Source organism: Pleurodeles waltl, chromosome 3_1 (genome assembly GCF_031143425.1).
Source record: "Pleurodeles waltl isolate 20211129_DDA chromosome 3_1, aPleWal1.hap1.20221129, whole genome shotgun sequence".
NCBI lineage: Eukaryota > Metazoa > Chordata > Amphibia > Caudata > Salamandridae > Pleurodeles > Pleurodeles waltl.
Window position 1 is genome coordinate 1,838,260,474 of NC_090440.1, and position 72,089 is coordinate 1,838,332,562.

Here is a 72,089-nt window from a genome sequence, read left to right on the forward strand (position 1 = left end):
CCATCCTTCACACAACTACACCCAACCGCAACATCCCAAACGCATCATCAAGCAACCACAATACATACCTCGAGCTGACATTACATACATACAACAAGTAAAAACACCTGACAACCAATACACGCAATCACACAACCATACAACGAAGCATACGTCATACCACGCAAACACACTATACAATGGTTCTGATATACAAATTACCACACACACGTATGCAAACAGTACAACCACACAAGGGCACACAACACTACGAATAACACATGTCAACACAAACAACAAACACCATATCAACATAAATGCATGTCCCAAACACAAACATGTCCTACAAACAATAGACAGCCATTACTGCAGGACAAATGCTAAGGCCACACCCACACATGCTGCCCAGACACAACTGGTAGCACAACCAACACACACACACAAAAGTTACTCACACACAAACCAAAGCAGGCAAGACCAAAACAGCCATGTTGAAAGAAAGGCAGGACAAATAAGTGACCATGGGGCCAACAACTGGTTGGCCCAGATATATTATAAAAATAAATAAGGAAATAAATAAGGAACTATGTACAAAATAAAAGGCCATAGGCCAGTCCATACAACAATGTGCACAATGCACATATGGCACATCCGTGTGCCCCTACATGACTCCTGATTGTGATATGACCTCCACAGGGTAGGGGCATCAAGGAGGCAGGCAAGCACCCCATGGATTGGGTGAGACGAGGAGTTGGGCTTCAGTTTGGGCTTGGGCTTGGGAGGGGGGCTTAGGACGAGGCTTAGGGGAGGCCTGGGAGCACTTGGGAGGGGTCGACTTCTTGGCAGGGGAGGGCCATGGGTACTAGCAAGGGGCGCAGGGGAGGACTTGGATGGGGAAGGGCTGGACTTGGGGAGGGACACAGTGCGTTTGGGAGTATCACAGGGTGGAAGAGGATTAGGGAAGAGGAAAAACTCCTAGAGGAACACCTTTTTGTATACACAGGACTGGTCATGGCAAAAGGGTTTGGGAGTGGAGGGAGTGGGAGTGGTTGTGGGAGGTGTCTGAGTGGATGCTTGGGTACATGTTTGTGGGAGGAATGCTTGTGGGTGCTGGGTGTCTGTTGTGTTGGTGATTGTGGGCATGTATGTATCGTTTGAGGAGGGGGAGGAGGTGCTGGGAGATGCTATGGTGGATGGGTGTCTGTTGGGGTAGTGTCTGCAGGTATGGACAATGTGCTGTATGTGGGTGTGTCAGTGACTGTGGTGTCTGCAGATGTGGTGACTGGGGTGGATGTCTGTGGGTCTGCTATTGTGGTGACTGTAGGATTGGAGTGGTGGCTGTATCTCAGAACGTTGGTGTAGTTTTTGCAGGTGTGTCCAATGTAGTGTCTGTGAAGGTGGGGGTGGTGGGAGAGTCTGTGCAGGTAGTGGATGTTGGTGTGTCTGCAGGTGGGTGTTGTTTGTGTGCATGGCGGTGGTAGGTCTTGTGGTGCTTGTGTCTGTCAGCTGTAGCCTTGCATGTTAAGGTGGGTGCATGTGTATCTGTCTGTGTGCTTTGGCTGAGACGGGAAAGAGGGGTGTGGGATTGGGAAGAGGTAGGTGGAGGGGGGACGGAAGAAAAATGGTGACTCGCTGCCGTCAGTGTGGAGGCCAGAGCCTGAAAGGATCTCTGTAGGCCAGCCAGTGCACTGTGAATGCCCTCCAGGAACACATTAATCTGTTGCACTTGAGCTGCTAGTCCCTTGATGGCATTCATGATGGTCGACTGACCCACAGAGATGGACCTCAGGAGGTCAATAGCCTCCTCTCTGAGGGCAGCAGGGCTGACTGGAGCAGAGAGGGAGATGCCTGTGGGGAAGGAGATGCCCACCCTCCTGGGTGAGCGGGCAGGGACAATTGGGTGGGAAGCTACTGGGAGGGCAGTGGTAGTAAGGAGGGTGGTGGACAAAGATGGTGCTGGGGTGGACCCAGAAGGGTCCGCCACTGCCAGGGAGTGTCCACTGAATGAAGATTCCGAAGTTGAAGTGGAAGATCTGGTCTCCCCCATGGCATTCCCCTCACCCTCCGTACCACTGGGGCCCTTGATGTCGCTTGTCGCAGCACTCCGGGTCCTGTGGCCTGCAGCATCCCCATCCCCGTGCCACATCTCCTTTGCCTTCAGATGCTAATGCACACAAATTGAGAGAGAGAGAGAGGAAGGGAGAAGAGTGAGAGGGACATAGAAGGGTAAAATAATTCTCATACACACACATTTAAACCTGCACATCTGTAGGTAAACGTCTCCTGGCTAGGCTATCTCTGTTGGCATTACACATATCCTACATCATGTCACAACATGTCACTGCTAGCCACCCACGTATGTCAAGCCATGTAAGTTAGCACAACTGGAGTAATCCACATGATCACCAGCAAAGTCATGTCTGCACGCACATCATGCACTGGCTGAAGTACAAATGACTACTTGATTCCTGAACAGACCTTTCCATACTCCTACCTTCTATTAGAAGAGCAGGTGACTGAACAATACACATCAGAGTTGTACTGGAACTACACCTGATCAGTCCATGTCCATCTGTAATGTCCCTTGATTGTAAAGACTACTCCACTCACCACACAGCACCTGCCAGTCACATAATATGGCTGACCTAACACACTGTACATAAATGCCAATATGGATCAATTAACTGATGTAGCAGCTACAAGCTGGAATCCCATACAGGTCACATCTGATGTGTACAGCCATGTGATTAGTTTGACACAATCACAGAGGAAAATCTGCAGACAGCTAACACATATACACCACAACAATTCATACATCAATGTGCATCTACAATGGCCTACATTGCACACATGGCACATCCACAGACAATCACTGAGTGCAGTGTCACAACTAATTAACTCCAGGAAGCCACATATAACATCATAGGACACCTACCATTCCACCAAACATGCATTTATAGTAGTTCTACTTCACAAAATGAGCAAACCTACATCACTCACACCATTCCTGACTTGTGATTACCTGTACCTAAGTCCAGACAACACACATGTCAGATGGAAATGACATGTATGCATTATGCACAAATGCATGAATGCCATTGCACTGACAACATATCCCACTACTAAAAGGACAGCTACAGGAATGATGATACAACATAAAGATCTTATCACCATTTCATAAGTCAAAGAAAACCTCATCCTGTCAAAATTACCCACATCAGCTAGCCCACGGTTAGCAGTCATTGTCCCACTTCTTCAGATGTGCCCCCAAGTAACCATTGAGACATGATATAGGCTGCAACTGAGCTATGTTGCACTGTAATTTGTAGGGCATTGGCACACATGGTATTGCCATAGCATATTGTCAAAGGCAAAATCTGCCTAGCCACCTACCTCCTCTAGAACAACCCTTTGGGTTGAAGGATATATCCCCACAAGTCAAGCCCATGGAAATGCATGATGACTCCAATTATACCAAATCAGACACCCAAATCATATTAGCCTACCGTTGCTACCTTCACATACCCCATAGATTGAAGATGAACTGATAATGTGGATACAACTACTAAGCCATAAGTGCAGTCCTATACAGGCCATATCTGTGGTGGAAATGAGATGGCTACCTCACATGGAGTCTATAGCTGTACCACTACTAGATGTCTATAGTCCCTGTACCTGTACATGTGATCAATGCATATGGGAATGGACAGACACATTAGAGCCCCTAATGCTCATATACTGATGGATGGACTAGGTCATACTCAATGGGTAGGGTGATACACAAGCTCACATCCATAGAAAAGGCAGGATGGAGTAACACATGTGGCATTGTCATTGGACCATCTCCACATGCAGACATGGAGATGTAATTTACTGATAGCAAACCATGAAGCCACATCTATTACTCAGGCAAGATGGGAACTACATATGTCCACTGGTCTACATACATGTTGCACTTACTAAATTGTTACAGAAGCTACAGTGGGACAGCAAACATCATACAACCAGAGCCAAGTACCTGGATACAATTAGTACTCACCGACTGGTGGCTACTGTGCTGCCCTCAAACACCCATCCACCTCAGGGTAGGCTACCGCCAAAATGTGGGCCATTAGGGGAGTCAGGCTCCGACAGGTACTACTCTCTCGTTGGGAAGACATCACCAGCTGCGCCTCTGTGGTCTTCCGGGCCCAGTGTCTCAGGTCCTCCCACCACTTGCGACAATGGGTGCTGCGCCGGCTATGGCTCTCCAGGGTCCGCACTTGCTTGGCGATGGCACGCCAGATCCCTTTCTTCTGATGGGCATTCACCTGCATGTATGATACAGACAAAAGGAGAAAGTCATGTTCACATGCACCATGCCAACAGGAGCAGACTCTAGACATCTGTCACCGCAAGTGCCCACACATACCCATCCTATCTGCCCACACGCCTTCACTACATATCATCTGCATGCATATACTCCCTCACCAGTACAGATGCCCGAATCACTGTCACTCGCAACCCCTATCACACATGGCTGGTCTATTGAACTCACCTGCTCCTCTGGTGCCCCATTTAGCTGTTCATACAGGGGTAGGACCTCCTCCACCAGCTTCTTCAGTTCTTCCAGGGTGAAGGCAGGGGCCCCATCTCCTGCAGGAGGCAGAGGCAGTACACAGCAGCTCACATTGTGGCGGTCTTGCTAGCAACAGTGTCAGGAGTCAAGGGAGCAAGGCTGCAGAAAATGGCAGTCACGGATGCCACATACAGGACCGTCACCGCTGGCGGTTATCGCCATTGGCCCAAGTCCGCCACAGGCAGCAATGTTAACCAATGACAGTGGTTTCGACTGCCTACCACAATGACAACATCCGCCAGCGGACTGAGATCACTTCCAAATGTCCACTACAGCAGGAAAGGAGACTGCCATTTTGCGCACTTTTAATCAATGGATGAGTCTAATTAAGTGTGCCATGCACATACTCGCCCAAATAGTGGTATACCCTATGTTGTGCCATCATGGAAGTGTTTCAAATTGTAACATTCTTGACACAGTGACTTATTGAGGCTGTGTGAATGTCGATAGCTATGTTTAGCTACTCCTAGGCACATAGGCAAGGGCTATATATGGCTTGATTACAATAATAAATGTGTGATCAGTGCAGCACAGTTCAGTCAGCCAGAGATGTTCAATTACACATCTGACATATGTCTATACGACTTACATGTCAACCAGTGTGCAGCAATGAGGGTGTAACATGTGTATAACCATGGCTGTTATTGTATATATCAGCAGTACAACGCATCCCCTATAGTGTTAGGTGTGAGCTAATATACTATGTGGTGCTTACGTGTGCAAACTGCTTTACTCATTGTACATTCTCTCCTCTCAATAGATGTCCTGCCATGAGCAGATTGAGACAACAACCAGTGTACCGTCCACTAGTTTGCCTTGCAACAATGGAGAGCAGGCATGTAATCCAGACATATTGTCTGAATCGTCAGACCATCATGGATCTATGTACACAGTTGGAGCAAGATCTCTTGCCATACGCAATCACTATTGCATCCCTCCCATTGTACAAGTCTTGTCAGTGCTACACTACCTGGCCACAGGCTCCTTTCAGAACACAGTGGCCTTAAGAGCAGGGATGTCTCAGCCCATGTTCAGTCTTGTCTTCAAGGATGTTCTGTGTGCTCTGTTAAAGCACCTGGTCAGCTATATCAGGTTCCCCCAACGTTCGGACTTGGCCCATGTGAAGGCAGACATTTATGATATGGGACACATTTCTCATGTGATAGGGGCCATTCATGGCACCCATGGTGCCCTGGTCCCTCCCAGTGCCAATGAACAGCTGTACAGGAACACGAAGAACTACCACTCCATAAATGTTCAGATGGTGTTCTGACAGACCAGTACATCTCACAAGTGACAGCCAAGTTTCCAGGATCAGTGCATGACTCCTACATTTTGCGGAATAGCAAATGTCCCACACATGAGGGAACAACTACACACAGAGAGGGCCTGGCTCCTTGGTATGTATGCATATGTAGATATTTAACTGTTATGACACCATCACAATCTGACCAGTCACTGTACCTATTATTTCACAAGTGCTACATTTGTGCACACAGGTGACTCTGGCTACCAAAATCTTCCTTGGGTGTTGACACCAGTGAGGTACTCTGCCACGGAAGGGGAACTCCGTTTCAATGAGGCCTACAGGAGGACAAGGTGTATAATCAAGCGCTCGTTTGGCCTCCTGAAGGCAAGATTCAGGTGCCTGGACCTATCTGGAGGTTCCCTCCTCTACTCACCCCAAAAGGTATGCCAAATCAGTGTTGCCTGCTGCATGCTCCACAATCTACTCCTGAGACATCAAATACCATTGCTAGCTGATGAGGGTGAGGCAGCTGGACCAGTGACTGGAAATGCTGAAATGGCAAGTGATGAGGAGCCAGAGAAAGAAGGTGCAGCAAACTCTAGAACAGAACTCATCAATCAGTACTTCCAGTGACATACAGGTATGCAGAGTGGTTTTTTTTAAATCTTGAATGTCCACATTCAGAGGTGTATGGTGAAAATAGTCCTCCTGATATGATGTATCAGTGGGGGTGTAATGTGGTCCTATCCCTATGTGTGAGTTGTGGAAGCACTCTAATTGAATGTAAGGTGCACTGTAAGTGGTTTAGCTCTAACATGTGTGTTCACTACAGTTACCAAATAGACAAACCAGTATTGAGCTATGTTTGCTGCATTCTCCTGTTCTCATATCATTCCACCTACTGAGTGTGGTTTATAATCTGTGCCTCTGCTACCTATGGCGTGAGGCATTCATAGTCATTAGCCATTGCTAAATGATTCCAGACATGAGGGTTGTACATAAGAGATGGCAGGTAAATGATTTGTGATTAGTCTGTGACTGGTGATGAGTGGTAATATCTGTGGGCCCCTGCCTAGGAGGTATTCTACACTGGGCATGACATCTATGACTTGCATATGTGCTTTGTGTGACACCATGCCTTCCATCCTGATGGTATTCTCTGTCATGGTTTTTTTGCAGGTTGGAATACTGACTATACTTTTGTGTGGCCATGGATTCTACCTCTCCGACATCTGTCCTGGGACAAATCTGTTGATTTGTCTCCTGCTGAGGGTGCCTTCCTCTGCTGTCCATTACACTGCCTGTTCGATGTAGGGGGGCCTAACCAGACCACAGTTGGGAAGCATGACAATTGTAGATGTTTTATTAAAGACACATATACAGTAGCTGTGTTCAATGGTGATTTATTGTGCATATCATAATATTGAAAGTCAAATATAGGTGCATAAAATGACATAACGGTGATGAGTGAGGTCATGGTGGATGGAATCATCAGAGTAGCTGCTACAGCAGTTTGTTGCACAGATCCAGTATCCAAGTGCCGTGGGAAAATGGAGTTATATCTCTGAACAGTCAACAGGGTGTCTCAGTGGCACACAATGGAGACAAATCAGGTAAGGTTCACTTTCTGGCAGTGGGTGTAGCCTTGGCATCTGCTGGGTAGACATCCACATTTGCAGTGGGGTTCTCCTGCTACAGAGAGAGGGGTGTCTGAGGTCTGTGGTTACCCTGGCAGTGTTGAAGTAAGCCTCAGCAAGGCCTACCAGTGCAAGGGGTTCACCTTTCTCTGCACAAAGTCCTCAGACCATGTAGGAAGAAGTTGGCACAGGAACTGAAATAAAAGACAAAGTTTATTAACCTCATGAGCTGGTACTACAGTTCAAACAGCACCCTTAGGTAATGCTTGAAGTAGCACACTGAACTGAGAGAGCATGGTCCTTTTATAACCACGCAGGGGCTAAAAGGAGGTGCTACAATTATAGAAGCAAGACTTGTATACATGTAAGGTCATGTGGAAAATGCACAGTCGACAGGTAGGAGGAGCTAACAGTTTTCAAGGACTAACAGCTGCAGACCTTACTGAGCATGTGCGAAAGTGGGAGATGCTAAATATAACTTGTCACTAGGCAGATTTTCAAGAGTAGTTAACAGAAAGGTAGGGCAGAGCACATGGTGAGCACATGGCAGCATGTGGCAGAGAAAATGGCTGCCATGAATACAAAATGAATTCCGTGAAATGTTCACAATAGTTACTAAATACAAGATGTCTTCTGCTAATGCTTAATCTAATCGCTGCTAAACTACAACAGACGACCCTTTCAGCATTAGCTGAAGACATTCGTCTTTCTGGGATAATCTAAATATTCATCTTGTATATTTATGCTCATCATTTCAGCTATTTCCTTATCTAACATATGTTGTGCTTTCATTTCTGTAATATTTCTTTTGGCAGGCATACAAGCAGTAATACACATGGAGCAGAACATTGGACCACACTGAATACAGATACAGCATGTGAAAAATATTGTAATCATTACACACAGGATAGTCAGTAGTTTCCAGCCCCAGGCGGAAACAAGAGCCCCAAACCATCCAGAAAAAGTCCAAGTACCAGTCTCTGTGCGGATTTCTGCAGCAATTTTATGCAATTTAGATATTGCATCATATACTGAAGGTGAGTGATCGGGAATGAAAACACAGCAACTACTACCGATGATGCGACATGCACCACCTCGGTCAGCTAATATCACATCTAGTACCATACGATTTTGGAGCGCTACAATCCTCGCAATTTGGAGCTCCTCAGTAATATTTCCAAGTGCCAGAGCTGCCTGATTGGTAACAGCTTCCACAACCCTAGTCAATCGTCTCACTTTCCTACTGTTTAACGCAGCACCCACAAAGGGGAACAATCCTAAATTAAAATCAACATATTGTTGCAGGCTAGTATCTGTTTGGTCTACCTCATTTGTACTTATTGCCCTTTTATATCTATTGTTAATGATGTCATTGAACAGTTTTAAATCTCGGTGATATGATGCAGGGGCCAAAAACACAGGGGGTAATGGAAAAGATACATAATACACACCTGACCACCCAACAGGTAGTTGGTAATATCCATAGTTACCACAAACAAAATATGTATTATGTGAAGCTGTAAAACTACTATTATTTACACCCTCAATAGTTAAAATCAAGGTACAATCGCTTATCCCTACTGGAATTCACCCAATGCTACGTATACATAAATCTGCTTTAGTTTTTGTAACAGAAATCACAAATTGTTCTTTCTTGTCAGAGTCTCTTATATTTGTGAAGACATATGGTACTGAAACATTGTCCAGTTGATACTCTTCCCATTCCCATTTAGTTCCTTTGGCTTGGGGATACCCATCTTTGTCTTGGTAGCATACTTTATTAAGGCAAAAAAGAAGGACGCCCTCTGTACGTTTTCCAGATGCAAACAAAAGCGTGTACCAAGCTTGACAAGAACCATTGTGTGAAAAAGGAAGAGGAATGAAAGGTGTTCCTCCTTTCTTTTGATGCGCAGGTATCATTCTACATACCCAACAGTTAGTAGTATTTGTAGCATTATGAGTATGATGTAACATCTGAATGAAAGTATTATTGAAGTACGATTGACGGTGCTTCTGCTCCTGATAGGGAAGTGTAAAGTAATAGTGATCCTCTGGTACTGGAGTAGTGGCAACAAAAAACTCACGAGCAGGAGCCTTCTTTTCAACAAACCAGGTGATGTTTGCTGTAACCACCAAAACAACAACAAACCCCATAGTACTAATGATCAGTTTGTTATTTATTTTAGCAACAGTGATAATCGACCCTTTCAGAAATGAATTAAAAACAATCGTTGGATCTCTTATCCCTGGGCAGCCGCTGATTTCTTCACCACGGGCCAAGACGGGTGGCACTACTCTAATGCATGGCTGGTCCCCCCCCCCCCTTGCCACTTTGGCTCTCCGTTTCACTAACCCAGGGCGGTAGCTCAACCAGTTTTTTCAAAACATTTTCAGATTCTTTCCTCGGTCTCAAAATATATCGCGACACTCCAGAAGTCGTATGGTCCGGGAAGACCTCTGCAGATTCGTCAGGTGATATAGCACGGCCTTTCTCCATAGTCAAAATCTCTCGATGATCGGTCAGCACAGCAGGTTCCACCAAGGCAGGTAGCACTCTCTTGCAGTGAGTACTATGGACCCAATTCTTTCGGTTCGTCACTCGAACTGCTGTCCTTGTCGCAAGGAGCACCTGTTCTGGGCCTCGCCACCTTGGTTCCAAGCTGCTTGATCTTTCAAAAGACTTAATCATCACCTGGTCACCACGTCGGAGTTTATGGCCTTCACCTGTAGATCTGTCAGGAAGTGCTTCTCGAACCTGTTGATGAATAGAAACCAAATTGTCGGTTAACTGTGCCAAATAATCATTCATCAGGACACAAGGTACATCATATTCAGATTTTGGCTTAGGAACTCCCCAAATATTCATTGGCCTCCCAAATACCACCTCATGGCCGAGTCGGGAGTGTGGCACTGACCTAATAGACAATAATGCCAACGGTAATGCATCCGGCCAAGTTAAGGATGTGGAAGCCTGTATCTTCGCTAACTTCAGCTTCAAAGTAGCATTATACCTTTCCACCAACCCTGCTGATTGTGGGTGGAAAACCGCATGGAACTTCTGTTTGATCCCTAATCCTTTCAGGACATACTTAATAACTTCCCCAACAAAATGAGGTCCGTTATCACTCCATAAAAGTCTGCAAACACCAAACCTAGGGAAAAATTATTTCAAAAGCACCTTCGCTGTGGTAATGGCAGTATTATCCTTTGTGGGGTACGCCTCTATCCATTTGCTGAAGGCACAAACCACCACCAAGACATACTTTAAATTGTTGCAGCGTTCAAGCTGAATATAATCCATTTGTGGAACTTCAAAAGGTGCAGTTGGTGTAGCAAACCCTCCCGCAGGAGTACGTGTCCCTTTTCCAGGATTGTATTGAAAACAGATCAAACAAGACTGTACTACTCTCTTAGCTGTACTGGAAATTTCTGGATGCTCCCAAACTTGCATAAGCAACTTCGTTATTGTTGAAGCTCCAACATGTGCCAGTCCATGTGCCATCTGAACCATAGGTTGTACAAAAGCTATAGGCAATTTCCATTTATCCATCTGCTTATTCCGCCAACAGCCCTCATCATCCAATTCTCCATCTTCAGACCATTGCTCACGTTCTTTCACAGAAGCAGATTTCTGTATATCTAATATGCCTTGTCTAGCATTATGCCAACGTTCAGCTTGTGACTTCACTACATACATAGAAGTAGTACTTCGCTGCATCGCAGTCTCACGTGCTACGCGGACTGCAAGAGCATTACCTTGCCCTATCTTATCGGTCACTTTCTTATGTGCACTACATTTTACAATAGCTAGTTTCTTTGGATATGTCAATGCAGTCAAGAGGTTATGCACTATTATGCACTATAATTCTCCGTGCATTATCTGCATCCCGTGGGATGTGAGAAAGCCTCTCTCCTTCCAAAGCAAACCAAAATCATGAGCCACTCCAAAAGCATAGCGGCTGTCTGTATAAATGTTCACACTTAAGTCAGTACTAAGCTCACATGCTCGTGTCAAAGCTATGAGTTCAGCTGCTTGAGCTGACTTCTGTGGTATACGAGCTGTCTCCACTACTGTGTGTATTGTGGTGATTGCATATGCAGCTGAGGTCGTACCATCTGGCAACTTCAAACAAGACCCATCAACCCACAATTCCCCGTCTACATCTAAAGGGGGCGTATCTTGTAAATCAATACGACCCTTTGTCTGTTCTTCGGTAAGGAATATACAATCATGTGTTTCTTGTGACTGAGGCTGAGTCACCGGATATGGCAACAAAGTGGCTGGATTTAGTGTTGCACATCTCTTCAGTGTAATGTGAGGAGCCAGCAATGTCAACTCATATCCCGTTATACGGGCGCTAGTTAAATGTTGTGTCTTTGTTTGATTTAAAAGAGCATCAACCGCATGGGGTACTAACACCAACAGCTTATGTGACAAAACTATCCCTTCACTCTGACGTATTGACACAGCTGTTGCGGCAACTGAACGAAAACACCCAGGCAACGCTCGAGCGACAGGATAAAGTACTGCTGGAAAATATGCACAGGGACGCTGCTTATCGCCATGTGTCTGTACTAAAACTGACAATGCACATCCATCTTTCTCATGTACGTAAAGTGCAAAAGGCTTCATGTAATCTGGAGTACCTAACACTGGTGCAGAACAAAGGGCTTGTCGCAGCTGCCTGAAAGCAGTCTCACATTCATCTGTCCATGGGAGGGGCATTGGAGTATCTTTAGTCAAAAGTGCTAGCAAAGGTGTGACAATGTGTGAAAACCCTAATATCCATTGCCTACAAAAAGAAGTAAGACCAAGGAATGCCCGAACATCTTTCTGAGTAGAGGGTACTGGTGTGTCTAAAATTGCTTGAATACGATCTGATGTAAGTGCACGGCCCTCCTTAGACAAAAGGTGACCTAAATAGGTTACCTTTGGTCTACAATATTGCAATTTCTTTCGTGACACTTTATGATGGTGTGAAGCAAGAAAAGAAAGTAAGGACAAAGTGCACTTTTCACATTGCTCAGGGGTATCAGCCGCCAACAAAATATCATCAACATATTGTATGAGAGCCACACCTTCAGGCAAAACAAAAGAATCAAGGTGTCCAAAGTCATAGTACAAGAACTAATTGCTCCCTCAACTTCCTCATAAAAGGCGGCTGGATTTTTCCATGGGTCAGGTAATGCTGTTTTAAGTGCCATTACATCTGCACTATTCCAAGGAGTATACACCCAATTATAAATAAAATAACCCTTAGCATCAACAGAAGTTTTATCATCACTTGTACCCAATCCTTTAGGAGGAACATACAAAGGCGAGGCCACCCGCATTGGTTTCGCATGAACTATCATAATCTTATCTGTTCCGAAGATGGAAGCTTGCACCCCACCAGTCTCAGATGTCCGTGCAACTACGTCCACAGCCCTTTTCTCCTCTTGCAAGCGGACTGCCGTAACATATAATTTCATTAAACGCCTGATTGCATCAGCCGTCCACGCTCTTCTTTCTCAGACATTCGTACACAGCCAACCATATCTTGCCTAGACTTTCGCTTACACATACATTGTTCCACATACTCAATCTTTCGCAAATCAAATGACCCATGCATAGGCCAACGTAACTCAGGATCCGCACGAGTGTATTTATTCCATAATGTGCTGTACATTATAGAAGAAAGCCCATGTTTAAGATACATATCTCTATTTGGCGTCCCCTCTGGGGGTGCCGGTTGCGATTCTTCCAGTCTCAAATTGGTACCATTACAAAAGCAACACATCCTACAAAGTGCGCTAAAAACAGGCACGCCAAAAATAGTGCAAAATATGCAATATTATAATCAAAGTAGCACTTAAGGTGCCGTTCAAATCAAAATTAAATTGGAGAAAATTCTCCTCATTATCTGCCTATATAAATTGCAATTTATATATCAATTCAAAGGACACAAATTGACTAGTCACCCAAAACACCAGAGCCACAGTAAGTAGTGCTAAACTACATTACCAAACAAAGGCATCAAAACCCACAGCAAGTGCCGTAAAACGGCTCTTACCAATCACAGGGTGTCCAGGTTCCAACTGCCAAGTTCTAAAATCGACCAAATGGTCACTGCATGACGAATGAACAAAAAGGATCTCAGTCGAGGACAGGCGCCACCTGGATGGTCAAATCAGAAAGCAGGGAAAAACGCAGTGGTTGCCAAGACTCTGGTCTCCTCAGGCATTGATCGTCCGCAGCGAGATCCCAATCCTTCATCGCGACCAATCCGTTGGGCATCCGAGTCGCCGATGAGTCCTTGTTCGGGCACCAATTTGTTGAAGTAAGCCTCAGCAAGGCCTACTAGTGCAAGGGGTTCACCTTTCTCTGCACAAAGTCCTCAGACCATGTAGGAAGAAGTTGGCACAGGAACTGAAATAAAAGACAAAGGCGGTCATTCTGACCGCGGCGGGCGGCGGTAGCCGCCCGCCATGCGGTTACCGCCATTTGGCCGGTCCTCGGTCAAAAGACCGTGGAGGCCATTCTGGCTTTCCCGCTGGGCCAGCGGGTGCCCGCCAAAGGAGCGCCCGCCGGCCCAGCGGGAAAGGCCCTGCAACACAGAAGCCGGCTCCGAATGGAGCCGGCGGTGTTGCAGGGGTGCGACGGGTGCAGTTGCACCCGTCTCGATTTTCACTTTCTGCTATGCAGACAGTGAAAATCAGGCTGGGGCCCTGTTAGAGGGCCCCAGCACTGCCCATGCCAGTGGCATGGGCAGTGCAGGGGCCCCCAGGGGCCCCATGACACCCGTTCCCCCATCCGGTTCCTGGCGGTCAAAACCGCCAGAAACAGGCTGGCGGGAAGGGGTTCGGAATCCCTGCAAGCAGCGCCGCCATGGAGGTTCAGCCCTGCCAGGGGTATTCCGGCGGGAAACCGCCGGATCCCCTTTTCTGACCGCGGCTTTACCGCCGCGGTCAGAATGGGCAATGAAGCACCGCCAGCCTGTTGGCGGTGCTTCCGTTGCCCGCTGCCCTGGCGGTCTAGGACTGCCAGGGTCAGAATGAGGGCCAAAGTTTATTAACCTCATGAGGTGGTACTACAGTTCAAACAGCACCCTTAGGTAATGCTTGAAGTAGCACACTGAACTGAGAGAGCATTGTCCTTTTAGACCCACGCAGGGGCTAAAAGGAGGTGCTACAATTATAGAAGCAAGACTTGTATACATGTAAGGTCATGTGGAAAATGCACAGTCGACAGGTAGGAGGAGCTAACAGTTTTCAAGGACTAACAGCTGCAGACCTTACTGAGCATGTGTGAAAGTGGGAGATGCTAAATATAACTTGTCACTAGGCAGATTTTCAAGAGTAGTTAACAGAAAGGTAGGACAGAGCACATGGTGAGCACATGGCAGCATGTGGCAGAGAAAATGGCTCCCATGAATACAAATGGATTCTGCGAAATGTTCACAATAGTTACTAAATACAAGATGTCTTCTGCTAATGCTTAATCTAATCGCTGCTAAACTACAACAGCAGGGCCTCCATCCCACTAACTGCCGCTGATGTAGGTGGGGCAAATGCAAGGTTGCTAGCCAAAGGAGCCTGATGATGGGTTGAGGAACCATGCAGGGTGGTGTTGTTGTCCCTCAGGACTCCTGCAATGGAGGCCATGGTGGCATTGTGGGCAGGCCACTGCTGCATGGCCTCCTGGTGGTAATCCCTCTGTAGCCTTGGTTTTTCCCCACCATTGTGGGCCCATCCTCTCCTGAGAACTTTGGTATGCCCCTAGGCCTTCGGAGATGGTTTCCTGGTGAGGAGCTTCCATCCCACGACCCCTGCCCATAGGTGCCTGTGCCCCTGTCATGGTGTGTTTACTCCCAGTGTTAGCAGAACCTTCATTGTCTGGGGTGTCATGGATTGACTCAGGTCCCTGTACTGTGGGCCACACAATAGTTTGAACAGTCCTTGGGGGACAGGTTTGGGGACAAAGCGTTGGATGTGATGTAGCAACAGGGGGGTTGATGTGGCAGGGTGAGGCAGGAAGTCGTAGACTGACCAGGTGTTCCAGATGGGCCAGGTACGTTGTTACTGTCCTGACATTCTGCTGTGTTGTCCTCACTGGGGCCTTCATCCAGAGGAGGGCTGGCAGTCTCTGGTATCCTCTCCATGGTGGCACTGACAGGGGTACTTGTGGATGGAGTGAGACACTGAGTTAAATATAGAAAGTGTGCTTGGTTATCTCTTTGTCAGATGCATACAGTGTCTTCACATGATTCCCAGTTATGACAATGACAGATGTTGCACAGCATAACATTTGTGGTACATACTAGTCTGTGACAAGTGTTCCATACTCCATGCTGGGTGCTGTCATTCAGATTTGGTACATATAGCACTGTGGATGGGTTCAAGTACTGTATGATACTTCACATGACTGTCTAGCACTGTTACCTAATAAATAGTCAGGCTTGCTAGATGTCACACAAAATGGTTGGACATTGCACTATGGTGTCCCAGTGGGAGGACAGTATGTGAGTATGCAAGGTTAAATGTCCTGTTTCTGCATGTTGTGCATGTGCATGGAGTCTGCCATCTTACTTTCCATACCATGCTCAGTCCATTTTAGGGTTGGAGATCTAGATGAATGGCCATTAGGATTTTTCACAGAGTTGTATCTGTATTTAGCTTTGTTGCCATTGTGCTGTGCCATTGCATTGCTGTCATTGCCATGTAGTGGTCCTCAGTCATACCATCTAGTTGGTGTCGCTTGTACAATAGTCAGACATGCAAGAGATGTGGTGTGATGTACACGTTCCAGGTTTTCAAGTAGATGGTTTAGTGCATTGTGGGAGTCATCGTGATAGTATTATCTAATGCTATCCGTGCCTTTGTCGAGGGCTGTGTGGGCAGTTGTTTTTTTAGGTGGAGGTGTGGCATGCAGGAAAGGGCCATTAGGTGAATAGGTGGGAGGTGTAGTGAGACATACAGTGAAATGGAGAGTATTTGGGTGGTGAGGAAGCATGCAGGACATGACAATTGTGTGACATGAAAGTTGTGGGTACTTACCAGAGTCCAGTCCTCCAGGTATTCCAGTCAGGTCCTCGGGTTGTAGAATGTCCAAGACCTTCTCCTCCCAAGATGTGAACTGTGGGGGAGGAGATGGGGACCCACTGACAGTCTTGTGCATGGCAATCTGGTGTTGTGATGCCATGGAACTTACCTTCCCCCGTAGGTCGTTCCACCTGTTCCTGGTATCATCCCTTGTGCGTGGATGGCTGCCTACTGAGTTGACCCAGTCGACGATTCTTTGCCACAACTCCATTTTCCTGGCAATCAAAGTTTGTAGGACCTGTGCTCCAAACAGTTGTGGCTCTAACCTGACTATTTCATCCACCATGACCCTCAACTCGACGTTGGTGAACTGTGGGTGCTTTTGTGGGGACATGGTTGTGGTTGTGTTGGGGGGTCGAGTGTGTGTGTAAGGGTGCAGTGTTGGGTGATTGATGGGTAGTGGGCGGTGTGTTGTGTGTGATGGATGGTTGTCCTGATTTGTGTGTGCTTGTTATCTGTGTTGTGTGTTAGTTGTGCTGGTATGTGGTGTGTGATGCATGTTGTATATGTGTGTGCCTATGTTGTAAGGGTGCTCTCTCTCTGTTGTTACCTGCTCTTGTGGAATGTGAAAGTCTTTTTTGTTGCAAAGTATTATAGGTTGTATAGGGGCGTGTTTATATAGTGCTGGGAGTAGGTGTCGGGTGTGTGTCAAGGCACAAAATAAATTTTAAAGTGTTTTTGTACTTTGCTCATCTATCAAGGAGGGTCATAGTCCAATTAACTGTACTCCATTTGTATTATTATGCACTATTATTGTAATACAAAACTGATTGAAAACAAGGAAGTGGAACCCCAAGTAACACCCAAAAGGACCAGCTGCCCCTGTGTTTCTATTTGAGGGCAGGGGTCGCAAAGGCAGTGCCAGGGGTCACAAGGGGCAAGATGGGGGTCGCAGATGCAACCCCTGGCGACCCCTAAATGATGTCCATGTTACATTGAAGAGTAGTACATGTAAGAAACATAAACTTTATACTTTATGCTTTTTCACCTTGGTTGATAATCTGCATAAAGACATAGGTCTTGAGTGTATAAATCTTAATACCATTTGTTTCATGGTATAAGACTAAATCATGTTTAGTATCATCTGAGCATTTGTATGACTGATGATGTAATTAACGCTGTACAATTTTTGTCCATTCACACAATGCAACTTTTCCAAGTTCATCTATTTACGTGCATTTCTGCGCTGCGCAGATTCTAGTAAATCTGTATTGTAATAATCTCAATCAGCTTTTTAAAAAAACATTTGAATCTGAAGTACAGAAATTTATGAGCACAGACACATTAAGGGGGTCATTCTGACCCTGGCGGTCAGTGTTAAAGCGGCGGCCAACCCGCCAACAGGCTGGCGGCCTAAACATATGAATTCTGACCCTGGCGGGAACCGCCAACACAGACCGCCGCTTTAACACTCCGACCGCCACGGCGGTACAAACAAACAGCGCGGCGGTCACCGCCAACAGGCAGGCGGCAGACAATGTACCGCCCACCCTATCACGACCCACCAATCCGCCACCTTTTCCGGGGCGGGAGCCCCGCCGATAAAAACACGGCGGAAACAGACATCTCCAATGGAAAACGCTTACCTCAACACACTCGGAACAGCATGGAACCCGAACTCCACATCCTCCCAGCCATTGCCTTCCTGCTCTTCTTCCAGGATCACGAACCTCGCCGCAGACGACAACGGTGAGTACTGTACCTACGACACAGAGGAGGGGGAGGAGGAAAGGTTACGGGCACACACATACGCCACACACCCACCCCCACCCTCACCCCCACCGAAATACCTACACACCTATGCAGATAAAAAAGTCAGAGTGACACCCCCAACCCCCCCCCCCCCCCACATGAGTCCACGACGCCAGATCCACGAAGGGCCTCCATGCCCACTGTGCCATCCTGGGGAGTGCAAAGCCACAGTCTCACAAGTCTCTACAGTGGGTGGATTGCCCACTGTGCCATCCTGGGGAGTGCAAAGCCACAGTCTCACAAGTCTCTACAGTGGGTGGGTTGCCCACTGTTACATCCTGGGGAGTGCAAAGCCACAGTCCATCAGGTGGATTACAGAGACCACTGGTCATGGAGGAGGCATGGTGGGCAGAGTGCGTCGTGGAGGCCTGCCCGACACAGAACCGGGACTGCCAATGGGCCAGCGGTGCTTGACAGGAAGGGCCCAGCGGAGCGGTGCTTGAGATGAAGGGCCCAGCGGAGCGGTGCTTGAGATGAAGGGCCCAGCGGAGCGGTGCTTGACAGGAAGGGCCCAGCGGAGCGGTGCTTGAGATGAAGGGCCCAGCGGAGCGGTGCTTGAAAGGAAGGGCCCAGCAGAACGGTGCTTGACAGGAAGGGCCCAGCATAGCGGTGCTTGAGATGAAGGGCCCAGCGGAGCGGTGCTTGAGATGAAGGGCCCAGCGGAGCGGTGCTTGAGATGAAGGGCCCAGCGGAGCAGTGCTTGAGATGAAGGGCCCAGCGGAGCGGTGCTTGACAGGAAGGGCCCAGCGGAGCGGTGCTTGACAGGAAGGGCCCAGCGGAGCGGTGCTTGAGATGAAGGGCCCAGCGGAGCGGTGCTTGAGATGAAGGGCCCAGCGGAGCGGTGCTTGAGATGAAGGGCCCAGCGGAGCGGTGCTTGACAGGAAGGGCCCAGCGGAGCTGTGCTTGAGATGAAGGGCCCAGCGGAGCGGTGCTTGACAGGAAGGGCCCTGCGGAGCGGTGCTTGAGATGAAGGGCCCAGCGGAGCGGTGCTTGACAGGAAGGGCCCTGCGGAGCGGTGCTTGAGATGAAGGGCCCAGCGGAGCGGTGCTTGAGATGAAGGGCCCAGCGGAGCGGTGCTTGACAGGAAGGGCCCAGCGGTGCGGTGCTTGAGATGAAGGGCCCAGCGGAGCGGTGCTTGACAGGAAGGGCCCAGCGGAGCGGTGCTTGAGATGAAGGGCCCAGCGGAGCGGTGCTTGAGATGAAGGGCCCAGCGGAGCGGTGCTTGAGATGAAGGGCCCAGCGGAGCGGTGCTTGACAGGAAGGGCCCAGCGGAGTGGTGCTTGACAGGAAGGGCCCAGCGGAGCGGAGCTTGAGATGAAGGGCCCAGCGGAGCGGTGCTTGACAGGAAGGGCCCAGCGGAGCTGTGCTTGAGATGAAGGGCCCAGCGGAGCGGTGCTTGACAGGAAGGGCCCTGCGGAGCGGTGCTTGAGATGAAGGGCCCAGCGGAGCGGTGCTTGACAGGAAGGGCCCTGCGGAGCGGTGCTTGAGATGAAGGGCCCAGCGGAGCGGTGCTTGAGATGAAGGGCCCAGCGGAGCGGTGCTTGACAGGAAGGGCCCAGCGGTGCGGTGCTTGAGATGAAGGGCCCAGCGGAGCGGTGCTTGACAGGAAGGGCCCAGCGGAGCGGTGCTTGAGATGAAGGGCCCAGCGGAGCGGTGCTTGAGATGAAGGGCCCAGCGGAGCGGTGCTTGAGATGAAGGGCCCAGCGGAGCGGTGCTTGACAGGAAGGGCCCAGCGGAGCGGTGCTTGACAGGAAGGGCCCAGCGGAGCGGTGCTTGAGATGAAGGGCCCAGCGGAGCGGTGCTTGACAGGAAGGGCCCAGCGGAGCGGTGCTTGAGATGAAGGGCCCAGCGGAGCGGTGCTTGACAGGAAGGGCCCAGCGGAGCGGTGCTTGAGATGAAGGGCCCAGCGGAGCGGTGCTTGACAGGAAGGGCCCTGCGGAGCGGTGCTTGAGAGAAGGGCCCAGCGGAGCGGTGCTTGACAGGAAGGGCCCTGCGGAGCGGTGCTTGAGATGAAGGGCCCAGCGGAGCGGTGCTTGAGATGAAGGGCCCAGCGGAGCGGTGCTTGACAGGAAGGGCCCAGCGGAGCGGTGCTTGAGATGAAGGGCCCAGCGGAGCGGTGCTTGACAAGAAGGGCCCAGCGGAGCGGTGCTTGAGATGAAGGGCCCAGCGGAGCGGTGCTTGACAGGAAGGGCCCAGCGGAGTGGTGCTTGACAGGAAGGGCCCTGTTCAGCGGTTCTGGTCACGGCGGGGCCCTGTTCAGCAGTGCTCCTCACGGCGGGGCCCTGTTCAGCGGTGCTCCTCACGGCGGGGCCCTGTTCAGCGGTTCTGGTCACGGCGGGGCCCTGTTCAGCGGTTCTGGTCACGGCGGGGCCCTGTTCAGCGGTGCTTCTCACGGCGGGGCCCTGTTCAGCGGTGCTCCTCACGGCGGGGCCCTGTTCAGCGGTGCTCCTCAGGCGGGGCCCTGTTCAGCGGTGCCTGTCTTGTATTTCCAGTGAACCACACCTGGCCAATACTTACCGCTCACTCTGCATCGGACCTTTCCGTTGCGGGGCCCTCCTGTGATGGAGTCCTGGGGCCCTGGCTCTCCTTCGATACCCCCGGAATGGGGCTGGTGGGGCCCTCATGGCCAGGTCGGCTGCTCCCTGCCTTTTGCTCCTTGCTGCCCTTGCCCTCCTTGGCAGACTGTCCGTGGCCCTTGGCTCTCTTACCCGATGTGGCAGGTGACGGTGCAAGGCTACCCTCCTTGGGGGCAGGCGTATCAGGCCTGTCGCGCCTGCCCTTCAGTTTTTTGGTCCTCTTCCCAGGGGGGGGGGGGCTGGCTGTGCTTTGCTGCTGGACGATGTCCCAGCCCAAGGAAAGGGCGGACTCCAAAAACCAGGCACGACGTTCTTTGGAGTTGCTGGGCTGGTGGTGGCTGAGGTGTTTGTGGAACTCTTATGGGATGGAGGGGGTGGGTCAGGTGAGGAAAAGAGGTCCACTTTAGAGAGGAACATTTTCTTTGGAGCCATGGGAAGGGTGGCTGGAGTGGGTATAGGAGTGGAGGAAGAGGATGTGGTTGTAGGAGAGTCAAGTGTGCTGTCTTTGGGTGCAGGTGCTTGGGCAGGAGGCTGACGTGAGGTGGATGGCTGTTGTTTGGGTGCCTGCCTGCGTTTGTGTGGTTGGGAAGCGGGGTGACAGACACACTGGGAGAGGACACAGGGGAGGTGTACATGGCAGTGGGGGTGGTGACTGCACTTGTGCGGACTGGTGTGTAGGGTGTGCTGGTGATGGGTGCAATGGCTGATGGTGGTGTGCTTGCAGGTGTGTGTGGAGACGTCACAGGGAGGGAGGAGGGAGACGAGGAGGTGGGGGACACAGAGGAGGTAGTGGCTGTTGGCATGTCTGCATCTGGATGTTGCTTGGGTGAATGCTTGTGTGTCCTGTGGTGCTTATGTCTGGATGACCTGCACTCGGGTGTTGAGGTGTGTGCAGGCTGGTCTGTAGGTGTGGATGGGATAGGCTGAGGAACAGGGGAGTGGGACTGGGTGGAGGGAGTCAGAAGAGGGAGGCTGGAGACAGGGACAATCGCTGCCGTCAGTGCTGAGGCCAGAGCGTTGAACGATCGTTGATGGGCAGCCTGACCCGAATGAAGGCCCTCCAGGTATGCATTGCTTTGATGCACCTCCCTCTCCACACCCTGGATGGCTTTCAAAAGGGTAGACTGCCCAACAATGATGGTCCTCAGGAGGTCAATGACCTCCTCACTGAGGGCAGCAGGGGTGACTGGGGCAGGGCCTGAGGTGCCTGGGGCGAAGGAGATGGCCGGCTTCCTGGCCTTGCGGGCACGGGCCGAAGGCCGAGGGGCTGCTGGGAGGGCGGAGCTGGTGCGCTGGGTGGCGGCTGTACCTGTTGTTGCGGGGGGCACGGATGTTGCCGCCACCACAAGGGAGCTCCCTTCAGAGGACGAGTCGCTGTCACTGACATCAGCACGAGTCCCCGCTGTGGAGCTCCCCTCGCCCTCCGTCCCACTGGTGTATTCGGACTCCGTTGCATGGCCCTTCAGGGCCATGTGGGATGCAGCTCCCTCGTGCTCCGATGCCAATTCTCCTCCGCCTGATGATGCTAATGCACACATGAACAGGAAGACCACAAAAAAGGGGGGGGGGGTGGAAAACATAAAGACAAGTTGAGTGCATGCATTGGGGACACCGTTGGCGGAGAGGACAGACACAGAAGCCCCTTGCACTACGCTGCGCACTTGGGGTACACTACTCATTCAATGGGACATGCCCTACAAGCCTATGGGCGACAACTGCCCACACAGTATACACTGGTCCATGAATCGTGTTACTAGGCACCCTACAGAGGTGGGGGGCGGGGGCACAGGACCATACTTCACGGACGGGCCTATCCTACAGAAATTGCCTTGGCCTAGGGATACCCACAGCCCTCCTCCCCCACCCAGGCACCTCCACTGCGCGCAAAATAGCTGAATGTGCTGGTACTCACCCCCTTGTGTCTGCTGTGATGTCCTCAAGCGCCCATCTAAATCGGGGTAGGCCATCGCCAGGATCCGGGACATCAGGGGGGTCAAGGTACGACTGGCATCCCTCCTAGGTTGGGAGGCCATCCCCAGCAGAGCCTCCGCGGTCTTCCTGCTCCCGCGGCGGATGTCCTCCCACCTCTTGCGGCAGTGGGTGCCCCTTCTGGTGTGGACCCCCAGGGCCCGGACGTCCTTGGCGATGGCACGCCACATGTCAATCTTCTGATGGGCGCTGACCTATGTGACATGTACAGGGGGGGAAGAGAAACATCATCACTTTTCTGCATGCTCGATGTGAGTGGCCCCCCTCCCCAACCTTGCCATGTGGCACATGCTCTCATCTGTCGTGCCATGCATTCGTCATTCGCTGCCCTCCCCTCCATCGTACATCCTCTCCACTCAGCCCAGGCATTGGGCACTATGCATTGCCCCCCGTGTACTCACCGGTTGGTCTGGAGGCCCGTAGAGTAGCGCATACTGGGGGAGGACCCCGTCCACGAGCTTCTCCAACTCCTCGGAACTGAAGGGGGGGGCCCTTTCCCCAGTCGCAGCAGCCATTGTCACTTCCAGACCGAGGTCACAGCAGCACTTGCAGTATAGGTCCTCTCCTGTGGATGCTCAGGTCTCGTGTGATCAAGCAGAGAGAAAATGGCGGTTACGGCCGCGGCGGTGTGTGCCGCGGCGGTGCGTACCGCGGCTGTGCGTACCGCGGCAGTGCGTACTGCGACCGCCGGCGCTCACCGCCATTGGCTCCTGAAACCCATAGGGTTCAATGTTGTCCAATGCGGCTTTGCGCCGCGGACTGCGACCGCCTACCGCCACGGTGTGACACGCTTGCGCAATGACCTCACTTCACATTGTCACACTTCACAGGTCAGGCAGCCGCCATTTCAAGGGCCCACATGGCTTCATTCCTACTGCGTCACACATGGCTAGGCCTTGCACCGACAATCATACTAGCCATTCAATCCCAAGAGATTTGTGTACTGGGCATGCTGTGGGCACTTACCTGTGGGTTGCTTGACTCTGTGCTCCATGTTGTCTTTCCTAGGCATCGTCCGCTGGGACTTGCGAGGAGACGGAGGAATCTTCCCGTGTACAGACCGCTGGTGGACCTGTCGCAATGGAAGAAAGACACGTCATACTCACCTACAGACTCAACCGTGCCACTATACAGGAACTGTGTGCCCAGCTGGAGCCAGACCTGATGTCACCCATCCGGCAACCCACAGGGATTCCGCCTCTAGTGCAGGTGCTGTCAGTACTGCATTTTTTGGCAAGTGGATCATTTCAAACTACCGTGGCCATTTCATCTGGGATGTCTCAGCCTATGTTTTCAAAGGTGTTGTCCAGAGTGTTGTCTGCCCTGATGAAATACATGCGGAGCTACATCATTTTCCCTGAGGTGGGTGACTTGCCTACAGTGAAGGGTGATTTCTATGCCCTTGGACACATTCCCAATATCATTGGTGCCATTGATGGTACCCATGTGGCTTTGGTTCCCCCAAAAGACGATGAGCAGGTGTACAGGAACCGTAAAAATTATCATTCGATGAATGTCCAGGTGGTCTGTTTGGCTGACCAGTACATCTCCCATTTAAATGCCAAGTTCCCAGGGTCAGTGCATGACGCGTACATCATGCGAAATAGCAGCACCCCTTATGTGATGGAACAGCTACAGAGACACCGTGTGTGGCTAATTGGTGACTCTGGTTACCCAAACCTGCCTTGGCTATTGACACCAGTGAGGATTCCCAGGACCAGGGCAGAGGAACGGTACAATGAGGCCCATGGGCGGACTAGGAGGGTGATTGAGCGGACCTTCGGCCTCCTGAAGGCCAGGTTTAGGTGCCTGCATATGACTGGTGGATCCCTAATGTACTCACCACGGAAGGTGTGTCATATCATCGTGGCCTGCTGCATGCTTCACAACCTGGCTTTGTGACGCCAGGTGCCTTTCCTGCAGGAGGATGGTCCAGATGGTGGTGTTGTGGCCGCTGTGGAGCCTGCGGAGAGTGAAGAGGAGGAAGACGAAGAGACGACACAGACAACAGAGACAGAGTGATACTGCAGTATTTCCAGTGACACACAGGTAATAATCTACTCCAGCATATTATTATATCTGTAACTGTAGTGGCTCTCTACTGTCTGATCTTTCACCCCAATGTATGGTAACTTAGTTGTGTATATCACTTCCTATTTCAGTGATCTGATCCCCACGGAGTGCCCTCTGGTTTTTTTCCCCATGGACTACCGCTGTGTGACACTGGTATGTTGTCATCACAATGTAACTAGAAATGTTTTGTTGGTTATATCGAATGCATTTGGTATAAATAAATAGATAGCAGAATCCAGTTGGTTAATGTGCAATAATTGTGTTTATTGAAGTTTTAAAATAGGTGTATAGTTCAAACAGGGTGATGGTGGAGGCATGTCCATGGCAGTGTCCAGACTGTCGTTCCTACAGGTCCATTGTCCATATGCCTGTGGAAGGTGGAGCAGGGGCAGTTCAAGGTTGGACAGGGCAAACAAGTGGGACAGTGGGGTGACATCCGGGGGTTTCCGTGCATGGCGGGGGTCTTGACATCCTACTCTGTCTTCTTCCTCGATCTCAGGCCTTTCTTGCGGGGTGGTTCTTGTTCTGCAGGGGGTGGGGTCCAGGAGGGCCATTGCTGTTGTGTCGGGCCTCCTGACCACTAGCGCCGGCGGAGGTGGTGGGCTGTTCTTCCTCCATGCTAGTGGCAGGGGCCCTTTGGGGGGCCACATGGTCCCGCAATGTGGTGACAATCTGGTTGGGTGCCACCACGATTGTACCCATTGCGGAACTGATGGTACGCAGTTCTTCCCGGAACCCCATGTACTGGCCCTCCTGCATGGCCTGGATCTCCTGGAACCTGGCCAGGACCGTCGCCATCGTCTCTTGGGAGTGGTGGTACGCTCCCATGATGGTGGTGAGGGCCTCTTGGACAGTGGGTTCCCTAGGCCTGTCCTCCCTCTGTCGCACAGCAGCCCTCCCAGTTCCTCTTTGTTCCTGGGCCTCTGTCCCCTGGACGGTGTGCCCACTACCAGTGCCCCCAGGTCCCTGTTGTTGTTGGGGTTGTGGGTTACCCTGGGTGCCCTGTACTGGTAGACACACCGCTGCTTGACCTGTCCTGGAGACAGAAGCATGGGCCCGCTGGGTGGGTGCTGTGCTGGTGTTTCCTGAGGGGGGTAGGTCTGCTGTAGCCTGGGTCTGACTGAGGGTAACCGACTGTCCAGAGGTCCCCGATGGTCCGGGCTGGTCATCAGGTTCTAGGTCGACAGAGCTGCTGTCATCACTGGGGGCCTGTTCTGGGGGTGGGATGGACAAATCTGGACCCTCCTGGCCGGTGTGTTGGCGTTCGGGCCCTGCAGGGGTAAAAGAATATGGTTATTGATTTTGTGTGTGCCGTGGCGTGCGATTTGTGGGTGCCCTTGTCCCCCAGTGCTGGCAGTCCCATGTGGGAGGAGTTGTGAGGGTGGTTTGTGGGGGGGGATGGGTATGTGCAGTGGTCATGCTTAGGTGATGGGTGTCCATGGTTTGTGTTGGCATTCAGGGGTTTGGGTTGGGTAGGGTGGGTTGTGCTGGTGAGACATTAACAGGGAGTATGTGTGCTGGGGGGTTAGGGGTGAGGGTGGGGGTGTGGGTTGGCATGCTGGTGGTTGGGGGGGGTGAAGTAGTTGAGATTAGACTTACCAGAGTCCATTCCTCCGCCTACTTCAGCGAGGCCCTCAGGATGCAGGATGTTCAAGACCTCTTGCTCCCATGGTGTGAATTCGGGTGGAGTGGGTGGGGGTCCGCCGCCAGTCTTCTGCACAGCGATGTTGTATCTTGACACCATCGACCGCACCTTCCCCCGTAGGTCGTTCCAGCGCTTTCGGATGTCTTCCCGATTTCTGGGATGCTGTCCCACAGCGTTGACCCTGTCGACGATCCTTTGCCATAGTTCTGCCTTCCTGGCTATTGTGGTGTGCTGCACCTGTGTGCCGAAGAGCTGGGGCTCTACCCTGATTATTTCCTCCACCATGACCCTGAGTTCTTGGTCCGTAAACCTGGGGTGTCTATGGGGTGCCATGGGGTGGTGTGGATGAGGTGTGGGGTGGTGTTTGTGGTGATGAGTGTAGTGGTGTGTGGTGTTTTGTGCGTAGATGTGGTGTGGGTGATGATGTTGGGTTCCTGTGTGTGTTGTGGTTTGCGTTCCCTGTGCTCTCTCTCTGTGTATTGCGCCTTGTCTCTGAATTTCGCTTTGTGGGGGTTTGTGGGTGATGTGGGTGTGTGTTTTATATGGTGATGGGTGTGTGGGAGTGGTGTTTGTATGTGTATCAGGTGTGTGTATTTCAAATTGTCCAATGTGGCTGTGTTTTCTAAAGGTGTGTCTATTTTGAGCGCGGCGGTGTGTACCGCCAATGGAATACCACGGTTGAAAGACCGCCGCGTGGATTCGTGGGTCGTAATGGCATGGGCGTGTTTGTGTTGGCGTGACGGTGGAGGTTTGGTCATCTCCAGTTTATCGCTGACCACTGATGAGGCGGGCTTCAGTGGATGTCGGGTTTTTGGCGGTTTGGCAGTTGTGGGTCAGAATGACCGTGGCGGTTTACCGCGGCCGCGGCGGTATGATGGTGGTCTTCTGACCGGCGGTAAGTGCCTTTTACCGCCAGGGTCAGAATGACCCCCTAAATATCAAAAATGTTGGTTTCACCAATAATTAGAAAAATAGTGAAATGAATTAAACGAAACCAAGAATTTACAATAGAATGTAAAAATGAATATCACGATTGGTGTACATCTATACAGCAATTTGGAAAAAGATGAACAACAGCTATTTACTACTTTGTAGCTTGTTCACCCATATGCATCCAGCAGGGAAAAGGAGTACTAGACTGTGTCAGGAACGACCACACACTTTATGCGAGTTAAGACTGAGTTCCAATAAGTCCCAAGCAATCTACCTGACAAAGGTACAGTGGAATTCCCGGCTCACCCTTGGTAGCCTGGGACAAGTAACACTTTCTTTCTCTGTGGAAGTGCATGAGGCTATGTGTTACGACTAGTCCTGCAACAATACAAGTAACAGATAAGGTAGTGCAGTTAGAAGATAGCAGGCTCTCGCAAGTCCACTGCACAAAGTAACTCATATTTCCGTATATTCATCAACCACTTATCTTTTCTGGGTTAAGAAGTGCTACTCGCCGAAAAGGGCTGTGATATCTATCTCATCAGGGATAGTAAGGGTTATATAAATACAATTACGATTTCATTGTAAACTAAGTTTGTTTAAAAAACGTATCTGAAAAAAAATGATCACAAAATGAAAAACATTGATCTTGGGGACAACGTTTATAAAGAAAACAAACAAAATGCCCCATAGAAAAGCTTTTGAAAATGGCATCGGCTTTATTCTATGAGAAATGCAAACAGTACTAAAAATTGCAAAGTATTCTTTCTGCATGGAGATGACTGGATCCTGGTATTCTCTGTGAACTATGTGCTAGTTAATCTAGTCTCTTTATCTTTTGTGGCTGGTCCTGCTGAAATTGTTTAACTTCAGTCTTAGAAACTCTACTGGAGGACAAAACCTTCAGCATGGAAACCTGAAGGCCTGTGCTGGCTAAGGCTTTCTAGTTTAGTTACAGTGAACATGTGTTCGACTGTAACTGTATTCTTCCTATCAGAAAGCACTGAGAAGGAAAACCACTAAGTTGGAACTTTCAAAGCCGTGCTTTTTAGGAGAGGTTTTTTGAGTTGACAAACTGAAAAAGGAACAACATTTTGAACACAGATAAGTTATTAGTAGGTAACAATGTGCGACTCATTAGGAATTGCAGCCATCAGAGGGATGGAAGCCTTCTGGGGTCAGCAGACCACCATGTCTGTGATTGCTTACCATAAAGCAAACATTTCTTTTAAATGCAACCTCTTTTCCTTAAAGGAAAACTGGATGCATTAAACTTTGAAGTTTCATTTTTTTAAGAGAGTCAGTAGTCTATTGGAGCACTTCCTGCTCCTAAAAATATTTGTTTCAACATTGACAAAGGGGAAGGGCTCCAGTAGGGACCCCTTCCCTATTCAGGACCCCTTTCCCATTTGTGAATGGTTACTGCTACCCTTGAGGTGTTGATAAAAAAAATGGATTGATTTGCAACCGTTATTTGGTTGCAAAACATACATACATACCACTACAATTTGGTATTAGGAAGGGACACCTTAAACATGCCCCTTCCAAATGATGAATCACTGAACACAATTAGTGATTGTGTAACACGTTACTGAATGGCTAGTTGTGCTCTGTACATATGTAAAAGCACGTTCACAATTGGAAGTGGCCCAATTCTACAAATCGGGCTGTGTCTGACTGCATAGCTTTTTTAGTACATATGGCCCGACATTTTTTCATCAGGCGAAGACCTTGTGTTACTGTCTATATTCAAGACTGCAGAAATTTTGAATATGAAGAGCCAGCACATCGACAATTGTGGAAGGCCTCCAAAGAAAGAGAAGTGGGCTCAATTTCTGACACAAGATTTTTATTTTTGAAAAAGCAACTTTCTGATATTTTAGTATTCTCCAGTTGGTATATTTTTATAGCTAATTTAAACAGTGACTGTCAATTAGTATTGGTAGAGAATAAGACATTGTGTAGCAAAAGAAGGATTTAAGGTCAAAATATTTTGTCTATTTCAATGTAGACAAAGAGATGGCATACTACCATTTCTGGGTTACACCTCATGCCGTAATTCAGGAGGGTAACTGCAGCATAGAAGATCAGGCCATAATGGCATGGTCTCTTACAGGAATCAGATAATGTGCTCAGCTTCGAGAATCTGTGATGACTTCAGGTAAGCTAACGCTTAGGTTAGGAACTTAAGGGGTCATTCCAACCCTGGCGGTCGGTGTTAAAGCGGCGCTTTAACATACCGCCCGCCACGGCGGGACAAACAAACAGTGCGGCGGTCACCGCCAACAGACAGGCGGGAGACAATGTACCGCCCACCCTATCACAACCCACCAATCCGCCACCTTTTCCGGGGCGGTAGCCCTGCCGATAAAAACACGGCGGAAACAGCCATTTCAAACGGAAAACGCTCACCTCCATACACCCCACGAGGAATCTGGACAGCATGGAATCCGAACTTCACATCCTACCAGCCATTGTCTTCCTGCTCCTCTACCAGGAGCACGAACGCCGGCGCAGAAGACAACGGTGAGTACTGCACCTACGACACAGGGGAGGCAAAAAATTACAGGGACACACATATGCGACACACCCACCCTCACCCTCACCCACTACAACACACACATCAATGCATAGCAACACATCACAGTTACCCCCCCAAACCCCCAGGAAGAATGCAAAGACAAAAGGAAATGATTATAAATTTAGAATTATATTGTAAGACTGAGTATAAAATATATCAAACATCTATAACTTTATATACAAAAATTGTCCAGTCCGATATGTGTATCAGCCATTGTTCGTGGGCCACTGGGCCAAAACACATGGGCAAAGCCCACACAGGATACCTGCCTCCAACTGAGAGAACACTGCAGGGGCATCAGATAGGAAAACTACAGCCACCTCAGGGGGAAGGGAAGGGGGGGCACCTCAGCCAGATGAGTCCACAATTACAGATCCACGAGGGGCCTCCATGGCCATTGTGCCATCCTGGGGTGTGCAAAGCCACAGTCCCTCAAGTCTCTACAGTGGGTGGGTTGCCCACTGTGCCATCCTGGGGAGTGCAAAGCCACAGTCTCTCAAGTCTCTACAGTGGGTGGGTTGCCCACTGTGCCATCCTGGGGAGTGCAAAGCCAAAGTCTCTCAAGTCTCTACAGTGGGTGGGTTGCCCACTATGCCATCCTGGGGAGTGCAAAGCCACAGTCTCTCAAGTCTCTACAGTGGGTGGGTTGCCCACTGTGCCATCCTGGGGAGTGCACAGCCACAGTCTCTACAGTGGATGACAGTCTCCACTGGTACTGGAGGGGGACTAGTGCCCAGAGTGCTTCGTGCAGCCCTGCCCGACACAGATGCGGGCCTGCCCCTTCCGCCAATGGCCCAGCGGTTCTTGAGATGAAGTGCCCAGCGGAGCAGTGCTTGAGATGAAGGGCCCAGCAGAGCAGTGCTTGAGATGAAGGGCCCAGCGGAGCAGTGCTTGAGATGAAGTGCCCAGCGGAGCAGCACTTGAGATGAAGGGCCCAGCGGAGCAGTGCTTGAGATGAAGGGCCCAGCGGAGCAGTGCTTGAGATGAAGGGCCCAGCGGAGCAGTGCTTGAGATGAAGGGCCCAGCGGAGCAGTGCTTGAGACGGTGGTGCCCAGTTCAGCGGTGCTGGAGATGGCGGTGCCCAGTTCAGCGGTGCTTGAGACGAAGGGCCCAGTTCAGCGGTGCTTGAGACGGCGGTGCCCAGTTCAGCGGTGCTTGAGACGGCGGTGCCCAGTTCAGCGGTGCTTGAGACGGCGGTGCCCAGTTCAGCAGTGCTTGAGACGGCGGTGCCCAGTTCAGCGGTGCTTGAGATGAAGGGCCCAGTTCAGCGGTGCTTGAGACGGCGGTGCCCAGTTCAGCGGTGCCCAGTTCAGCGGTGCTTGAGACGGCGGTGCCCAGTTCAGCGGTGCTTGAGATGAAGGGCCCAGTTCAACGGTGCTTGAGACGAAGGGCCCAGTTCAGCGGTGCTTGAGACAGCGGTGCCCAGTTCAGCGGTGCTTGAGATGAAGGGCCCAGTTCAGCGGTGCTTGAGACGGCGGTGCCCAGTTCAGCGGTGCTTGAGACGAAGGGCCCAGTTCAGCGGTGCTTGAGACGAAGGGCCCAGTTCAGCGGTGCTTGAGACGGCGGTGCCCAGTTCAGCGGTGCTTGAGACGGCGGTACCCAGTTCAGCGGTGCTTGAGACGGCGGTGCCCAGTTCAGCGGTGCTTGAGACGGCGGTGCCCAGTTCAGCGGTGCTTGAGATGAAGGGCCCAGTTCAGCGGTTCTTGAGACGAAGGGCCCAGTTCAGCGGTGCTTGAGATGAGTGTCCAGGTCAGCGGTGCTTGAGATGAAGGGCCCAGTTCAGCGGTGCTTGAGATGAAGGGCCCAGTTCAGCGGTGCTTGAGATGAGTGCCCAGTTCAGCGGATCCGGCCATGGCATGGATGTCACTCGCCACCTGACACGTGGCTGGCGGGGCCTTCCTGCCCATCTGTCTGGTGGCTTGCAGGGCACTCTTGGGCTGCAGTACCCGGCCTGTGGATGTCCTCCTGCCCACCTGGGACGTGGCTTGCAGGGCCCTCCTGGGCTGCAGTACCGGGCCTGTGGGTGTCCTCTTGCACAACTGGGATGGGGCTGGTGGGGCCCTCCTGGCCAGCTGGCCTGCTGCCGGACTTGTCGGGCGTGCTGCCCTTTCCACCCTTCCCTGTACGCCTGTGGCCCTTCGCCACCTTTGGCGGTGTGCCAGCTGGCACACGACTTCCTGCCGGAGCCAATGTAGGGATTTTGGTCCCTGGTGTCTTTGGTCTCTCGCGCCGGGCACTGGCAATCTTCGGATGCTTTTCCGGGGGTGGGCTGGCCGTGCCTTGGCTCCTAGCTGAACTGGATGCCCTTGAGGGTGGGGGACTCCACAGTCCATGGCAAACAGTTTTTACAGGTCCCCGTTTTGTGGTGGCTGAGGTGCTGATTGGAGTCTTATGAGCTGGACGGGGTGGGGGAGTTGTAGGAAAGAGGTCAAGTTTGGAAAGGAAAAGCAATTTCGAAAGAGAGGGACGGGTAGGTGTAGTGGGTATGGGAGTGGAGGAAGAGGATGTGGTTGTAGGAGTTTTCAGTCTGGTGTCTTTGGGTGCAGGTGCTTTGGCTGGAGGCTGTTGTGAGGTGGATGGCTGTTGGGTGGGTGGCTGCCTGCGTTTGTGTAGTTTGGAAGAGGGGGTGACAGACACACTGGGAGAGGACACAGGGGACGTGTAAATGGTAGTGGGGGTGGTGACTGCACGTGTGTGGAGTGTTCTGGTGGGTGTGCTGTGATGGACGTAGTGGCTGAAGATGTTGTGCATGCAAGTGTGAGTGGAGACGTCACAGGGAGGGAGGAGGGAGACGAGGAGGAGGGGGACACAGTGGAGGCAGTGGGTGTTGGTATGTCTGCATGTGGATGTTGCTTGTGTGAATGCTTGTGTGATGTGTGGTGCTTATGTCTGGATGAGCTTCCTTTGGGTGTTGAGGTGTGTGCAGGCTGGTCTGATGGTGTGTCTGGGATAGACAGAGGTACAGGTGATAGGGTCTGGGTGGAGGAAGTTGGAGGGGGGAGGCTAGAGACAGGGACAATGGCTGCCGTCAGTGCTGAGGCTAGAGCGTTGAACGATCGCTGATGGGCAGCCTGACCAGAATGAATGCCCTCCAGTTATGCATTACTCTGGTGCACCTCCCTTTCTACACCCTGGATGGCATTCAAAAGAGTAGACTGCCAACAATGATGGTCCTCAGGAGGTCAATGACCTCCTCACTGAGGGCAGCAGGGGTGACAGGGGCAGGGCCTGAGGTGCCTGGGGCGAAGGAGATGCCCACCTTCCTGGGTGAGCGGGCATGGGACAAACGCTGAGGGGCTGCTGGGAGGGCGGTGCTGGTGCGCTGGGTGGCGGCTGTACCTGTTGTTGCGGGGGGCACGGATGTTGCCGCCACCACAAGGGAGCTCCCTTCAGAGGACGAGTCGCTGTCACTGACATCAGCACGAGTCCCCGCTGTGGAGCTCCCCTCGCCCTCCGTCCCACTGGTGTATTCGGACTCCGTTGCATGGCCCTCCAGGGCCATGTGGGATGCAGCTCCCTCGTGCTCCGATGCCAATTCTCCTCCGCCTGATGATGCTAATGCACACATGAACAGGAAGACCACAAAAAAGGGGGGGGAAGAAATAAAGACATGTTGAGTGCATGCATTGGCGACACCGTTGGCGGAGAGGACAGACACAGAAGCCCCCTGCACTACGCCGCGCACTTGGGGTCCACTACGCAATCCGTGGGACATGGCCTACAAGCCTATGGACGACAACTGCACACATAGATGACACAGGGCCATGGATACCTGTTCTTGGCACCCTACTGAGGTGGGGGGCGGGGGCACAGGGCCATGCCATATGGAGGGGCCTAGCCTTCAGAAATCGCCCTGGCCTAGGGATACCCACAGCCCTCCTCCCCCACCCAGGCACCTCCACTGCGCGCAAAGTCAGCTGTATGTATTTGTACTCACCCCCTTGTGTCTGCTGTGATGTCCTCACGCGTCCATCCAAATAGGGGTAGGCCACCACCAGGATCCGGGACATCAGGGGGGTCAAAGTACGACTGGCACCCCTCCTACGTTGGGAGGCCATCCCCAGCTGAGCCTCCGCCGTCTTCCTGCTCCAGCGTCGGATGTCCTCCCACCTCTTCCGGCAGTGGGTGCCCCGTCTATTGTGGACCCCCAGGGTCCGGACGTCCTTGGCGATGGCACGCCAAATAGCGACTTTCTGGTGGGCGCTGACCTATGTGACATGTACAGGGAGAGAAAAATTGTCATCACCTTCCTCATGCTCGATGTGAGTGTCCCCCCATCCCCACCCTTGCCATGTGGCAAATGCTCTCATCTGTCGTTTGATGCATGCCTCAGTCGCTCCCCTCCCCACCATCTTTCATCCACCCCACTCAACCCAGGCATTGCCCACTAAGCATGGTCCCTGTGTACTATCCTGTTGGTCTGGAGGACCGTAGAGTAGCGCATACTGGGGGAGGACCCCATCCACAAGTTTCTCCAACTCCTCCGCAGTGAAGGCAGGGGCCCTTTCCCCAGTCGCCTGAGCCATTGTCACTTCCAGACCGAGGTCACAGCAGCACTTGCAGTGTAGGTCCTCTCCTGTGGAAGATCAGGTATCGAGTGATTAAGCAGATAGAAAATGGCGGTCACGCCCGCGGCGGTGCGTACCGCGGCGGTGCGTACCGCGACCGCCGGCGCACATCGTCATTGGCTCCTGAAACCCATAGGGTTCAATGTTAAACAATACGGCTTTGCGCTGCGGTCTTCGACCGCCTACCTCCACGGTGTACAACGCCAGCGCAGTTACCTCACATCCCACTGTCGCACTTCACAGGTCAGGCAGCCGCCATTTCAGGGGCCCACATGGCTTACTTTTTACTGCGTCACACATACCTAGGCCTTGCATCAACACTCATACAAGCCATTCAATGCATTGGGAATCGTGTTATGTGCAAGCTGTGGTTACGTACCTGTGGGTTGCTTGACTCTGTGCTCATTGTTGTCCTTCATAGGCACCGTCCGCTGGGACATGCGAGGAGATGGAGGAATCTTCCTGTGTACAGACCGCTGGTGGACCTGTCGACAATGGAGGAACGACATGTCATACTGACATACAGGCTTGACCGAGCCACTATACAGGAACTGTGTGCCCAGCTGGAGGCAGATCTGATGTCACCCATCCGCCAACCCACAGGGATCCCCCCTCTAGTGCAGGTGATGTCAGTACTCTATTTCTTAGCAAGTCGGTCATTTCAAACAACAGTGGCCTTATCATCAGGGATGTCCCAGCCCATGTTTTCCAAGGTGTTGTCCAGAGTGTTGTCTGCCCTGCTCAAACACATGCGGAGCTACATCATTTTCCCTGAGGTGGGGGATTTGGTTACAGTGAAAGGAGACTTCTATGCCCTTGAACATATTCCCAACATCATTGGTGCCATTGATGGGACACATGTTGCTTTGGTCCCTCCCAGCAGGGATGAACAGGTGTATAGGAACCGTAAGAGTTATCATTCCATGAATGTACAGATGGTGTGTTTGGCTGACCAGTACATCTCCCATGTGAATGCCAAGTTCCCTGGCTCAGTGCATGACGCCTACATCCTGCGGAATAGCAGCATCCCGTATGTGATGGGTCAACTCCAGAGGCACCGGGTGTGGCTATTAGGGGACTCTGGTTACCCCAACCTGTCATGGCTACTGACCCCAGTGAGGAATCCCAGGACAAGGGCAGAGGAACGGTACAATGAGGCCCATGGGCGGACTAGGAGGGTGATCAAGCGAACCTTTGGCCTCCTGAAGGCCAGGTTCAGGTGCCTCCATATGACAGGTGAATCCCTAATGTACTCACCAAAGAAGGTGTGCCAGATCATCGTGGCCTGCTGTATGCTTCACAACCTGGCTTTGCAACGCCAGGTGCCTTTTCTGCAGGAGGATGGTCCAGATGGTGGTGTTGTAGCAGCTGTGGAGCCTGTGGAGAGTGAAGAGGAGGAAGCCGAAGAGGACGACATAGAGAACAGGAACACAGTAATACAGCAGTATTTTCAATGACACACAGGTAAGAGTAAACACCGGCATATTACATTTACTTTAAGACTCCTACCTCTCTACTGTCTGACTTTTTCCCCCAGTGTATGGTAACTGTGTTGTGACTTTCCCTTCCGTTTTCAGAGATGTGGGCCCCACTGCGTGACATCTGCTTTGTTTCCCCATGGACTACAGCTGTGTGACAGCGGTTTGTTGGCATCACAATGTGAATGAACATTTTGGCACGGTCATGTCTAATACATTTGTTCAAAATTACAGCCAGACTCCAGATTGTTTTGTGCAATAAGTGTTTTTATTCAAGTGCTCTAAATTGGATGGGTGGTTGCAAATCGGTGAGGGGTGATGGTGGAGTATTGTCCATGGCAGAGTCCAGACTATCAGTATCACAGGTGCATTGTCCAAATGCCTGTGGGAAGTGGAGCAGGGGCAGTTTAAGGTTGGACAGGGTGACAATGTGGGACAGTGGGATGACAATCAGGGCGGTATCCTTTGCTGGCGGGGGTCTTGACATCTTACTCTGTCTTCTTCCTGGATCTCAGGGCCCGCTTGTGGGGTGGTTCTCCTTCTGCAGGGTGTGGGGTTCTGGTGGCCTGTTGGTCTTGTGTCGGGGCCTCCTGTCCACTAGCGCCGGCGGAGGTGGTAGGCAGTGCATGGTCCATGCTAGTGTCAGGGGCCCTTTGAGCTGCCACAGTGTTCCGCAATGTGGTGACTACCTCATTCAGGGCCACTACGATGGTACCCATGGCGGAACTGATGTTTCTTAGTTCCTCCCTGAACCCCATATACTGTTGCTCCTGCAGAAGCTGGATCTCCTGAAACCTGGCCAGGACCGTCGCCATCGTCTCCTGGGAGTGGTGGTATGCTCCCATGATGGAGGAGAGGGCCTCGTGGAGAGTGGGTTCCCTGGGCCTGTCCCACCCCTGTCGCACAGCAGCCATCCCAGTTCCCCTGTTTCCATGGGCCTCTGTCCCCTGGACCGTGTGCCCACTACCACTGCCCCCAGGTCCCTGTTGTTGTTGGGGTGGTGGGTTAGCCTGGGTTCCCTGTAGTGGTGGACACACCGCTGATTGACGTGTCCTGGGGACAGAGGTATGGGCCCGCTGGGTGGGTGCTGTGCTGGTGTTCCCAGAGGGGGGAAGGTCTGCTGTGACTTGTGGCTGTCTGAGGGGAACCGACTGTCCCGAGGTCCCCGATGGACCGGGCTAGTCATCTAGATCCAGGGAGACAGAGCTGCTGTCCTCACTGTGGGCCTCTTCTGGGGGTGGAGTGGACATTTGTGGACCCTCCTGCGCGGTGACCTGGCGTTCGGGTCCTGCTGGGGTATAAAAGTCTGGTTATTGCAGCTGTGTGTGCCATAGCGTGCAATGGGTGGGTGCCCGTTTACCCCAGTGCTGGCATTCCTTTGTGGGGGCTGTTGTGACGGTGGTTTGGGGGGGGGTTGTATGTGTATGTGCAGTGGGCATGCTTTGGTGATGGGTGTCCATGCTTTGTGGACGCATGCAGGGCTAGGTGTTGGGATGGGTGGGTTGTGATGGTGAGACATTTGCAAGGAGTAGGTGTGATGGGGGTGGGGGTGAGGGTGGGGGTATGAGTTGGCATGCAGGTGGGGTGGGGGGGATGAAGTAGTGAAGATGAGACTTACCAGAGTCCATTCCTCCAGCTACTCCTGCGAGGCCCTCAGGATGCAGGATGTTCAAGACCTGCTCCTCCCATGTTGTAAATTCTGGGGGAGGAGGTGGGGGTCCGCCGCCAGTCCGCTGCACCGCGATGTTGTGCCTGGATACCATGGAACGCACCTTGCCCCGTAGGTCGTTCCACCTCTTCCTGATGTCCTCCCGATTTCTTGGGTGCTGTCCCACAGCGTTGACCCTGTCCACTATTCTGCTCCATAGCTCCATCTTCCTGGCAATGGTGGTGTGCTGCACCTGTGTCCCGAACAGCTGTGGCTCTACTCGTACAATTTCCTCCACCATGACCCTGAGTTCATCATCAGAGAACCTGGGGTGTCTTTGCGGTGCCATGGGGTGGTGTGGGTGATGTATAGGGTGGATTGTGTGGTGCTAAGTGTGGTGATGTGTATTGTTGTGTTGTGTGAAGTGCGTGCAAATATTGCTGGGTGACAGTGAATTGGGCGTCTGGGTGCTCGGATGTCTTTCCTCGGTGCGTGTTCACGAATCTCTAGGAGTGGAGGTTTGTGGGTGATGTGGGTGTGTGTTTTATATTGTAGTGGGTGTGTGGGAGTGGTGTGTGTATGTGTATCAGGTGTGTGTATTTCAAATTCTCCAATGTGGTAGTGTTTTGTAAGAGTGTGTGTATTTTGAGGGCAGCGGTGTGTACTGCCAATGGAATACCGCGGTTGAAAGACCGCCACGTTGATTCGTGTATCGTGATAGTGTGGGCGTATTTCTGTTGGCGTAACGGTGGAGGTTTGGTCATCGCCAGTTTCTCGCTGCCCTTTGGTGTGGCAGACTTTTGTGGATGTCTGTATTTTGGCGGTTTGCCTGTTGTGGGTCAGAATGACCGTGGCGGTTTGCCGCCATCCATTCGGAGCCGGCATCCTCATGGAAGGGTGTTTCCTGCTGGGCTGGCGGGCGGCCTTCTGGCGGTCGCCCGCCAGCCCAGCGGGAAACCCAGAATAACCGCGTCGGTCTTCTGACCGCGCAGCGGTATTCTGGCGGCTCCCGCCGGCCCTGCGGTTACCGCGGCCGGCGGGAGTCAGAATGACCCCCCATGTCTTATAATTAACCTATTGAAGGATTTAAAAAAAAAAAATTGTGCTCATTACTTTATAAATTCCATGAACTGGGAGAGTGAGAATGGTTTGTCTAAGAACAAGAAACTTAAAGTTCAGATGGTCAATTAATTTTGAGTTGGTGAGTTCTAATCTACATGACATTTTGTAAATGGGGGAAACTTAGGGGGTTATTACAACTTTGGAGGAGGTGTTAATCCGTCCCAAAAGTGACGGTAAAGTGACGGATATACCACCAGCCGTATTACGAGTTCCATAGGATATAATGGACTCGTAATACGGCTGGTGGTATATCCGTCACTTTACCGTCACTTTTGGGACGGATTAACACCTCCTCCAAAGTTGTAATAACCCCCTTAGTCAAATGGAAAATAAAAACAATGGATTAAGTTAAGTGGTACAGAAATTGGTTTTAGCCTGAACAAGATGACATAATAAGTGACAAGGTGAAGCCCTACAATTTTTTGCTATTTTAGTAGATGTATCAAGGGGTTTTTGAACCAGATTTGTAGTTTGTATACACTAGCATAATGGTACAGTTTATTTATGTATAGAAAAGCCATGGAGATGATTACTATGATAATAGGATTTATGTAAGGGTCACAATTTAGGTATACTTTGGATAGCCTGAATTTTCTATTTCATTTTTCATGAATTGACAATAGTATTGTTGCAAACCTTGAAGTATTTTGTTTTGATTTCATCTGATTCCATTTTCTTAATCTGACACAGAAAGTCTCTAATTATGGCATTAAGTAAAGTGAGATAACATTTGGCATGAGTATGTCATGGAATGTAAAGAGCTTTATTTAATTTTTTGTTACACTTTTTATGTAATATAATTGCGTTGGTGAGAAATAAAATATAATCAAAGGAAACAAACTAAGAAATTATGGGCCTGATTACATTTTGGCAGAGGGGGTTAATCCGTCCCAAATGTGACGGATATCTCGCCCACTGTATTACGTGTTCCATAGGATATAATGGACTCGTAATACGGCGGGCGGGATATCGGTCACATTTGGGACGGATTAACCCCCTCCGCCAAAGTTGTAATCAGGCCCATGGTGATGTTTTGTTTGTAGTTTTTGTGTTCTGTTGTATTTGTTTTTAACGTTTGCTATATAATCAATGTTTTGTTTGTTTTGACAGTTTATTATGTTCCTTTGTTTTACTATCAGCCCTGAAGAAGGGGTGTGTCCCTGAAACACGTCATAAGAAATGTAAAGATCAGATGGTCGATTAATTCTGAGTTGCCTTGATGAAGGGGTGTGTCCTAAAAACACGTGCTAGCTGTGGTTGTACCTATGTCAAATGTTGACATGTTCTTATGAATGTAATGAAGAAAGGTATAATCTGAAAATAAAGAAACCAATTGATTAGAACATACATTTGAACTGGACTTTTTTCGCTTTATTAAACTGTCCTCCTTCAGGGCTCAGTTAACTCTTAATGCAGTGTTCCTTTTACATTATAATCAGTTTGACAAATACTCAATTATGAGTTGTCAAAAACATTCACTACTAATTCAAAAACTACTAAACTGAATGAAAAAAAAACAGGGGCATGTTATGGTGTAAAATAAATATTCATATCACAATTGAAACAAATTAACAACAGCTCTTCATTGCTTTGCAGCAGGTACTAGGCTATGGAGAGAGAGAGAGTGACAGACCACACACTTGACTTGAGTTAAGACGGAGGGCCTCATTACAGGTGTGGTGATCCAAGGACCACCACACTCACAGTGACGGTCGGATCCCCGCTGTCCAGACAGTCCGACAGCCACATTACAACCCTGCTTGCAGACAGTGCACATTCTGATGGTCCTGGTATGCTAAGGTGTTGGGCTCAGCTCTCTTCAGGGAGCCAAGCCCAACACCGTAGCACTGTTCCTGTCGGTCAGCACAGAGGGAACATTGTAATACGCTTGAGTAGGACGCCACAATTGGCGAGTTTGACAGTCGGCTCGTCTGAGTTTCTATAAAGCCCACGCATTCTGCCTGACAAAGGTAAAGTGCTTTCTGTAAGAGATCCCCCTTAATAGCCTGGGAAAAGTAGCAATATTTTTCTTTCAGAAAGTGTATTTGGCTATGTATCACAACTAGCCAAGCAACAGTATAGGCAACAAATAAGGCACTTAGAAGATATAAACCAAGTCAAAAAATGAAAAAAAATATTTTGAGGGCAAAATTTCTGACAAGAACATAGCAAAATGCCCCACAGAAAAGCCCTGGAAAAACGTCCTTGGTTTTATTCCATGAGAAATGAAAACAATATGAAAAAATTGCAGTGTTCTGCATGGAGTTGACTAGATAGAGGTATTCCCTGTGTCTGATGTGCTAGTGAATCTGGTCTGTTTAACATTTGTGGTTTGTCCTGCTGAAAATGTTTAACTTCAGACTTAGAAGGTCTACTAAAGGAGAAAACCTTCAGTGGGAAACATGATGGGTTGAACTGGCTGAGGATACCCTAGGTTAAGTACATTGAACATGTATTTCACTGTGACTTTATCCTTTCTATCCTCCTCATTTGTGCATTCAAGGCCCTGCACAACTCCGGACTGGCCTACATCAACTACCACCTGAGATTCTACAACTCTCTAGACACCTCCACTCTGTCTCCCTCGCGCTGCCCCATACCCCTGCATACACTGCAGCAGAGCAGGAGGACATTCTTTCATCATACCTTGCAGTCAAAGCTTGGAATGGCCTCTCCCTGCACCTCATGACCTCCCCTACTCTACAGGAGTTCCAAAGGGTGCTGAAAACTACTTGTCTGTTAGACTGCGACCCTGGAACCTGCCAGAGCCTGGATGCCCTTACTGGTGACAAGTCACACCCTAGAAGTCGACTGATTGACTGATCTGGGTCAGCAGCTACATGGTTATCTTTATTGTCCCATACAGTATAATCGGATTTCCTGTAAGGTCATCTATGGATTAAATTTGTGCTTATTAATGGGTTTAAAATCTGAAATTTCCTATGTCATTTGGGTCATTGAATGTTGGCAGTTATGCAGCCTTGTACCTTGTCCCAGGCAAACTACACACTAGAAGATGTGCTGCCTTGCTTGATTTGGTTTTCTTTTCTCCTACCCAGGGTGGAGAGGTCTCACATGGGCATATAGGAATTTCAGCAGCAGCAGAAGAACACAATCTTCTGATACTTGCAGACCTGAAATGAACTGGGTTTGTTTGTGATTTGCTAGCAGAAAAGAAACATTTTTATTAATTCTAAAGTGCATTGCACACACTATGGCCCTCATTACGACTTTGGTGGTCTTTTGGCAAAACTGCCACCATGGAGGCTGCCAAAAGACCACCAGTGTTTGCGGTATTCCACCTGCTGTATTTAGAGTCCACAATGAAGACCGCAAAAATACAGCCACAAATCTGACACCGCCAGGACACTGGTGGGCAGGAAGGATGCGGTTCCACCACCAGCACCGCCACACCGACAACTTACCCCCCACCATATTACGATCCACAAGTCTCCACAACAGTCCTTCCATGGCAGAAAACCATTGGTGGCCATACCGCTGCAGACAGAACAAACTACTGTCAGAACAAAACACCACATTAGGCAGTTTGAAGCCCCCACACCTGACACACAAACACACATCAGACACACCCACTTACAGCACCATATAACACCCCCCCACAAGCCTTTGTGACTAAAACCACTGATCGTGAGATGAGAGCAGCATCAACACACTACAGACGCACATATACTTCACACTCACCACACACACATAACTGTACCACCAACGCTACACACAAACATGATAACCTACCAGCACTCACAAATACCCCACCAAGCACCCTACACACACAACACCCACCCCCATCCACAACACAACCACCATGTCATGTCAAAAGCACCCACGCTTCAGTGACAATGAGTTGAGGGTCATGGTTGATGAAATCATTAGGGTAGAGCCACAACTCTTAGGAGCACAGGTACAGCAAACCTCCATAGCCAGGAAAATGTAGTTATGGCAGAGAATAGTGGACAGAGGCAACTCAGTGGGCACCCATCCATGCACAAGGGAGGAAACTAGGAAGAGTTAGAACGACCTACAGGGGAAGGTGTGTTCCATGGTGTCCAGGCACCAGCTGCTGGTACTGAAGACTGGCGGTGGGTCCCTACCTCCTCCCCCAGAGTTCACATAGTGGGAGGAGAAGGTCTTGGACATCCTGCATCCTGAGGGCCTGACTGGAATAACCAGAGGACTGGACTCTGGTGAGTAACTAACACTCTTCTGCCACTAATTCGTTCTGCCCAGCATGCTTCATTACCACCCAAACACTCCCCAAATCAGCCCATCTCCCACAACACCTCTCACCCAATCACCTAATGCCCCTTTCCTGCATGCCATACCACCACCCACCCCCACACACTCCCTGCCAAGTACACGGATAGCTCTTCCAAGTACAATCACTACGACTCCCACAATGCATTAGGCCATCCACATCAAAACCTGCAGTGTGCACGCCCCATCACACCTCTTGCATGTATGACTATTACACTACTTACAACAACTGGATGCTTCGACTAAGGACAACTACATGGCAATTAAAGCAATGCAATGGCACTACATAATGCCAAAATAGCCCAGACACAGCACTGTCACCAACCCTAAGGGCCACTAATCCAGGCCTACTACCCTGAAATGGACCAATCCTGGCCTTGAAAGTAAGAAGGTATAGTCCATGCACAACAGGCACAGACATACCCTCTCCCATTTGGACACCATGCAGCAATGTCCAGCCATTCCCACTCACAGATACCAAGCCAGAATGCCCACCAGCTAACAGGGCAAACCTGTCATGCGAGCCATTACAGAGGAACAGAAACCACCCACCCGGCTAAAGTGACCAAGACTGATTCACAACAACTCCAAGAAGCATGGTACACATGTCATTATCCACTATCCACAGTGTTAGCTGTGCTGCACATGTGAATGCCATTGCTGGAAATCAAGTCAAGCCACTGTATGCATCAGGTTAACAGCCAACCCTGTGCCCCAAAGAATGTTCAATCAATTGTGTGTCCCACAGTACAGAGACTTAAGTCCACCCCTCACACCCAAGACAATGAAGGTCCTGATGAATCTGCGAGAGGGCACACTGTGCTAGGGACACAGGCACATGGGGATAGGGGAATCAGAGTGAACCTGGGGCCCAGAGGACGGGCAGCCAAGGGAGGCCTCTGACCAAGAAGCCATCTCCCAAGTCTTGGGAGCATATCAACTATCCCAGGATGGGCCAGATCATTAACATGATGGGGGAAAACCAGAGGCTGCAGAGGGAATACCACCAGGAGGTCATCAGTAGTGGCAGGCCCACAATGCCACAATGGCCTCCATTGCAGGGGTACTCAGGGACCTCACTGCCATCATGAGCGTTTCCTCCACCCACCAGCAGGCCCCTTCCACTAGCCACATCACACCTGAGCCTTCCACATCTGCAGCTGCAAGTGGAATGGAGGCCCTGCCTGGTGAATCACAGGCCTCAGGCACCCCTCCCTCTGTAGCTGAGAACCCCCGCAAACATGGACGTCCATCCAGACATCCGGCTAGAGCAGATGCCAAGGCAAAACCCCTGCCAGGAAGTGACCCTCTTTTGCTTACTCTCCCTTGTGTGCCACTAAGACACCCTGTTGACTGTTCAATGACATTACTCTATTTTCCAATGGCCCATGGACACTGGGCCTGTGCTACCTACAGCTGTACCACCTACTCTGAGGATTCCATCTACCATGACCCCACTCATCACCTGTTTGCCACTGTATTCACAATAAACACCATAGATCAGAGCTACTGCTTTTGTGTCTTTATTTTTACACATACAAATGTTTGGTCTGCAAAACGTGATCTGGCTGTGGCCCCCTAATCCAACAGGCAATGTAATGGACTGCAGCAGGAGGCATCCTATGCAGGAGACACAGTACACCAGATATGTCCCAGGCTAGATGTAAGGGAGTCACTAGTACAGCCACACACCAATGTACATCCAAATATTCAAACTGTAAAAATAAATGACAGAGATTACAATCAGGATTGTAGGCATGGCACCACACAAAGCACATATGCAGTTCATAGTTGTCCTTTCCAGTGCAGTTGGCCATCTAAACAGGCCACAACAGATGTGACATGAGAACAGGAAAATGCAGGACACATACCACAATACAGACCTGTGCATAGGAGATATGAATCTTGCAACCTGAAGAGAGTACACATGATAGAGATCATACATTTACAGACAGCACCTTACCTGCATCCAGTCACCCCCACAACACACACATAGGGATAGGTACACATTAAACCACCACTGATTAACCAAATCAGGAGGACCATTAATAGCAAACAATGTTGAAATAGTACACATGCAAATACACACACCGTATACCTGTATGTGACTGGAAGTATTGATTGATGAGCTCTGAACTGGAGTCAGCTGCACCTTCCCCATCTGCTTTCTCATCACTTTCCACTTCTGCATCACCAGCCATTGGTCCAGCTGCCTCCTCCTCATTACCTAGTAAGGGTATCAGGGTCGGATTTCCTTTTGTGGACTGCAGAGGAGGGCACCTCCAGAGATGTGCAGGCACCTGAATCTGGCCTTCAGGAGGCCAAATGCCCATTTTCAGTGGTAGGGTACCTCACAGGTGTTAACAGTCAGGGAATGTTAGGATAGTCAGAGTCACCTGTGTGCACAGAGGTAGGATCTGTTACCATACAGGTACAGACACTGGGAAAAAAGTGATGACATAACAGAGACACACATCTAAATGCATACATATCAATGAGCCAAGCCCTCTCGCTCTCTGTAGTCGTGCCATCATGTGGGGGATATTGCTGTTCCTTAGAATGTAGTTGTGCACTGATCCAGGAAACTTGGCTGTCACTTGGAAGATGTGATGGAGTGGAAGTTTTTCTGGTTCCTATGCACATGTTTATTTGCACTGGGAGGGACCAAGGTTAAATGGATGCCATCTATGGCCCATTTCTTATAAGGGATCTGTCCCACATCATAGAAGTCTGCCTTAACATAGGCCAAATCCCCTTGTTGGGGGGAACCTGATGTAGATGCCCAGGTGTTTCAGAAAGCACACAGTACCTCCTTCAACACAATACTGAACATGGGACGTGACATCCCTGCTGCCAAGCCCACTGCAATCTGACAGGATCCTGTGGCAAGAAAGTGTAACACTGAAATAACTTGAACTGTGGGAGGGATGGCATAGGGATCACGAATGGCAGGCAATAGATCTGGCTCCAACTGGGTACATAGATCCATGATGGTCTGATGATTCAGATGGTAGGTCTGAATTATATGCCTCTCCTCTGGGTTGCAAGGTCCACTAGCGGACGGTACACTGGTGCATGTCTCAATCTTCTCATGACAGGGCATCTAGGATAGTGAGGAAAGAATGTAAAATGTGATATGGAGACCACCAAATCATGATGGCACAACTGAGACCTACTCCGTATACTGCAGAAAATGGTGTATGGCCACTTATTTTGCATGATATGTGCATAAAATGGCAGCTGTCTGTCCTGCTGCACAGGACAGGTGGAATGACCTAAGTCCACCGGCGTATGTTCTCATGGCGGTCGCAACCACCATGCAACTTTTCATTGGGTAACATTGCTGCCTATAGGGGACTGGGGCCAATGGCGATCACCGCCAGCAGTGACGGTCATGTACGCAGCAGCCGTGACCGCCATTTCCTGCCACCTAGCTCACTTGACTCCTGACACTCCTGTAAGCAAGACCTCCAAGACGTGAGCTGCTATGTACTGTCTCTGGGAGCCATCATGACACATCCTGCAGGTGATAGGGCCCCAGCCTTCACTCAAGAAGAGATTGTGAAGCTGATGGAAGGGGTCCTACCCTTGTATGAACAACTGTATGGGTCACGAGAGGAGCAGGTGAGCCCAATGCCATTGTCCTCTGTGATAGGGCTGTGTGTCAGGGTGGATGGCGTAGGCAAACTGTCAAGGGAGTACATGCACGCAGGAGGCATGGAGTTAAGGCGTGTGAACCGTTACAACAGATTTGTGTGGGCAGCTGGTATGTCTGATGTGTGTAGTCCAATGCTGTTGATGTGGTGGCAGTCTTCATTACTTTCTCCTTCTGTCTGTGTCACCCATCCAGGACAATGCCCATCAGAAGAAGGGGATTTGGCGTACCATCGCCAAGCAAGTGCAGACCCTGGGGGTCCATTGCCGGCAGAAGACACATAGCAGGAAGCTGTGGGAGGACCTGAGATGCTGGGCCCGGAAGACCGCGGACGCCCAGCTGGGGATGTCCTCACCCATTGGACCCTGACCCCCCCCCTAAAGGCCCTCATTTTGGCGGTGGCCTACCCTGAGGTGGATGGGCATTTGAGGGCAGCACAGCAGCCACAAGGGGGTGAGTACTGACAGTATCCTCAGACTTGACAGGCTTGAAATGGGATCGGATGGCTTAGTGCTGGGAAATTGTGATTGTGGTCAATGCTCATCGACAATGGAAAATGGATCTCAGTCACCCTGGCAGAGTATCTTTCACAGATCTGTGATCATACTATGATGTCAGTGGATGTACAATTCCTTTTTCCATTACTCTCCATGTCTCTAGTGTGTAGATGCACCAATGACATGGTCACATGTGACTGTGGTTGTGAGTGTTTGTATCACCATAAGTATTGTATATGACCAGCTCCATCCATCTGCTTTAGTGTATCTGAGGTGTAAGTTCAATCCCATCTGTGTAGCCATCCTGTATGTGCTACTGTGCTACTCTCCTATAATTACTGAGACAATATAAATCTTGTACTGTAGCTAGCATAGACTGACTGTGGAGCTGGCATTGCAGTTCCACCACATGAAGGGCCTCAATGGGACAGGATTACTCCCCCGATAGCTGACTATGCATAAGTAGGTAATTTACAGAGTGTAGGGTATGTGTAACTAATAAATGAAATTTTATGGGGGAAGATTGCACAGATAATGCAGCCCTTGGAGCTATTATTGTGGCGTTTGGGCTTTCAACAATGGGATGGTACTAGATCAGAGGTTCCTGATTTTTCACCATTGTGTGTTCATGTCATGTATGACTAAGCTCTAGCAATTCCTATGCTGCAATGCAGAGTAACTGCCTTCATTATGTCAATATGCTAAATTGGATGCCCATCTGACATCCTATGACTATTACAGCTTGGCTTGGGCAATAGGTAGTGTCAGAATTGGAGTGGAATTGGTATGGCATGACACATTGTGTGTTCATGTGATGATCATTTCCAATCCAGACTCCTCAGGCTGGCTTATGTGGTAGTGGGTACAAGCTGTGGTATTTGTTCATGTGTGCCACATGAAAGCACATTATTATCCTCTAAGATGTGTGTTGTCTGGGCAGATTGATAGGGTTTGCCATTTGCCGAATAGTGTTGTTTGTGGCTGTAGTTGTCATGTGTCATGGTGCGTTGTCCAACTACTGTTCCTGCATGTATGGTGGCATTTGAATTGGTCCACAATGTAGTATGTGTGTTCCAGGGGTACATATGTTGTCAAACTCCATTCAGTGGATGTGTGATATGTGGTACATGGCCCATGGGTGATGCAGTGAGAAGTATGCTGAGTACTGATGTATATTTTGGGGGTCAGTTGCTCAGACTATGTCATAGGGTCTGACTGGTCAAATGGGTATGCCACAGATTCGCATGGTACACCTCAGATGTGAACTGCTTGGGTATGTGACTTGTATTGGCAGCATCCAAGTAGTACTCAATTTTGCCATGACTGTACTGAGTGGGCAGACAGGGAATCTGACAGCCACATGCTGTATGGTCTGTGAGTGGAGTTTTCTAAAGTATAATTGACATGTTACAGTGGACATCATCAGGTGTTGTAACTATATAGGCCAGAAGTGTTCTGTCAGCTGTCCATCCAATGGGTGAAAGGTGAATGGAGAGGTGAGATCAGTATTCAGCCATACTAGAGATACAGCATTTAGGGCATGATGTGCCAGCTAAAATGTCTTTAGTTGGCATCATGGGGATGACTCAAGTAGTACAGTCTTATTTAGGTATTGTTGTAGTTGTGAGTGTTACTAGCACCACCCTCTCTGTAGCTCCTCACCCAGTTGCCCGTGCCCACTCACCCAGGAAGGTGGGCATCTCCTTGACCGCAGGCACCTCTACCCCTGCCCCAGTTAGCCCTGCTGCCCTCAGTGAGGAGGCTATTAACCTCCTGCGGTCCATCTCTGTGGGTCAGTCCACCATCAAGAATGCCATCCAGGGACTGGCAGCTCAAGTCCAACAGAGCAATGCGTTCCCGGAAGGCATTCATGGTACCCTGACTCACCTCCAGAGATTCTTTTAGGCTCTGGCCTCCTCACTGACGGCAGCCAGTGTCCCTTTGTCTACCGCCCCCCCTCCACCCACCTCTTCCTGTAGTGTGGCCATTTTTTAATTTAGCTTTTGCGTGTTTGATTAAAGTATTAGGCCTCTGTGCACTTTGTCCTAGATGCATTTTATTTAGGCTTGCACTGTTATTTTACAATAAAAAGTTTCACGGTCTTGTTTTATTTTCTTCTATCACACAGTTTAGTTTACTTCAGCACTGGAGTTCTCAAACAATACATTCTTGCTCGCTCTGTGCTTCAGTCAAGGATACAGTCTGGTACATTGCCGATAGACGTGGTAGAAGTTTAGTCTTTAGGGTTCGTAGAAAGTACACATTCTTACGTAGGGACGTTTCTTAGAACACTGGCGTGTTAGTTATAAAACACTTCCTAGTCCTGGTACACGTAAGAGGGAGATTCCGACCAGGGAACCACAACTAGACGCTGACTGCCCTGTTACAGATGCTGATCCCAATCACAGGCCTTTGCTCAGGTACGAGGCTTGATGTCCTCCCGGGTGAACCTGAAAGGCAGGCTTAGAGCTTAACATGCTGTGCTCAAAATAGAACCTAGAAGAGAGAACGTAATCTAGTAGCACTATGATAGCGTTATTCTTATGTTTCACTCTCCTCGTTACTATTTCAATCCTACTGTGTTGTATGGTTCTGGTTATTGTGGCTCACGCCTTGTTATCTAAAATGCAGTTGTTTTATTAAACCAATCTTTAAAACTCAAACTGCCTTTGTCATTTATATATGAGACCACACTGTGTATGAGAGAACTGGTTGGGATCTGAGTGACCACGACTTCCCTGGGAAGCCCTAAGATGTCATGCGCTCGGCTGGACAATTTTCTCTTCCCTTTGGGAGAGGTGAGGCACAGCTAGTTAGCCGGAGCTGAACCCGGATTTGGGGTGACAAGGGTCCTTCGCCATGGGTTAGACTTAGTCCCCCACACTGTGAACGATCCTGCCATCCAAAAATCCAGTAGTCTCATTAGTATAATAAGAGCCTACGCGACATGGCGCCGCCAACGATTGGTCTGGCTCTAATTTTCGGGTCCTCCAGTCTCTCTCTGTCTCATATATTATAATGATCCCTCAGTTCCTTTAACGGAAACGTCCGTGGCACTGAGGACTTCCACCACCGCGATATTGGTAACCCTAGATATAGCGGATGGTTGTTCAAGCTTGAACCTTAAAATGAAAGACCCCGTTTTTGGTGGGCCTTCTCTGAACCATCGCTGTTTTTCTAATGGCGAATCCCCAGATAATACAAATAGCTCTTAATATGAGACAGCTGCTCACGGCACATTTGCTTGCACATGGTCTTACGATCCAGGGGGGTCCAGTCACATTTGTGGTGGCCGCCCCTGCAGCCTATAGAACAGAACTTTTTTACTCTTGGGTCACATTTCCAGCAGTTGATGGGAATACAAATACATTTCACACATATATGGTTGTGAACGCGCCTGGCCAGTACAGGGCGTACGCATACTTAGAGATACCTCTATCTTATCAAGAACATAATAATTGGCTTGATGGCGCCCTACCCCATACAATATTGCCAGTAAGGTTAGGTCCACTGAGTAATGATGGTCCGACCTGGCCTTTATTGGCCACATATGCACCACATCCTGCGGTTGCAAACATGCCGGTGGCTGAAGTTCGTCGTTTATATACAGACTTAACGGCTACATATAGACGCTTAGTACAATTTGTGATGCAGACACTAAATACAAACCCAGCGCGTGCTGCTCCAGCACAACCACATGCAGTAGCTCCAGGTATAAACCCGGCGACTGTACACTCCATCATGGGTAAAGTTCCAGCAAAACGGGAGGAGACTCCATTGTGGCTGGCACAGAAAATTAATACGTTGGAGGCGGTATTTCCCCAAACGGGACATCAGGACAAACATAGAATATTAACTATGTATTTACCATTCGGCATGGTTCCCACAGTGGAACATTGTAATACATGGGGCATGGTGTTTGCCGCGCTCTACACAACAACACACGGTACACCAACATTCGCAAACCTACCGGAAGTGCTTAAACAGATTCAGGATGAATACGGGGCTGCCCCAGCCTTAGATTTGGGAATGCAACTGATGGGCACTTTTGCCACGGTTTCTTCAATAATACTAAGTAATCTTAAAGGGGAGGCAGTTGCACTAGCTGTGTGTATGCTTCTTCGTGACGTCCTGCAACTAGATCAGGAGCGGGAACTGCCTAAAATAATACCAGAAACATATTACAGTATTGGTCGAGATAGCCTAGGGGCTAGACCACAGAAACCATAGTTTCAAGGGAAAAGTAGTAAAGATAATACTAAACAGCAACCTGAGGGTAATAATAAGTGCTGGGAGAAAAAACAACAGACACCTAAAAAAGAAAGGGGAGAATCTCCGCGAGCGGAGACCCGCAGACTAGGTATAATCTCAGAAATAGAGATAACTTGAAAACGCCTGACAGATATCAATACACTGATACACGCCAATCTCGTTCCTTTCAGGACTCATCGGAAAAGAGAAATGAGAGAGGTGGGCGGTCAGAGCGGAAAACAGAGTACGTGAAACCAAGACAGAAATCACAACGCTCTTCAGAGGTTTCTGTCAAGAAGGAAGAGAAACCGATACAACAAAAACAACAGTTTAAAAAGAAAAAAGTGGCGGCAGTCTCAGTTAGACATGCCACACAGGAAGAGAGTTCTCTTGAAGAACAAGACATGGGCCCTAGCAATGCTAGACAGCGCGGCAGAGGTCACAATAGTTCGCCGGAATCTTCTAGAGCATCTGGAGGTGAAAGCAACTGATGACTTCATACAAGTTGAAACAGCAGATATGCGTGTCTCTGAACCCGATAGGGTATATACAGTGACTTTACAATTGGAAAGAGACATTGAACGCACTATAAACCCAATCTTTTGGGATTGTGTAGTCAAGATATATGACATTTTGCTGGCTGAACAGGATTGGCCGCCTGACTTTGTTCGCACCTGTCCAGTTGGGGAGGAGGTTATTAAACCTTCGTTCTCACCACTTGTTCCAGGGGAACTCGCAGAGTCCTATAGCATCAAATGGGCTCTAGCACAAGCACCTGCCTTATATAGAAATCACGAAGGGTGGGATAGGGATTCTCCATATCATGTAATTCCGATTAAAGGTGAACCACAGCCACAACCGCAATATCCAATAAAACGTGAAGCAAGGGCACCGGTGAGAGAAATACTTACGCAATTAGAATACCAGGGAGTAATTGAACCCTGTGTCTCGCCGATGAATAATCCCTTATTCCCTGTAGCTAAACCGGACCATTCATATAGAATAGTCTTAGACTACAGACACTTGAATGGGCATACACGTACATATGCTATACAAAATTCACCTAGCGCCACACTGATGAACAACATTGTGCGGAAAAAGTACAAAACGGCTTTAGACATCTCAAATGGTTTCTTCTGCCAGAATATAGCACCCGAAAGTAGGGACCTCACAAGCTTTAGTGCGTTAGGCTCCCAGAAAAAAATTCTGTTGTTTGCCTCAGGGGTATAAGAATAGCCCGGGACTGTTTGCAGCAGATGTGACTGAAATTTTACACGGGTTGGACCCTGAAGCATTGTCATATGTAGATGATATATATGTCATGGATGGCGAGTTACTACAACATTTGAGACGGGTAGCCCCCATTGTTGTTGGGTTTGCCAAAATCGGCTACAAATTTTACTTAAAAAAATCAAAAATTGCCTTCCTCAGCGTCATATTCCTAGGATATGAGCTATCAAATGAAGGTAAGAGCCTAGCGCCACAATTTTTAGAAAAATGTGCACAATTGCAACCACCTAATACGATTAAGAAACTCCAATCATTGTTGGGCTTTCTAAATTTTGGCAGAACATACATTCCTGATTATGCTACACGCATAAAACCTTTATAACGAATTAATACGTCCTGATTTTTCAAGCAAATTCTGGACAATTGAACATACACATACTCTTCGGGAGTTACAAGCAGATCTCCTAGCTGCAAAACATTTACATACACGGGACAATAAGACGCATTTAGTCATCAGGGTGATGGCTGGGGCCATTGGGTTTACGTATGTCACATTTAATGAAGGTGACACAGCCCCGATTGGATACAAGTCCCACTTGTATTCGGCTGCTGAACAACGATTCGCACCAACAGAGAAAATTCTCACTGCTGTACAGATGGCTGTTATTAAAGAACAACCTCTTGCCCAGGGTAAACACATTATAGTTGTTTCCCCTATTCCTGCCCTAGAGGCTGTTACAAAAGCGAGTGTTCCTAACGCTATGTATACAATGGGCTACGTCTTTAACAGCCACTGATGTAGATTACATTTTTGACCCAAAGTTACAGACTCAGGAATTTCTGCAATATGAAATTGAATATCCAGTTCCCGCTGACAAGTTGCCTATTGATCACTATCAAGTAGTCATGTACACCGATGGCTCTGCGCAACCGGCGGTGGGGACAAAACACCAATATTCTGCTGCATGTGCAGTAGTGAGCGGCCATATGGAGGGGGAGAAATTCTGCCCCCAACATACTTATACACAAACCTTAGGGGACTGTACGGCACAATTGGCTGAGCTGAAAGCTCTATTGATAGCATTAGAACATACGGATCCGACACAGTTCACACTGATTGTTTGTGATTCGTATTATTATGTCCAGTCTTTTAATGAATACCTACATTACTGGCGCTTGAATGGGTTCAGAGATTCAAAGGGCAACACCATAAAACACAGACTACTGTGGGGGAAAGTAGCAGACCTGAAGGAGACACTACCCAAAGTCCATGTTGTACATACTCTTGGACACCAGCGCGTTGGAATACACATTGCTGGGAACACTCTGGCTGATGAAGCCGCAGTGACTCGTTTGAGTTCCAAACCAGACACAGAGATTCTGGCTGCCATAAAAGCTACGGTTGATGGCACACCTTATCCTAAAGGATTTCCTAATAAATACCGAGGGTGGCATCTGCACATGCTGGTGTGGCCGCCACAATTTCGCTATTACAGGCCCGTTACTGGTGGCCTGGTCTCTATAAAGAGACTAAGCAGTATGTCCTTTGTTGGGACATCTGTCAACAAATTAAAGTTTCAACAGCTAAGTGCCCGCCGCAGACACCCCTCTTAATATCAAACAGACCATTACAATGTGTGTACTTGGATCATTGCGGTCCACTCACACCGGATAGTGCATACAAATATATACTGGTGGCTGTAGTTTCTTGCTCCAGATTTGTGTAGGTATGGCCACAGTACTCAGCTGACGCTCGAACTGTTATTAAAGAATTGCGTGTCTTTGTCGGTACATATGCAGTTGCGGCGTTCCAATCGGACCAGGGCCCTGCTTTTGCCTCAAGGGCATTCAGGGACACCATGGCTTCGTTGGGGGTCCAGCTCCAGTTCTCGTCTCCATTTCATTCTGAGGGAAATTCTGTCGTGGAGCGTTTAAATCGCGATTTAAAGCAATCCTTAACAGCAAGAGTCTTAGGTACAGGTCATAGTTGGCTAACCCACCTGTATGGAGTACAGAGAGCACTGAATAACCTGCCTAGAAGGTCCCTGGGGGGTCGTACTTCATATGAGTGCCTGTTCGGTACACAAATGTTTGTTCTGGATCTAGATGGTCCTGGTGTGGAGGCGGCGGAAACGCCTTTTGACATAAATGATTGTGTCACTGTTTTGCAGGAATTACAACAGTTCCGTGAAGATAACTCTTCTAAAAGTGCTGCCTCCACAGGAATTAAGGATGTGCCAGTAACACCTACTGGTTAGATTCCCTGAGTTGGGGATCTTGTGCGTGAAAAGATCGCAGTGAAAAAATAATTTGGCCCTTCTTATCGAGCACCAGTCCCTGTGTTGGGGATACACGGAACAAGAACTGTTATTTTACCACCGTTGCCAGGTGCCAAAGAAAATCGCTTTGTTTCTATTGACAATGTCAAGTTACAACATGTGGCCGATTCTGCACAGCAGACCAAGAGGAACGTCCAGTAGTTCCCAAATCCCTCTCACTACTGGGGAAGATGTTCCGCTCCAAGTTAATTATATCAACACTGTTGCCTCTCCGAGCTTGGGGAGGGTGGAAAATGATCTTGCATTAGTTCCACTGACGACACATAACTTGGAAACATTTGATTGAGTCACCATGACTACTGATGTTGCGGATGGTGCTATCTACAGTGTACCACCGCGAGAAACACCAACTCCTCCATTGAATACGGCAGCACCTTTTACACGAAATGCCTCTGGGTACTTTGCCAACAACAACGATAGTCTATCGGACTCGTTTGCCTCTTCAACTACTGACCCAGGTCCACGTAAGCTGATTTATTGGCTTAAAGATACGTATTTTGTTTTTCCTTGGAACTATCTGTGGCTCTTATTGACTATGTCAGCATTTTTTCTCTGGATAGGGTTTGTCGTTACCTTTTTTCTGTTGATACATGGTCATTTTCTTCCTGAGAGATCAGCGGTTGAACGGGTGGAGGAGGTGTTGAAGCCACATTTTTCATCACATAAGGTTCGAAAAGACTTTTCCTTTGTGAACATTTCTGCAGTACAAATTCCGGATGGGATTGTGTGGGATAAAGTAATGTTTGATATATACGGTCCAACTGAGATAATTCAAATACCGTATGTTCTAAAGTTATCTATGAATGATATAGTAATACCAGGCATTGTATCTGATGATTGGGATGTGAAGACAGTTGATTCCATGATGACTGAATTACAATACTATACTGTCTATGAGAATGAAGATGTTTACCAGTTTAAAGACAATTATGGTGACATGTTTTGCTATAATTTTTATGTGCACCATTTTATACATAAAGCAAGTAGTCCGAAAACGATATTTGACTTTAGGCAATGAGAGCATTGCCCAACTCCATCGCAAGGGAGTTCTAAAACTTATTCAGACAAATTTACGTATTTTTCTGGGCATCATCAAATGAATGCTAAGTCATATTATTTTAAGTTAACTCCGTCTAAAGATAAGCAAATGTTGTTGACTAATACAAAATTCATATACTCAGATTCTTTTGTTTCCCGACTGTCGATTGAATGTTACGAATATTGTTCAAATAATGTTGATTCGAAAAGTGTTTGGGGAACAAAACATTGGCAGACACAGGGTAGAGAAACATTGTTTAGAGCATGTCTCATTCCCGTCCAAATTATTTTTTTAAATGAAACAGTACAGCAGACTAGCTGTTTGGGCTTAGCAACGATTAGAGAATTGAACATGCCTCGTATACCTGTCCCTACAAAAATTAATGATTGGCAGAAATCCATAAATGCCACTTTTAGTGAGCTTACAGACTGGGTCCAGAATGGTACATTTAACACTTCATTGACTTGTCCGGGTGCGTGGTTATTGTGGCCTATAGACACCAATGGGTGTCATCAACGTTTTGTCACCTCCTTGGGGGTTTTCAGGACGAGTCGGGCAGACCCTCGCTACATATCACCTGAACATGCTGAAATTATTACTACATATAGTGTGGGTAAATTGTATCAACAATGGTTAAAATCATCCTCGCTAGATGCAGTCAAGACACATCTCACTCTCCTGTCTAATAACACTGACTTGCAAGATTTTTTGTCAGGCCCGAAGACACCACGTAGGAAGCGTTTCTTGTACAAAGTGTACAATGAAATATGGAAACTTTCCCAACAAGAGGCTGCAGCCCGGTTAAGGCAAATAGATCAGGAAAGCTTGAAAAAGGCATTAGCTGTTGTGGATAATGGAATTCACACCTTGTCCGACAGAATATATACCATTGACAACATTGTTTCTTCTTCTATAGACATTATACAATCTGATATGTCTTCTTTATATCATGGGCAAAGTCAAACAAGGTCCATTATGCAGTTGGGTTGGATACTTCAGACATTGAAGGCGGGTCGCTTTCCGTGGCAGCACATCAGTGCCAGGGAGATATTTTTTTCCTTTAATTTGACACGACAACAACAACTGATGGCTAAGAAGGAGGCAACTTGTGTCATGCTTAACATTGAAAAATTGGAAAGATTGCCTTTTATCGTGGCCGAGATTCCGTCAGCTGAGTGGTTGATACACGGGGTTATTAATCTGCCTATTTCTACACTACAATTCACTTCTTGTTTAAAACATGTTTAAAACATGTTCCGGTAGGCAGATATGAAAAGCTGGGAGATAGTTATATACATGAGGTGTGGGAACTACCCTTCTTGTACAAATGTCTCAATGGCATGAGAGAGGTTTTTCTTAGCGGTGGTGAATGCGAGACTTCAGTCAGCCATTCGATGATTTGTAAGCAGCTGTCCTTGCATGGGGCATGTAATTCCTCAGTTGCGAACTTGGCTTGTTATCTGAAGGGAGTTCCGGTCCCCTTGATTAAACGCACATTCCAGGTGCTTTCAAACGGCAGCTACGTCCTCCTCAATAGTGAAGACTGTTGAGGCATGCGGGCCGGAATAGTTTACGTTGTTTCGGTCACCAAGGTCGTTACTTGCTGCAGGAATGTGTTGTTTACCCCCACTAAATTAAGGGAGGTAGCATATACCTCACATTGCTACTTCCAAGGTGAATTTCGACAAGGTAAGTAGACTAAAGGCTTTATTGTTTCAGAAGCATGTGGCCCTTACATCTACACGCGAGACCAATGCACTTCAGGTGGCAAGGTCATCAGCAGAAATACAGTCCCTGTTAAATACCAACTTTCCGAGCCACTTTGGTGAACTCGTGGGATGTATATTTAATGCATCCAGCACAGCTGGATTGGCACATTTTTCAAAGCCGTAGGTGTTGGTTTCGTTCACACCTTCTCTTCCATATTCGGTTTAATACCTTTGGCTATTCATTCAATTTTCGGAAGCATCTTTGGGAGATTTCCGATCACTTTGGCTTTATTAGCTGGCATTTTGCTGTTGCTGTTGTTTTTCCGTAATGGCTGTCCCGCCGCAACAAGGGGCGAATGTGGGCGCTCCCATCAGCGCAGCTGTGTCGTGAAAGCATGATGCAGCACTTTGGAGCAACACTCCTGGGACATTTGGAGTGTGACTGGTCTCTCTCTATCAGACCGGTTTTGGATTGTGTGCAGCCCGTGTTTCGGTGCCGTTGGTGCTCTTTTGAACATGCACTAGACGTCTGTCTCTCACAGCGACGCCCCCCAGTGGTTGATGCTGATCTGTTGATGTTCCCGATGAGGGCTCATTCCCAGACATGCGCTCTGTGGCTGCGTTTGCTTCGTGAGGCTGATTACGACATACCCTTCCTGGAGGAAGTTGATATTAACTTGTTTACGGACTGTGTACGGGATGCCGCCTTGGTTGATTCTGGGGCTTTGGAACACACCTGCTCCTTAATAGTCTTTGGCGTGGATTTTCCGGTCTTGTCATCTGCCGAAGTGGAGAACCTCCTGCTTTCCATGATTACTGTTTGAATTGGATTTGGTCTAAATTGACACTGTTACATGAATATGGCTCTTAGCCGCATGCCCATTTTCAAATTTAGGATTACTGTGCTTTGGTGTCCTCTTGACTTGTTGAAATTATATAAGGTTTTAGTTTATTTTTTTTAATTTAGGGCATTTTTTAGCTTCGCCTTAAACCACTTTCTACCGACAAGGGGAGGGTGTAGTGTGGCCATTTTTTAATGTAGCTTTTGCGCGTTTACTATTTCAATCCTACTGTGTTGTATGGTTCTGGTTATTGCGGCTCACGCCTTGTTATCTAAAATGCAGTCATTTTATTAAACCAATCTTTAAAACTCAAATTGCCTTTGTCATATATATATGAGACCACACTGTGTATGAGAGAACTGGTTGAGATCTGAGTGACCACGACTTCCCTGGGAAGCCCTAAGATGTCATGCGCTCGGCTGCCCAATTGTCTCTTCCCTTTGGAAGAGGTGAGGCACTGCTAGTTAGCCGGAGCTCAACCCAGATTTGGGGTGACAAGGGTCCTTCACCGTGGGTTAGACTTAGTCCCCCACACTGTGAACGATCCTGCCACCCAAAAATCCAGTAGTCTCATTAGGATAATGAGAGCCTACGCGACATTCCCAATCCCAAACCCTCACCCCACACCTATCCAGAACAGACATTTACACAGGCATGCATCCACCTCAACAGACATGGTTGGCACTGACAAACACAAGCACCAGAAGACCCACCACCCGAATGCACACCTACAACACCCACCTGCAGACTCAAAGACATCCACTCCCTGCACAGACTCCCCCACCACCCCTTCCTTCACAGACACTACACCTGACATTCCTTCAGCCAGCACATCATCATTTGCAGGTCCAACCACCAGTCCCATCTTACCCACAGTCACCACAATATCAAACCCTCAGACAGCCACCACAGTCACGACATCCGCACTCACCACAACCACCGACACCCCCACATGCAGCACATTTACCATACCTGCAGACACCGCCCCAACAGACAGTCACCCATCCAGCATGGCATTTCCCAGCACCTCTTTCCCCCTCATCCAAAGATACCTAAAAACCCTCACTCACCCACCCAACAGACACCCAGCACACACAAGCATTCCATGCACGCACCTGCACCCAAGACACCCTCAAGGACACATCTTACTACCATTCTCTTTCTCTTCACTTCCAAACACTGTTGTCATGACCGCCCCTATGTATCAAAGAAACATTTCCTCTAGGATTTTTCCCTGTTCCATACCCTTCTCCCACACCGTGAGACCCCGAAGCGCTCTGTGTCCCACCCCAAGTCCAGCCAAACCCGGCAGTTTGCAGCCTCGTAATGTGTCTGGCGGAAACTTGGTCCCCATCGGCCTGAAGGTGTCTACCGCCGTCCGCAACAGCACGACTGCACTGGCAGTGGTGGCAGTTGTTTGGCTGTGTTCTGTTGGGAACACCGCCATGGTCATAATTTGGCATTCTTCACCGCCAAGCCTTTGGTGGTGCTACTGCAGCCGCCAACGTGCCTCCTGGGACTGCTAAGCTCCTAATGACTACCTATATCCATCTGCAAAATGAAAGCATTCTGAAGTATGATACATAATCAAATTGAATAAAATGTCCCAGTTCTGGCAAAGCAACAGAAAGCAAACAGTACTCATCCTTATGTTCGTTGCTCTGCCTTTGCACAGCATCACTGACATAATATAGGAATCAACAATATTTTGTACAGAAAATCATGTCAGAAATGTTGTTTACAAAAATATTGATTTCCTATCCTTATAATGGTAAGTACAAATATCGTATTGTCAAAAAAATATAGAAATGTAATATATGAATGTATGTTTATATATAATATATACATAATATAACACAATTATTATTATATTTTTTACATCATATTTTTTGTTTCATTCTTTAAATTCATTACAATTTTTAAAAGCAGAATATAGATATATATGCACACACATATAAATATATATATATAATTTTAGATGTATAATATTAATATGAATTTCGGACCATAATGGCTAAGTGCCATTTTCATCTAATGAACAATTTTCACATTTGGTCATTTAGATTCTTCATTAATCTACCTTTTATATACAATTATAACATTACACCAATTTATTCCCACAGTTTTTAAAAAATTTATTTCCAAATATTTACAATGAAAAATGTAAATCGAGAAAGAGAGAAAGAAAAGAAGAGAAAAAGAAAAAGGAGAGAAGATGGAAGTGAACAAAAGAGAGAAAAATCAGAAAAATCCAAATTTAATATTATTATTCCAATACAAGCAATTATATTGAAGAGCATTACTAAAAAGTGCTCCAGTTCTTTTATCATTTGTTTAGTATACATCATATCACATTACTTTTTAGTTCTCATAATTTAAGAGTTCTGTCACCACCAAATTAATTTCTATTTACCTGAGCCAAACCAAAAAACTTTAAACTTTTCCAATCTGATGTGTGCTTTCTATTGTAATGTCTCGCTACTGCATAGCTATGATCTTGGTGTATTCCCCTTATATGTTTTAAAATCCTCTTTTTTAACCTCTTAGCTGCTGGGCCTTTTCCCCCCCAGTGCTGAGCCCTTTTTTGGCTATTTGGGGTAGTTCGCGCTTAGGGCTTCATAACTTTTTGTCCACATAAGCTAACCACGCCAAATTTGCGTCCTTTTTTTCCAACATCCTAGGGATTCTAATGGTACCCAGAGTTTGTGGTTTCCCCTGGAGGAGACCAAGAAAATAGCCAAAATACAGTGAAAATTTAGTTTTTTCCAAAAAAATGGGAAAAAAGGGCAGCCGAAGAAGGCTTGTGGTTTTTTCCCTGAAAATGCCATCAACAAAGGGTTTCTGGTGCTGAAATCACTATCTTCCCACCTTTCAGGAACGGGCAGACTTGAATCGGAAAACCACATTTTCCAACACAAATTTGGCATTTTACTGGGACATACCCCATTTTTACTATTTTTGGTGCTTTCAACCTCCTTCCAGTTAGTGACAGGAATGGGTGTGAAACCAATGCTGGATCCCGGAAAGCTAAACATTTCTGAAAACTAGACAAAATTCTGAATTCAGCAAGGGGTCATTTGTGTAGATCCTACAAGGTTTTCCTACAGAAAATAACAGCTGAAATAAAAAAATATAGAAATTGAGCTGAAAACAACAGCCATTTTTCTTTATGTTTTACTCTGTAACTTTTTCCTGCGATGTCAGATTTCTGAAAGCAATATACCGTTTTGTCTGCTGGACTCTTCTGGTTGCGGGGATATAAAGGGCTTATAGGTTCATCAAGAACCCTAGGTACCCAGAGCCAATAAATGAGGTGCACCCTGCAGTTGGTTTTCATTCTATACTGGGTATACAGCAATTCATTTGCTGAAATATCAAGAGTGAAAAAGAGGTATCAAGAAAACCTTTGCATTTCCAAAATGGGATCAAGATAAGGTTTTGAGGAGCAGTGGTTATTTGCACATCTCTGAATTCCGAGGTGCCCATACTAGCATGTGAATTGCAGGGCATTTCTCAAATAGACGTCTTTTTTACACACTCTCTTATATTTGGAAGGAAAAAATGTAGAGAAAGATAAGGGCCAAGTCTCCCGATAAAAATGATACCTCACTTGTGTGGGTAGGCCTAGCGCCCGCGACAGGAAATGCCCCAAAACACAACGTGGACACATCCCATTTTTTGACAAAATACAGAGCTGTTTTTTGCAAAGTGCCTACCTGTAGATTATGGCCTCTAGCTCAGCCGGCACATAGGGAAACCTACCAAACCTGTACATTTTTGAAAACTAGAGACCTAGGGGAATCCAAGATGGGGTGACTCACGGGGCTCTGACCAGGTTCTGTTACCCAGAATCCTTTGCAAACCTCAAAAAGTGGCTAAAAAAACATGTTTTCCTCACATTTCGGTGACAGAAAGTTCTGGAATCTGAGAGGAGCCTCAAATTTCCTTCCACCCAGCGTCCCCCCAAGTCTCCCGATAAAAATGATACCTCACTTGTGTGGGTAGGCATAGCGCCCGCGACAGGAAATGCCCCAAAACACAACGTGGACACATCACAGAAAACAGAGGTGTTTTTTGCAAAGTGCCTACCTGTAGATTTTGGCCTCTAGCTCAGCCGGCACCTAGGGAAAACTACCAAACCTGTACATTTTTGAAAACTAGAGACCTAGGGGAATCCAAGATGGGGTGACTCGCGGGGCTCTGACCAGGTTCTGTTACCCAGAATCCTTTGCAAACCTCAAAAAGTGGCTAAAAAAACAAGTTTTCCTTACATTTCGATGACAGAAAGTTCTGGAATCTGAGAGGAGCCTCAAATTTCCTTCCACCCAGCGTCCCCCCAAGTCTCCCGATAAAAATGATACCTCACTTGTGTGGGTAGGCCTAGCGCCCGCGACAGGAAATGCCCCAAAACACAACGTGGACACATCACAGAAAACAGAGCTGTTTTTTGCAAAGTGCCTACATGTAGATTTTGGCCTCTAGCTCAGCCGGCACCTAGGGAAACCTACCAAACCTGTACAATTTTGAAAACTAGAGACCTAGGGGAATCCAAGATGGGGTGACTCGCGGGGCTCTGACCAGGTTCTGTTACCCAGAATCCTTTGCAAACCTCAAAAAGTGGCTAAAAAAACAAGTTTTCCTCACATTTCGATGACAGAAAGTTCTGGAATCTGAGAGGAGCCTCAAATTTCCTTCCACCCAGCGTCCCCCCAAGTCTCCCGATAAAAATGATACCTCACTTGTGTGGGTAGGCCTAGCGCCCGCAACAGGAAATGCCCCAAAACACAACGTGGACACATCACAGAAAACAGAGCAGTTTTTTGCAAAGTGCCTACCTGTAGATTTTGGCCTCTAGCTCAGCCGGCACCTAGGGAAACCTACCAAACCTGTACATTTTTGAAAACTAGAGACCTAGGGGAATCCAAGATGGGGTGACTCGCGGGGCTCTGACCAGGTTCTGTTACCCAGAATCCTTTGCAAACCTCAAAAAGTGGCTAAAAAAACAAGTTTTCCTCACATTTCGGTGACAGAAAGTTCTGGAATCTGAGAGGAGCCTCAAATTTCCTTCCACCCAGCGTCCCCCCAAGTCTCCCGATAAAAATGATACCTCACTTGTGTGGGTAGGCCTAGCGCCCGCGACAGGAAATGCCCCAAAACACAACGTGGACACATCACAGAAAACAGAGCTGTTTTTTGCAAAGTGCCTACCTGTAGATTTTGGCCTCTAGCTCAGCCGGCACCTAGGGAAACCTACCAAACCTGTACATTTTTGAAAACTAGAGACCTAGGGGAATCCAAGATGGGGTGACTCGCGGGGCTCTGACCAGGTTCTGTTACCCAGAATCCTTTGCAAACCTCAAAAAGTGGCTAAAAAAACAAGTTTTCCTCACATTTCGATGACAGAAAGTTCTGGAATCTGAGAGGAGCCTCAAATTTCCTTCCACCCAGCGTCCCCCCAAGTCTCCCGATAAAAATGATACCTCACTTGTGTGGGTAGGCCTAGCGCCCGCGACAGGAAATGCCCCAAAACACAACGTGGACACATCACAGAAAACAGAGCTGTTTTTTGCAAAGTGCCTACCTGTAGATTTTGGCCTCTAGCTCAGCCGGCACCTAGGGAAACCTACCAAACCTGTACATTTTTGAAAACTAGAGACCTAGGGGAATCCAAGATGGGGTGACTCGCGGGGCTCTGACCAGGTTCTGTTACCCAGAATCCTTTGCAAACCTCAAAAAGTGGCTAAAAAAACAAGTTTTCCTCACATTTCGGTGACAGAAAGTTCTGGAATCTGAGAGGAGCCTCAAATTTCCTTCCACCCAGCGTCCCCCGAAGTCTCCCGATAAAAATGATACCTCACTTGTGTGGGTAGGCCTAGCGCCCGCGACAGGAAATGGCCCAAAACACAACGTGGACACATCACAGAAAACAGAGCTGTTTTTTGCAAAGTGCCTACCTGTAGATTTTGGCCTCTAGGTCAGCCGGCACCTAGGGAAACCTACCAAACCTGTACATTTTTGAAAACTAGAGACCTAGGGGAATCCAAGATGGGGTGACTCGCGGGGCTCTGACCAGGTTCTGTTACCCAGAATCCTTTGCAAACCTCAAAAAGTGGCTAAAAAAACAAGTTTTCCTCACATTTCGATGACAGAAAGTTCTGGAATCTGAGAGGAGCCTCAAATTTCCTTCCACCCAGCGTCCCTCCAAGTCTCCCGATAAAAATGATACCTCACTTGTGTGGGTAGGCCTAGCGCCCGCAACAGGAAATGCCCCAAAACACAACGTGGACACATCACAGAAAACAGAGCTGTTTTTTGCAAAGTGCCTACCTGTAGATTATGGCCTCTAGCTCAGCCGGCACATAGGGAAACCTACCAAACCTGTACATTTTTGAAAACTAGAGACCTAGGGGAATCCAAGATGGGGTGACTCGCGGGGCTCTGACCAGGTTCTGTTACCCAGAATCCTTTGCAAACCTCAAAAAGTGGCTAAAAAAACAAGTTTTCCTCACATTTCGGTGACAGAAAGTTCTGGAATCTGAGAGGAGCCTCAAATTTCCTTCCACCCAGCGTCCCCCCAAGTCTCCCGATAAAAATGATACCTCACTTGTGTGGGTAGGCCTAGCGCCCGCGACAGGAAATGCCCCAAAACACAACGTGGACACATCACAGAAAACAGAGCTGTTTTTTGCAAAGTGCCTACCTGTAGATTTTGGCCTCTAGCTCAGCCGGCACCTAGGGAAACCTACCAAACCTGTACATTTTTGAAAACTAGAGACCTAGGGGAATCCAAGATGGGGTGACTCGCGGGGCTCTGACCAGGTTCTGTTACCCAGAATCCTTTGCAAACCTCAAAAAGTGGCTAAAAAAACAAGTTTTCCTCACATTTCGGTGACAGAAAGTTCTGGAATCTGAGAGGAGCCTCAAATTTCCTTCCACCCAGCGTCCCCCCAAGTCTCCCGATAAAAATGATACCTCACTTGTGTGGGTAGGCCTAGCGCCCGCGACAGGAAATGGCCCAAAACACAACGTGGACACATCACAGAAAACAGAGCTGTTTTTTGCAAAGTGCCTACCTGTAGATTTTGGCCTCTAGGTCAGCCGGCACCTAGGGAAACCTACCAAACCTGTACATTTTTGAAAACTAGAGACCTAGGGGAATCCAAGATGGGGTGACTCGCGGGGCTCTGACCAGGTTCTGTTACCCAGAATCCTTTGCAAACCTCAAAAAGTGGCTAAAAAAACAAGTTTTCCTCACATTTCGATGACAGAAAGTTCTGGAATCTGAGAGGAGCCTCAAATTTCCTTCCACCCAGCGTCCCCCCAAGTCTCCCGATAAAAATGATACCTCACTTGTGTGGGTAGGCCTAGCGCCCGCAACAGGAAATGCCCCAAAACACAACGTGGACACATCACAGAAAACAGAGCTGTTTTTTGCAAAGTGCCTACCTGTAGATTTTGGCCTCTAGCTCAGCCGGCACCTAGGGAAACCTACCAAACCTGTACATTTTTGAAAACTAGGGACCTAGGGGAATCCAAGATGGGGTGACTCGCGGGGCTCTGACCAGGTTCTGTTACCCAGAATCCTTTGCAAACCTCAAAAAGTGGCTAAAAAAACAAGTTTTCCTCACATTTCGGTGACAGAAAGTTCTGGAATCTGAGAGGAGCCTCAAATTTCCTTCCACCCAGCGTCCCCCCAAGTCTCCCGATAAAAATGATACCTCACTTGTGTGGGTAGGCCTAGCGCCCGCGACAGGAAATGCCCCAAAACACAACGTGGACACATCACAGAAAACAGAGCTGTTTTTTGCAAAGTGCCTACCTGTAGATTATGGCCTCTAGCTCAGCCGGCACATAGGGAAACCTACCAAACCTGTACATTTTTGAAAACTAGAGACCTAGGGGAATCCAAGATGGGGTGACTCGCGGGGCTCTGACCAGGTTCTGTTACCCAGAATCCTTTGCAAACCTCAAAAAGTGGCTAAAAAAACAAGTTTTCCTCACATTTCGGTGACAGAAAGTTCTGGAATCTGAGAGGAGCCTCAAATTTCCTTCCACCCAGCGTCCCCCCAAGTCTCCCGATAAAAATGATACCTCACTTGTGTGGGTAGGCCTAGCGCCCGCGACAGGAAATGCCCCAAAACACAACGTGGACACATCACAGAAAACAGAGCTGTTTTTCGCAAAGTGCCTACCTGTAGATTTTGGCCTCTAGCTCAGCCGGCACCTAGGGAAACCTACCAAACCTGTACATTTTTGAAAACTAGAGACCTAGGGGAATCCAAGATGGGGTGACTCGCGGGGCTCTGACCAGGTTCTGTTACCCAGAATCCTTTGCAAACCTCAAAAAGTGGCTAAAAAAACAAGTTTTCCTCACATTTCGATGACAGAAAGTTCTGGAATCTGAGAGGAGCCTCAAATTTCCTTCCACCCAGCGTCCCCCCAAGTCTCCCGATAAAAATGATACCTCACTTGTGTGGGTAGGCCTAGCGCCCGCGACAGGAATGGATCACACAAGGGTCAATGGTAGTCCTTGCTTGAGGTCTACTGTTAACCCTGGAGTGATTCATTCCTGAAGCAGGCACTAGGCGCAGGCACACAAGCGGGGTTGTGTTTTTATCAGGACAAGTGGGGAAACACTGGGTGGTAGGAATTTTGAGGATCCCTGCAGATCCCTGGACTTCTGCTCATTGGAATGCAAGGAAAATGTGTTTTTTAAGCACATAATGTAATTTCAAGGGGATTCTGGGTGAAGGAAAACTGGTGAGAGCCATGCAAGTCCTGCACCCTTGGTCTCCCCTGGTACTAGTTTGTTAAAGTTAACCCACCACTCACACTGGTTGGTTTTAGCACCTCCAGAAATGATGGTTTTAAAGCATGATTACTTATCAAAGTATCTGAATGTTGAAACCAAGCCTTCTGAAGGTGGGCCATAAAGCCGCGTCCAGGCACCAACCTCTTTATGGTCCATTCACACGCCATTCACGCACAACAAACAACCCTTTCATATCGCCAGCCACGGGCCCAATCCAATCAATCACTCCACTCACATTAACTTACCGCTGCCAGACAAGGGCCCATCACATTCACACGCCACAGAACGGAATAAGTTTGACTACATTTTACCACCTGTCAAGTAACTGCCTCCTTCTTCCTTAACATTACCAAATGCATGCGTAACAAACCTTTACTAATGACTCCTGTGACAGCCACCTGAGGCTCAGGAAGACATGTTTTTCATGCGCCTTTAGCGCACTCTCTGTGCTAAATCCAACTCCTTCCAGTTTGTGGATGCAAGTTGGGGGTGTCCGAGTATGCCGTACAAAGCGATTCCTCGAACTGAGTGAGCATATCTACCTTTGAAACTAAGGGAGACATGCTGGGGATTTCTCATGCTGTTACCTAAAGAGAAGGTCATAGGCTACCTGCCTCCTTCTTCCTTAACATTACCAAATGCATGCGTAACAAACCTTTACTAATGACTCCTGTGACAGCCACCTGAGGCTCAGGAAGACATGTTTTTCATGCGCCTTTAGCGCAATCTCTGTGCTAAATCCAACTCCTTCCAGTTTGTGGATGCAAGTTGGGGGTGTCCGAGTATGCCGTACAAAGCGATTCCTCGAACTGAGTGAGCATATCTACCTTTGAAACTAAGGGAGACATGCTGGGGATTTCTCATGATGTTCCCTAAAGAGAAGGTCATAGGCTATGGAAAAGGGTAGTGTTTGGTACATAGGGGAGTCCATGAGAACGTAGCATATGTCCCAGCCAACATTATGTGCAGTGATGTGACTATAATGCACTTATACAGCAAACTGAACATCTACTAAGTTCTGATGGAGGATGAACATGAAAAGCAGGTCAAACACTGACCTATACAAGTCATTCTCCTTTAGTGCTGGGATGGCACCAATGGGTTTGAATCCATAGGTGTAGATGATGTACATCTGTACTACCTTTACTATCTGCCTTCTACCTGTGCAATAACCCTGTGAAGGCACTCCTACCATAAGCTTTCCTTACCCATCCATGTCTCTGTTCTCATCAGTGTCCTGGCTAATCCTGTATAATAGCCAAGTGAACCTATACTAGTTTGTGGAAGCAAGTTGGGGGCTTCCAAGTATGCCCTACAAAGTGATTTCTCGAACTGAGAGAGCATATCTACTGTTGAAAGTAAGGAAGACATGCAGGTGAAGAAAGGGTACTCCGTGGCAATGTGGCATATGTTCTGTCTACTAGTATATGCAGTAGGGGGAAGAAAATGCATGTTAATTGAACAGAACACCGACCACGCCAAAAGGAAGTCCATGATGAAGTAAAATTCTGTGGCTCCTTGCCTAACGAAGCAGTGGCCCATGGACGTTCGGTATCCATGCACTGCCACTGAAAGGATTACCCAACAGCAGCTCAACCTCAGTCGATTTCCCAGAACTTTGCTTTAGTATGATACAGCGTAAAGCAAGTAGGGATACAGAGGCCTGGTTGTGATGGACACTGGGGACAGTAATACCGACTCTCCTGCCGCTTTCCATGCTTTGAGCACACTTTACAGCGACGACATGGGCGATCCTTTTTGGGTGTTTTAGGTATGCGATCAGCAAAGTGTCGCTCCTGCAGCCTTGCCACATCCTCCAGAACATATGAGGTGGAGGCTGCTGCTTCTTCAGTAACAGCAGTGAGGCTTTCAATTACAGACAACTGGAAGTCAAGGAAAGTCATGAGTCTTCCTGTTGTTGTCTGACGGTAAACAACATAAGCATTATATGTTGCCATCTGAATCAGGTGGGTAAACAGTTTCTTGTACCAAGTGCGAGTTTTACGACACGCATTGTATGGTTGAAGAACCTGGTCGTTCTTGTCCACTCCACCCATGTACTTATTGTAATCGAGTATACAGATGGGCTTGTGGACTTCGGCCATCTGACCCCAAACCGTGATGGGAGAAGTGCTCTCATCATGAATTGTAGTGAGCACGTATACATCACGTCTATCTAGGAACTTGACTGCGAGCAGTTCGTTAGAACGCAATGCAGTACTCTGTGATTTCTGGAGCTTCTTGCAAACAAGCTCCCGCGGGAATCCTTTGCGGTTACAACGAACTGTACCGCAGGCCGCAGTGCCAGCTTTGTAGAGCTCACTGAACAGCTCTACTCCTGTATAGAAATTGTCCACATAAAGGTTATAACCTTTGTGAAGAAGTGGCTGGACAAGTTCCCATACAATCTTACCTGTGACCCCTAACGCGGGAGGGCAACCTACAGGGTTTAGGGTAGAATCCTTCCCTGTATACACTCTCAGGCTGTACACATAGCCAGTAGAGCTCTCACACAGCATGTACAGCTTTATGCCATAGCGAGCTCTTTTGCTCGCAATGTACTGTCTGAAAAGCAGCCGTCCTTTGTACAGGATCAAGGACTCATCGACTGCTATATTCTTTCCAGGAGTATAGATCTCTGGAAACCTGGCAGACAAATGTTCCACGACAGGCCGAATTTTGAACAACCTGTCATGATCTGGATGGTCCCGGGGCAATGCAGCAGAATTGTCATTGAAATGCAGCATGCGCTGCAGTAGCAAAAAACGATCTCTGCTCATGTATGGTGCGAAGATGGGAGTTACCCAAACCGTGCGAGTCGTCCAGTAGGACTGCAAGGTGGGTTTCTGTACTAACCCCATTTTGAGGGTAAGGCCCAAAAATATCTTCAACTCCGCCAGCGAAGTGGGAGTCCACTGGCGTGCCCTAGAACGGGGCCCTAGAGTGCCTCCGCGCTCCCTCAGAAATTGGTCTGCACGCAAATTTGTTTGCTGCACAACTTTCTGAAGAAAGTCAACATCCAAAAACAGATAGATGTAGTCGACTGGCAAAAAGTTAGCTGTATCGACTTTACATCCAGCGTCACCAGTAAAAGGTGGAATTTGGGGCTGAACCAAACAGGGGGGCTGCCAAGAGAGCACTCGTTCTGTGCTTGCGGCAGCAAGCACGTGCTCTCTGGGTTCGGCTAACCCAATGTGGTCCCGCTGCCCAGAATGTGCTTGCGAAGGGACAGCACGGATGTCGTCATTGTCTCCTTCAGACTCACTGGAAGAGGTGTTGTCAGATGGGACTCCGCCGACTGAAAAATCACTCCCAGAATCTGCCCCATTGTCCTCTCCCTCAGATGCTGTCTCAGTGTCTGCTGTCTCAGTCTCTGAGCCTACATCAGAACTGTCCTCCATAACCCGAGCTAGGGCTTGATCAGCAGTCATCCAACGAGACGCCATCTCTGCAACTGGCTAAACTGTCCCTCTAAATTACTATCCTACGTAGAAGGCAGATAGTCACAAAATTGCTTGTTGGTATGTTTGTTGTGTACAACAGGAAATGTCGTCACCTTACCTTCGCTTCTTCTCCAATTCTGCAGATTCTCTGAAAACACTGAAAAAAACAAAAAAAGAATGTATTACTTCACCTTACCACACACCCTGTGCAACAGTCATTTTTGGTGCTCTGCCTCCCATTACCTCCTCTTCTAATTCCCTCAGTACTATCCAGCAAAACTGCCACTACAGAAAAGACATGCATGCATGCATATTGTGTATATATATATATATATATATATATATATATATATATATAATAATATATATATATTTATATGTTTAGAAACAAAGTGGTTGAAGGGTTGCTGGGCGGCACACTCCACTGCCGGTGCCCAGTGACAGGGAAGACCAATCTAGAAATTATCTAATGCCGAAAAATTTCACCGCACTCCATGAAGTACAAATAAACGTGTATTTTATTGCAGTCAATAACCACCAACGTGTTTCAACTCACCAAGGAGTCTTGATCACGGTCCTCGTGGAGTGCGGTGAAATTGTTCACCATTATAAAACAACACACACAAGAATAACAAGCATTTATAATGCAATGGGTCTCGCATCTGCTCGAGTTAGAGCTATTAGCGTTATAAACTCCTAACCCAACTTTTCTTAACACATAAATTGATAATTTAAAGTTAAACTCTTTCACATAAGAGAGCCGATTCACAGCGCCATGGCCACCATGAGCATCATGTGAAGAGTTACACAAAAGGAAAAGAAGTTCGCTCGCAGTTAAACGTAACAGCAAAAGTGCAATTAGCCATGTACCAGGGGCGATGGCCAAGGCGGTAGCAAAACCTCCCCAAGGAGGGACAAAGGTAAATCATTTTCCAATGCCATCAAAGGAGTGGTAGTGATGGGCGTGAGGTGGGCGTTGTTAGAAGCCCAGATACACACCAACAAGTCAGAAAAGCAGCACATGGACGCTGCAATGCTTGTCCTGAAAAAAATATATATATCTATCTATAT